At 38.3% G+C, this 72089-nt stretch overlaps 1 protein-coding gene and 2 non-coding genes across 3 annotated transcripts; 2 read left to right on the forward strand and 1 right to left on the reverse strand.

The window, feature by feature from the left end:
• Positions 1-16707: 16707 nt before the first annotated feature.
• Positions 16708-16811, forward strand: LOC148570744 (small nucleolar RNA R71). The gene has a single exon (XR_015880253.1). It is a non-coding gene; the product is annotated as a small nucleolar RNA R71 (small nucleolar RNA).
• Positions 16812-22273: 5462 nt separating this feature from the next.
• LOC107633251 (uncharacterized) lies at positions 22274-35539 on the forward strand. Its single transcript, XM_021117323.2, has 2 exons — positions 22274-22856; positions 35364-35539. The coding sequence occupies exons 1-2, from the start codon at positions 22274-22276 to the stop codon at positions 35537-35539; spliced, it is 759 nt and encodes a 252-aa protein (XP_020972982.2).
• Positions 35540-44904: 9365 nt separating this feature from the next.
• On the reverse strand, positions 44905-45008 carry LOC148570745 (small nucleolar RNA R71). The gene has a single exon (XR_015908933.1). It is a non-coding gene; the product is annotated as a small nucleolar RNA R71 (small nucleolar RNA).
• Between the last annotated feature and the right edge of the window lie 27081 nt (positions 45009-72089).

Raw genomic sequence — 72089 nt, forward strand, 5'->3', positions numbered from 1 at the left:
TCCTTTTCAAAACTTCCTAACCACTTTCTCTCTCCTCATTCTTTCGAAAATTTTCAACCATTTTTGTTTATTGTATTTTAATTTATTTTATTTTCGAAATAAATAAATAAATAAATAAATAAATAAATAAATAAAAATAAAATTTTTTATTTGACATCATCTCCCTTTCTCCATCATGGATCTAAGCGGAAATGAACAGTCCAGGAGGACTCTGGGGTCATATGCTAACCCCTCTACTGCTTCATATGGGAGTAGTATCTGCATACCTTCCATTGGAGTCAGTAGCTTTGAGTTGAATCCTCAGCTCATTATCATGGTGCAGCAAAGCTGCCAGTATTCCGGTCTTCCACAGGAAGAACTTATAGAGTTTCTGGCACAGTTTTTACAAATTGCTGACACAGTACATGATAAGGAAGTAGATCAGGATGTCTACATATTATTACTGTTTCCATTTGCTGTAAAAGACCAAGCCAAAAGGTGGTTAAATAACCAACCTAAGGCTAGCATAAGGACATGGAAACAGCTGACAGAAAAATTCCTGAATCAATACTTTCTTCCAAAACGGATGACACAGCTAAGGCTGGACATCCAAGGCTTTAAACAAGGAGATAATGAATCTCTTTATGATACCTGGGAGAGATACAGAGAGATGCTACGAAAATGCCCCTCTGAAATGTTTTCAGAGTGGGTTCAGTTAGACATCTTCTATTATGGGCTTACAAAAAGAGCTCAGATCTCTTTAGATTGCTCATCTGGTGGATCTATCCATATGAGAAAGACAATTGAAGAAGCTCAAGAGCTCATTGATACAGTTGCTAGAAATCAGCATCTGTACTTAAGCAGTGACCCTTTCATGAAAGAAGAGGCTAAAATAGCAACTGCTGAACTCAGTCCTGCAGAGCAAGCTGCTGAATTCAATCAGCAATTGGATTTCCTAACAAAGCAGTTAGCTGAATTCAAGGATAAACTACAAGAGACAAGGATGGCTAATATAAATATGGGAGAACAATTGAAGCAAACAAAGCAGCAGCTGTCAAGACAAATAACAGAAGAATGCCAAGCAGTTCAATTAAGAAGTGAGAAAACATTAAATACCCCACCTCAAGGCAGCAAAGAGCTAAGGAATGAGCAAACCACCCAAAATTCACCTGAGGACAGTAAGAGCCCAGTGAAAAGTAATTCTGGCACTAAAAAGCCAGAAATCTGGTGGAAGGCTGGCGCTGAACGCCCAGACCATGCCCAAGATTGGCGTTCAACGCCAGTAATAAGCAAAGACTGGCGTTCAACGCCAGAAACAAGTAAGGATCTGGCGTTGAACGCCCAAAATGGGCAGGATCTGGCGTTGAACGCCCAAAAGGGGCACAGTTCTGGCGTTCAGACGCCAGGAACAGACAAGGAGTTGGAGTCTAACGTCACTCCAGCTTCTAACGCTGGCACTCAATTACCAGAGAGGGATCAGATACACACAAGTGCTGATGACAACCCCTCTAAAAAGGCTTCTTCAACCACTTCTGTAGGCAATAAACCTACAGCAACTAAGGTTGAGGAATATAAAGCCAAGATACCTTATCCTCAAAAACTCCGGAAAGAGGAGCAGGATAAGCAATTTGCTCGCTTTGCAGATTATCTCAGGACTCTTGAAATAAAGATCCCATTTGCAGAGGCACTGGAGCAAATACCTTCTTATGCCAAGTTCATGAAAGAGATCTTGAGTCATAAAAAGGATTCGAGAGAAACAGAAAGAGTTCTCCTCACTGAAGAATGCAGTGCAGTCATTCTGAAAAGCTTCCCTGAAAAGCTTAAAGACCCTGGGAGTTTTCTGATACCATGCACATTAGAAGGTAATTGCACCAAGACAGCTTTATGTGATCTTGGGGCAAGCATCAACCTGATACCTGCATCCACTATCAGAAAGCTTGGTTTAACTGAGGAAGTTAAACCAACCCGGATATGTCTCCAACTTGCTGATGGCTCCATTAAATACCCATCAGGCGTGATTGAAGACATGATTGTCAGAGTTGGGCCATTCGCCTTTCCCACTGACTTTGTAGTGCTGGAAATGGAGGAGCACAAGAGTGCTACTCTCATTCTAGGAAGACCCTTCCTAGCAACTGGACGAACTCTCATTGACGTCCAACAGGGGGAAATAACCCTGAGAGTCAATGAGGATGAGTTTAAGTTGAATGCTGTCAAAGCCATGCAGCACCCAGACACATCAAAAGACTGCATGAAAGTTGATCTTATTGACTCTTTGGTAGAAGAGATCAACATGGCTGAGAGTCTCGAATCAGAGTTGGAAGACATCTTTAAAGATGTTCAGTCTGATTTGGAGGATTCAGAGGAAATGAAAGAGCCTCTGAAATTTCCTCTGGAAGAGGAAAAGCCTCCTAAACCCGAGCTCAAACCATTACCACCATCCCTGAAATATGTATTTCTGGGAGAAGGTGACACTTTTCCAGTGATCATAAGCTCTGCTTTAAATCCACAGGAAGAGGAAGCACTTATTCAAGTGCTAAGGACACACAAGACAGCTCTTGGGTGGTCCATAGGTGACCTTAAGGGCATAAGCCCAGCTAGATGCATGCACAAAATCTTATTGGAGGATAATGCTAAACCAGTGGTTCAACCACAGAGGCGGCTAAATCCAGCCATGAAGGAAGTGGTGCAGAAAGAGGTCACCAAATTACTAGAGGCTGGGATTATTTATCCTATTTCTGATAGCCCTTGGGTGAGCCCTGTCCAATTTGTCCCAAAGAAGCGAGGCATGACAGTGATTCATAATGAAAAAAATGAACTGGTTCCTACAAGAACAGTTACAGGGTGGTGCATGTATATTGACTACAGAAGGCTCAATACAGCCACCAGAAAGGATCATTTTCCTTTACCATTCATAGACCAGATGCTAGAAAGACTGGCAGGTCATGATTACTACTGCTTTTTGGATGGCTACTCAGGTTATAACCAGATTGCAGTAGATCTCCAGGATCAAGAGAAAATAGCATTCACATGTCCATCTGGAGTGTTTGCTTATAGAAGGATGCCATTTGGGCTGTGTAATGCGCCTGCAACCTTCTAGAGATGCATGCTCTCTATTTTCTCTGATATGGTGGAAAAATTTCTGGAAGTCTTCATGGATGACTTCTCAGTATATGGAGATTCATTCAGCTCCTGTCTTGATCACCTGAAACTTGTTCTGAAGAGATGCCAAGAAACCAACCTAGTTTTAAACTAGGAAAAATGTCACTTCATGGTGACTGAAGGGATTGTCCTTGGGCATAAAATCTTAAACAAGGGAATAGAGGTGGATCAAGCAAAGATAGAGGTAATTGAAAAATTACCACCACCTGCCAATGTTAAGGCAATCAGAAGTTTTCTGGGGCATGCAGAATTCTATAGGAGGTTTATAAAGGATTTTTCAAAAATTGCAAAACCTCTAAGCAATCTGCTAGCTGCTGACACGCCATTTGTGTTTGACACAGAGTGTCTGCAGGCGTTTGAAACGCTGAAAGCTAAGCTGGTCACAGCACCAGTTATTTCTGCACCAGACTGGACATTACCATTTGAGCTAATGTGTGATGCCAGTGATCACGCCATTGGTGCAGTATTGGGACAGAGGCATGACAAGCTTCTGCACGTCATTTATTATGCTAGTCGCGTTTTAAATGATGCCCAAAAAAATTACACAACCACAGAAAAAGAATTACTTGCAGTGGTTTATGCCATTGACAAGTTCAGATCATACTTAGTAGGATCAAAAGTGATTGTGTATACTGACCATGCTGCTCTTAAATATCTACTCACAAAGCAGGATTCAAAATCCAGGCTCATCAGATGGGTGTTGCTTCTACAAGAGTTCGATATAGAAATAAGAGACAGAAAAGGGACAGAGAACCAAGTGGCTGATCATCTGTCCCAGATAGAGCCAGTAGAAAGGACGTCCCTCCCCTCTCTTGAGATCTCTGAGACTTTTCTGGATGAGCATTTATTTGCCATTCAGGAAACAGCATGGTTTGCCGATATTGCAAACTATAAAGCTGCAAGGTTCATACCCGAAGAGTACAACAGGCAACAAAAGAAAAAATTAATCACTGATGCAAAATACTACTTGTGGGATGAACCCTATCTCTTTAAGAGATGTGCAGACGGAATAATCCGTAGGTGTGTTCCTAGAGAAGAAGCGCAGAGGATCCTATGGCATTGCCATGGATCTCAATATGGAGGCCATTTCGGGGGTGAGCGAACAGCCACCAAGGTCCTCGAATGTGGCTTCTATTGGCCCACACTCTATAGAGATTCCCGAGAGTTTGTACGTAACTGTGACAGTTGCCAAAGAGCTGGTAATCTGCCCCATGGTTACGTATGGGGAATTGACTTCATGGGACCTTTCCCACCATCATTGTCAAACACTTATATTCTGGTGGCAGTTAACTATGTATCAAAATGGGTTGAGGCCATTGCCACACCCACCAATGATACTAAAACAGTGTTGAAGTTCCTCCAGAAACATATCTTTAGCAGGTTTGGTGTCCCTAGAGTACTGATTAGTGATGGGGGCACTCACTTCTGCAACAAACAGCTTTACTCTGCCATGGTTCGGTATGGGATTCGCCACAAGGTAGCTACTCCATATCATCCACAAACTAATGGGCAAGCTGAAGTCTCTAACAGAGAATTAAAGAGAATCCTAGAACGGACAGTAAATACCCGTAGAAAGGAGTGGGCACGGAGCTTGGATGATGCTCTGTGGGCTTACAGAACAGCATTCAAGACCCCTATAGGAACCTCTCCATACCAACTTGTGTATGGTAAGGCATGTCACCTGCCCGTGGAACTGGAACATAAAGCCTACTGGGCAACCAGATTCCTAAACTTTGATGCCAAATTAGCAGGAGAAAAAAGATTGCTCTAGCTAAATGAGCTAGAGGAATTCAGATTCACTGCTTTCGAAAATGCCAAGCTTTATAAAGAGAAATAAAAAAAGTGGCATGATAGAAAGCTGTCATCTAGAATCTTTGAACCAGGACAGAAGGTTCTGCTGTTTAACTCTAGACTCAGGCTATTCCCCGGGAAACTGAAATCCCGGTGGAGGGGACCATATGTGATTACAAGTGTATCACCATATGGTTATGTGGAGCTTCAAGATATTGATTCTGATAAGAAGTTCATTGTCAATGGACAGAGAATCAAGCACTATCTTGAAGGCAACGTTGAGCAAGAGTGCTCAAGGCTGAAGCTAGATTAAAAGCTCAGCAAGGTCCAACTAAAGACAAGAAAGAAGCGCTTACTGGGAGGCAACCCAGCCATGGGCATCAATCCTCTAAGCATTTTGCCCTATTTTTATTTTTATTTGTTTATATAAAGTTCATTGATAACAAGGTAAAGAATCAATTGCATAAGTTCACAGGGTTACAGAAGGAATCTGCACACAAAACAGAGAAAAAGAGCTCACTGGCAAGAAAACGCCAGTAAGAGCCTGTTTTGGGCGTTCAGCGCCCACAAGAGGCATCCAGTGGACGCTGAACGCCAGTAAGGATAGCTATCTGGCGTTCAACGCCAGAAAAGGGCAACAACTGGGCGTTGAACGCCCAAGAGAGCAGTATTTGGGCGTTGAACGCCCAAAACAAGCAGCGTTTGGGCGTTCAAACGCCAGGATGGTGGAGAGGAGGTAAATTCATTTTTCTTCATATTTTTCATTTTAATTTTGATTTTCATGTTTCAATTCATGATTTCTTACATAAACATGTTAAGAACCCTGATTTCTAAAATTCCTAAATTCCAAAAACCCTATTTTAAAAATATCAAATGTATCTTAATCCATAAGCACCAATCCTTTTTATCCAATTCAACTCTTTTTCAAAATTTTCAAAACGAATCTATCTCTTTTCATTCAAAAATCTTTTCAACTAATATCTTTTTCAAATTTTCAAATTATCTTTTTCAAAATTTAGATTTATCTTTTTCAAAAATCTTTTATATCTTTTCCATTTTAAACGATATCCTCTCTTATCATATCTTCTATCCTATCTTTTCCAAATCAATCTTTTTTATCATATCTTTTCTAAATTTTCGAACCCACCCCCTTCCCTTTAAATATGGGTTCGGCCTCCCTCCCCTTCCATCAACAATTGCACCTAGCTCTCCTTCTATCCCTCTCTTTTCTTTTCTTTTGCTTGAGGACAAGCAAACCTCTAAGTTTGGTGTGTTTATCCGTGATCACTAAGATCATGGCTCCTAAGGGAAAACAACCCACTTCAAGAGGCAAGAAAGAGAGCATTCCAAAACCACTTTGGAATCAAGGGAAGTTCTTATCTAAAGAACATTCAGACCATTATTACAAAATAATGGGTCTAAGATCAGTGATCCTGGAAGTTAGATTTGATCTGAAAGAAGGCGAATATCCGGAGATCCAGGAGCAAATTCGAATCAGGAACTGGGAGGTCCTAGCTAATCCTGAAACGAAAGTGGGAAGGAATATGGTCCAGGAGTTCTATGCTAATATGTGGCAGACAGACAAGCAAAAACTATCTGGAACTGCTTTCTATGAATATCGGACCGTGGTCAGGGGAAAGATTGTTCATACCAACCCTGACAAGATTAGGGAGATCTTAAAGCTACCTCAGCTGAAAGATGATCCAGACTCTTTCAACAGGAGAATGATGAGAACAGACAAGGGCCTGGATAAGATTCTAGAGGATATATGTATTCCTGGAGCTAGGTGGACCACCAGCACGAAGGGTGTCCCAAATCAACTCAAAAGAGAAGATCTCAAACCAGTCGCCAGAGGATGGCTGGACTTTATTGGGCATTCTCTGCTACCCACTAGCAACCGTTCTGAAGTCACTGTTAAAAGGGCAGTGATGATCCATTGCATCATGATGGGAAAAGAAGCGGAAGTTCATCAACTGATTTCAACTGAATTCTACAAAATTGCTAACAAAAATTCTAAAGAGGCCAGGTTGGCTTACCCAAGCTTGATTTCTCTACTCTGCAAGGACGCTGGAGTAAGGATGGGAATAACTGAGTATATCTCAGTTGAGAAACCAATCACCAAAGCATCAATGGAAAAACAACAAGCACATGATGACCCCATCAAGAAGAAAATACAGGAATTTCTCCCAGAAATCCCTCAATCTGAATATTGGGAGTATCTTGAAACATCAGTTACCAAGATGCAAGAAGCTATGGAATAAATAATAAAGGAACAGAAGGAACAAAGTCAAATTCTTTGCTATTTGATTAAAGAACAAGCGGAGCAAGGGCGTGACTTGAGGGAATTGAAGCGCCAGAAGTTATCTCTTGAAGGACTAAGCACCCCACAGATCCGAGGAACATCCACTTCCCAGAACAAAGGTTGTTAAATTCCAATTTCTGCTTTAACTCTGTGATAGTTGTCGTTATAGGAGTTTACCTTAGGAGTCATATAGTAGTAATTAGTATCTATTTCGATTTTATCTCCACTTAAGTTATAGTCTATTTTTCTCATCATCAGCAAACATGAATAAAATAGTAGATCTTTTGAATAAGAGGCAATAAAATTTGAGTTTTCAATACGAAAAAAATTCTAATAAGTAACATGTGGTGGCAATGCTTTCTGTCTTCTGAATGAATGCTTGAACAGTGCATATGTCTTTTGAATTTGTTGTTTAAGACTGTTAAATATGTTGGCCCTTGAAAGAATGATGAACATGAGATATGTTATTGATAATCTAAAAAATCATAAAAATGATTCTTGAAGCAAGAAAAAGCAGCAAAGAACAAAGCTTGCAGAAAAAAAAAAGAGAGAGAGAAAAAGCAAGCAGAAAAAGCCATAACCCTTAAAACCAAAAGGCAAGGGTAAATAAAAAGGATCCCAAGGCTTTGAGCATCAGTGGATAGGAGGGCCTAAAGGAATAAAATCCTGGCCTAAGCGGCTAAACCAAGCTGTCCCTAACCATGTGCTTGTGGCGTGAAGGTGTCAAGTGAAAACTTGAGACTGAGCGGTTAAAGTCAAGGTCCAAAGCAAAAAAAAAAAAAGTGTGCTTAAGAACTCTGGACACCTTGATGCGCATAAACGTGTTATGCTACGATTTAGGAAATTGCACGATCGGCAAAATTCCTTTCGGCAAGTGCACCGGTTATCGTCGTCAAGTAAAAACTCACAATAGAGTGAGGTCGAATCCCACAAGGATTGGTTGAGTGAGCAATTCGGATTAGAAGTGTGTTCTAGTTGAGCGGAATCAAGATTTGAGATGAGAATTGCGGAATGTAAAATTGGCGGGAAAAGTAAATGACAAGAAAATTAAATGGCTGAATCTTAAATTGCATGAATTAAAGAGCAGAATGTAAATTGCTGAAATTAAAAGGGAATGGGGATGATTGCAAGAATTGAATTGCAGAATGTAAAGAGAAAGTGGAAATCAGAAATGGGGAATTCATTGGGTTTAGGAGATATTGAAATCTCCGAATCAAAACATGTAAATCTCTTCCTCAACCAATGCATTCATTGAATTTTGCTTGGCAATCTTATATGATTGGATCCCAATTCCTTGGCTCACCAATGCTCTCTAAAAACAAACAAATTCCCAATCCCTTGGTTTAAATGTTCATAAGAAGAGATGATGCTTGATCACTGATTATACCACACAATTTCATGAACCACAATTTGGTAGGATTACATGTCACAATATCCATCCAAACCCCAATCCAATCCACTGTGAGAAAGCTTCTCTAGCATGAATCCTCCATTCCTTTCCCAAGGCTCCGAAGGATTCCAAGTATGAGTAGTCTCTTTCCCAAGACAACTACTCAATGGAATTAGATCGAGAAGCTTTCTAACAAAATTCAAGAGAAAAGATTGAAGAAGAAGATAAACTATTATTGATTCATTGAATTACAATAGAGCTTCCTAACCCAATGAAAGGGGGTTTAGTGAATCATAGCTCTGAATTCAATTACAAAGAAAAAGAAACTAGCTAAAAGTGAAAGTAAAGTCCCTTTTCTAACTTAACTTCTATCCTATTTATACACTTTCTATATTGAGCTTCAGTTGTGCTTCTTGGGCTTTGAGGCCTCTCCTTGCTTTCCTTTTGTCTTGGGTTTATGATCCATAATCTTGATGAGGTTGTTGATCCAAATCCTGTAACATTTATTGAGCCAACTTAGTGATAATCAAATAATGGCACATGACTCAATAAATGAGATTTCAAACTCATCAATCCCTCAGGCCCAATCCCATAAACCATGATATTCAATTGGGTTTCATACCAAAGTAAGTTTAAGTTAATAATTGTGCTCAAAGACTAACTTAAATCACAATATTTTTGGCCCAGAAACCTTTTTTCAAGAGTGGCGTTTAAGTTGTAGTTTAAGCTTAAACTGCAACTTAAACGCCAGACACTTCCAGTGATGCCATTTGTAGAAGCACGTTTAAGCTTCAGTTAAGGTTAAACTGAAGCTTAAACGTGGAAATGGAAGAAGGTAGCCCTGGAGGGTCATGTAGTCGAACACGTTTAAGCTTCAGTTTAAGGTTAAACTGAAGCTTAAACGTGGAGATAGGAAGGGCAGCCCTGGAGGTCGAACACGTTTAACCTCCAGTTTGAGGTCAAACTGGAGGTTAAACGTGGAAAAGGGTGGAGGCATATTGGAGGTCGAACACGTTTAACCTCCAGTTTGAGGTCAAACTGGAGGTTAAACGTGGAAGCTTGGAATGGTGGCCCTGGAGGTGTCGAACACGTTTAACCTCCAGTTTGGGGTCAAACTGGAGGTTAAACGTGGAGATGGAGAGAGCAACCCTGGAGTGAAAAAAACTATCGAACACGTTTAAGCTCCAGTTTGAGTCAAACTGGAGCTTAAACGTGGAATGGCCCCTGGTACTCTTCCTGGTTCTGGCGTTTAACCTCCAGTTTGAGGTCAAACTGGAGGTTAAACGTGGAATGCTCCTTAAGTGAGGCTTTTCATTCTGGCGTTTAACCTCCAGTTTGAGGTCAAACTGGAGGTTAAACTTCAATCCCAGCATTTCTTATCCTTCATGATTTTGGCGTTTAAGCTCCAGTTTAGGCTTAAACTGGAACTTAAACTCCACATGTGATATTCAAGCTTCCTTTATTGATTTTGTTGCTTCCTTGCTTAGCCTCTTCTTCCCTGAAATCATCCAAACAATTGCATCAAAGTCTTGCAAAATTTCATGAGAAATCTTTCATTCATAGCATTTAAGTAATATAACTAAAACTCATGGAATTTGCATCAAAATCATATTGTTTGGATGGTTCATTACTTTGTTCTTCATTTAACCATTTTTGGTTACTTTAAGCTCAAGAAAATGCATAAAATAACTAAAACTAACAGAAAAATGCCAGTGAAACTAGCCTATGATGCCTTGGCATCACAACACCAAACTTAATACTTGCTTGTCCCTAAGCAAGTCCTGAGTTATTTGAGAAGAAAGTATGAACAGAAAGTAATTACATTGGCTATATTAGCAAGCATTTGAAGTTCATCAGAAGGGTTCTATGCAGAAAGTTGCAGCATCACTTTTTCATACTTATCAGGTAGGATTATCACTTTTTCATTGCATCCGTCAAAAATTGCTATGGCCTCCTGTTATTCTTATGTCTTTGGCACTTCTCTTTTGTTTTTCTTTTCTTTTTCTTAGAGCTTCTTTTGCTCCTTGTTTGCTTAGTGTCATGTGTTGCACAAGCCTTTGGCATTTTCTTTTTCTTATCAGTGCACTACACATATCCACTTTAGGCATTTTAGTTCACATTTCTTCTTGAGACATTGGTGCCCAGCACCTCTTTGTGTGACTAAATGTTTTGTATTGAGGTTGCTCTTGATAATGGACTTTTGGTTGATAATCCCGGGTTAGTTAACCCAAGTTACCAAGTGTTGAAACACTCCTCAGAACCTATTCATCCAAGCATATCCTTAATACATAAACACCACAGGCATTTGTCTCAGAAGTTCAAACCATTGGTGCCTAGCTTATTTTCTCAATTTTTTTGCTTTTTGGTTGCCTTTTTCCGTGGCTTTTTCTTTTCCTTTTTCTTTCTTTTTCATGGCCAAAGACATTTATTCATCAAGATCCATAGACAATTTTTACTTCTACATAAAAAATGATAATTCTACACTCTAATTTTAGTGATGTGACTAAACAATCAAGCATGCATACCACCACTTAATTCTACTTGATTTGTCACTAATTTAGCCAAGTTACTTTTGTTCAAGCTTTTCTTTTATTTTTGGAAACAGAACAAGCATGGCAGGCACTTGTTTAAGAAGGTGAAGTTATATCCAAACATCTAAGCATTCACTTTATTCAAAGCAATTAACAAAAAAAACTACACATTCCAGAAAGAGTCAACATTTACAGTTTAAACCAGAACACGCATGCTTTTGTTTAACCTTTTTAAAGAATTATCAAGGAATAATACCACCTTGTGAAATTCCTTGTTTTCTCTTTGTTGTCAGGAAACACTTTGATTTCTCCTTCTTCTTCCTAAATGTTGCTTCATGCTTTAAGGTTCTTGTTTCCTTTCCTGCAAAGAGTAATGAAGTTGCTTGCTCCTCAAGCACTTAAGTGGTTAGCTCAACTATGTGTGGGTAAGTATCGGATTCTTAAGTTGGTGTGTGAACACCAAACTTAGTCTCCCACTTACTTCTCTATGTTCTTTGAATCCTTGAGTTATCTTGGAATGATGTTGCTACTAAGGGTTTTAAGCATTTCTGTGACTGCTTAGAATAGTTGTTCCTTTCACATAATTCAAAGGTTGTTGTGTTCAGTTGATCTTTATGGTGGAACACCAAACTTAGAGTCACACATTCCCCTTTGACTTATGGATCCATGAATTCATTGTTTGGTGTGAAACACCAAACTTAATTCTTTGCAATGCACAGAAACTACTTTACCCCTTTTATTGAAACAAATAAAAGAAACAGCAAAAAGGTATTACCTCAGGTTGGGTTGCCTCCCAACAAGCGCTTGTTTAACGTCATTAGCTTGACGGTCAGCTTCCTCAGTTGAGGTGATATTTAACTTTGTCCTTCTCCTCCACATCTCCCAAGTAATGTTTGAGTCTTTGACCGTTAACAATGAAGGTTCGTTGCGACTTTTCTTCCATGATTTCTACTTGTCCATAGTTGGAGACCTTGGTGACAAGGAATGGTCCAGACCACCTTGATTTTAACTTCCCTGGAAATAGCTTTAGCCTAGAATTGTAGAGCAATACTTTTTGCCCTTCTTTAAATTTCCTTGGGGCTATGTTGCTGTCATGCTTCTTCTTTGCTCTTTCTTTGTAAATTTTGGCATTCTCATAAGCTTCCGCTCTGAATTCTTCCAATTCTTGAATTTGCAACATCCTTCTTTCTCCAGCGGCTTTGTTGTCCAAGTTCAGAAGTTTCAAGGCCCAGTATGCCTTGTGCTCCAACTCCAGTGGCAGATGGCAAGCTTTTCCATATACTAGTTGGTAAGGAGACATTCCAATTGGTGTTTTGAAAGCTGTCCTATATGCCCAAAGAGCATCATCTAGCTTAATCGACCAGTCCTTTCTTGAAGTTCCCACAGTTTTTTCCAGGATTCTTTTGAGTTCTCTGTTAGATATTTCGGCTTGCCCACTTGTCTGTGGATGGTATGGTGTGGCTACCCTGTGTTTGACTCCATATTTTAGGAGCAATGCCTCTAATGGTTTGTTGCAAAAGTGGCTTCCTCCATCACTGATGATTGCTCTTGGAACCCCAAAACGGCAAAAAATGTGTTTTCTGAGGAAGTTCATGACTACCTTATTATCATTGGTTGGAGTTGCTATTGCTTCAACCCATTTGGAGACATAATCTACTGCCACAAGAATGTAATTATTCGAGTATGAGGAGGGAAATGGTCCCATGAAATCTATCCCCCATACATCAAACAATTCAAGTTCCAGAATGAATTGTTGTGGCATTTCATTTCTTCTTGGCAGGTTCCCAGCTTTCTGGCATTCAGGGCAGTGCTTCACTAATTCTTTTGCATCTTTGAAAATAGTAGGCCAATAAAAACCACACTGCAACACCTTAGCTGCTGTTCTTTCCCCTGCAAAGTGCCCTCCATAAGTGGAGCCATGGCAGTCCCATAAAACTTCCCTTCCTTCTTCCTCAGATATGCATCTTCTGAGTATGCCATCGGAACATTTTTTGAACAAGTATGGTTCGTCCCAGATGAAGTATTTGGCATCATTTACCAATTTCTTCTTTTGATGTTTGTTAAATTCCAAAGGTAAACTCCCAGTGGCCTTGAAGTTTGCTATGTCTGCAAACCAGGGTGCTTTGTGAATTAGCATGAGTTGTTCATCAGGAAAGCACTCATTTACATGTGTGCTTTGTGTGCTTCCTTCTTCACATGGTATCCTTGATAAATGATCTGCCACCTTGTTCTCTACACCCTTCTTGTCTTTGATTTCAATGTCAAATTCCTGCAACAAAAGAACCCATCTAATAAGTCTCGGTTTAGATTCTTGTTTGGCAAGTAAATATTTTAACGCTGAATGATCAGTGAAAACAATGACTTTAGATCCAATGAGATAAGATCTAAATTTTTCAAATGCAAAGACTATTGCCAAGAGTTCTTTTTCAGTGGTTGTGTAATTCCTTTGGTTAGCATTCAAGACTTTACTGGCATAATAAATCACATGTACCAAATTGTCTTTCCTTTGTCCTAACACTGCCCCAATAGCAAGGTCTGATGCATCACACATCAGTTCAAACGGTAAGTTCCAATCAGGTGGGGCAATGATAGGTGCAGAGGAAAGTTTTTGCTTCAAAAGTTCAAAGGCTAGCATGCAATTTCCATCAAATACAAAGGGTGTATCAGAGACAAGCAAGTTACTCAAAGGTTTGGCTATTTTAGAAAAGTCTCTAATAAACCTTCTGTAAAAACCAGCGTGGCCCAAAAAGCTCCTAACTGCCTTGACATTACTTGGTGGAGGTAGTTTTTCAATGATTTCCACCTTAGCTCTGTCCACCTCCATGCCTCTATTAGAGATTTTGTGGCCAAGGACTATTCCTTCTGTGACCATGAAATGACACTTTTCCCAGTTTAATACTAGATTAGTCTCTTGGCACCTCTTAAGCACCAAGGCAAGGTGGTGTAGGCAGCTGGGAAAAGAATCCCCAAACACAGAAAAATCGTCCATGAAGACCTCAATAAATTTTTCAATCATGTCCGAAAAGATGGACAGCATGCATCTTTGGAAAGTGGCAGGTGCATTGCACAATCCAAAGGGCATGCGTCTATAAGCAAAAACTCCATATGGACAAACAAATGGTGTTTTCTCTTGATCACTAGGATCAACTACTATTTGGTTGTAGCCTGAATATCCATCCAAGAAACAATAGTAAGCATGTCCGGCAAGCCTTTCAAGCATCTGATCCATGAATGGGAGTGGGAAATGATCTTTTCTGGTGGCTTCATTGAGCTTCCTGTAGTCTATGCACATCCTCCACCCAGTAACGGTTCTTGTGGGTATGAGTTCGTTCTTCTCATTTGGCACCACCGTTATGCCACCTTTCTTGGGAACTACATGGATGGGACTAACCCATGGGCTATCAGAAATGGGGTAGATTACCCCTGCCTGCCATAACTTCCTCACTTCCTTTTGTACCACTTCTTTCATGACGGGATTCAATCTTCTTTGAGCTTGAATGGAGGGTCTAGCATCTTCTTCTAACAAGATTTTATGCATGCATATGGATGAACTTATCCCCTTCAAATCAGCTAGGGTCCATCCAATGGCATCTTGATGAGTTTGCAGCACCTTGATCAATTCTTCTTCTTGTTCTTGGCTCAAGGCCGAGCTAATGATAACAGGGTGACTCTCATCACTACCCAAGTATGCATACTTGAGATTAGGGGGCAATGCTTTGAGCTCAGGTTTTGGTGCTTCCTTTTCTTCTTTCACTTTCTCTGGCCTGCTTAGCATAGTTGTGTCATCATCCTTGATATCACTAACTTCAATATCCTTGGTGAACTCCTCCTCTGCCACTTCCTTTATTGTTTCCTCAAAAGTTTCTTGTACTGCAATGTCCACTACATCAACCCTCATGCATTCCCTTAGTGATTCTGATGGATAGCTCATTGCCTTGAATACATTAAACACCAATTTCTCATCATGGAGTCTAAGAGTGAGTTCACCCTTTTGTACATCTATGATGGCTCCAGCAGTAGCTAGGAAGGGTCTTCCCAGAATTATTGAAGCTTTGGCTTCTTCCTCCATATCTAACACCACAAAATCAGCAGGAAATATAAATTCTCCCACCTTCACCAACAAATCCTCAACTATCCCATGAGGGAATTTAAAAGTTCGATCTGCCAATTGGAGGGCCATTCTTGTTGGTTTGGCCTCTTCAATCTTCATTCTTTTCATCATTGTTAGCGACATCAAATTGATGCTGGCCCCTAAATCACACAAGGCCTTCTCCACCATGACTTCTCCTATAATACAGGGGATTTGGAAACTGCCTGGGTCCTTCAATTTCTGAGGCAATTTGTGCTGAATGATGGCACTGCATTCTTCAGTTAACAACACAGTTTCCTCATTTCTCCAGCTTCTCTTCTTGGTCATCAATTCTTTTAAGAATTTTGCATAGAGTGGCATTTGCTCTATTGCTTCAGCAAAGGGAATGTTGATTTGAAGCTTCTTGAAAATCTCCAAGAACCTGGAGAATTGGCCATCCTTTTCACTTTTCATCAAACGTTGAGGATAAGGTGCTTTAGGTGTGTAAGGCTTCAAGACCTCTTTTTCTTTTTCTTTTGTTGCAAACGGTGTAACAGATTGTCCTTGTTCTTTGTCTTTCACATTTTCCTTTACTTCATCCTCTGTGGTTTCCCTTGAAATCTCCTTTAGATTCTTTCCACTTCTGAGGGTTATGGCCTTACATTCCTCCCTTGCAATAGCCTTAACAGTATGAGAACTGCTTGTCCCAGGGGCTTGCTTAGTCAAATACAAAATTTGATTTTCTAGCTTCTGGATGGCAGCTCCTTGGTTTTGCAAGTTAGAATTTACTTCTTCCTTAAAAGCCTTCAATTCAATTATGTCTTGGCTCATGGTTGCAAGCATTCCTTCCATCCGGTTTAATTGATCTTGAAATTGTTGGTTCGGATTAGGTTGGGTATGTTGATTATTTTGGCCATGATATGATGATTGGGGGTAAGTGTTTTGTGTGGCTTGGTATGATCTTTGGTTGGAGTTTTGGTATGTGGAATTGTTTTGTTGGTTGTGGTTGTAAGGTTTGTGGTTTTGTGGTTGGGTTTGTTGGTTTCCCCACCCAAAGTTTGGGTGGTTTCTCCAGCCTGGGTTGTAAGTGTTGGAGTGTGGATCATATGATTGCCTTTGTTGGTTTCCCACATAGTTAACCTCATCCCAATCACCTCCTTCAATGCCTACTTCCTCTTGATCTTGTGTGTGTATTGCAGCCACTTGCTTTGTTTCTAATTGCCTGGTAAGCTCTGCTAGTTGCTTGGCAAACACCTTGTTTTGGGCTAGAATTGTATCAACATGGTTCAGCTCCATGACTCCCTTAGTGTTGTGCCTTTCTGATGCATAGTAGTACTCATTCTCAGCCACTGTCTCGATCACTTCAATGGCTTCTTCCACGGTCTTTTTCTTGTTCAATGAACCTCCTGATGAATGGTCTACAGCCTTCCTTGATTCATAAGAGAGCCCATCATAGAAGATGTGCAATTGCACCCAATCATGGAACATGTTTGGTGGGCATTTCCTTGTCAAGTCCTTGAATCTCTCCCATGCCTCGTAGAGAGTTTCACCATCTTGTTGTCTAAAAGTCTGGACCTCAGATCGAAGCCTATTGACCTTTTGTGGAGGGTAGAAACGTGCCAGAAACTTGCCTTCCACCTCATCCCATGTGGTTAGACTCCCCCTTGGGAATGATTCCAGCCACTTAGCTGCCTTGTCCCTAAGTGAAAATGGGAACAAGAGCAGTTTATAGGCATCTTCCTGGACTCCATTGGACTTCACAGTGTCACAAATTCTCAGGAATTTTGTGAGATGTTGGTTTGGGTCTTCATTAGCACTTCCTCCAAAGGAACAATGATTTTCCACCAATGATATTAGCTGTGGCTTGAGCTCAAAATTGTTGGCCTGAATGGGTGGTTTCTGGATGCTACTACCACAATTCCCAGAGGTTGGGTTTATGTATGAACTAAGAACCCTCCTCTCAGGAATGGCATTGTTTCCATCAGCTCTCTCATGGTTGTGAACTTCTCTATCCATGTTGAGATCTAGAGCTTCCTCAAAATTGTCCTCAGATTCTCCTTCAGATTCCTCTTCTCCCACTACTCTCTTCCCTCTTGCTTCCCTTCTAAGTCTATGAAGGGTCCTTTCCGGTTCGGTATATGGAGGAGTTGATGTCTCTCCTCTCCTACCTGTCATACAAGAACACAGCTCAAACACAAACAGGTAAAATACTCTTGGTTAATGGAAGAGTATGGTCAGCTCAATTGAGGAATTAATTCAAACAGTTAGTGAGTCAGTGAGTTAGTTGCATGAATTTAAAGGCATAAAGAAGGAAAGCATGTAACCAAGTGCAGAAATTAAAATTCAACAAGTATTTAGAACAGAATTAACAAAGCAAGAGAAAATTGCTCAATCTAGTTAGCTTCCAATTTGAGAATTGTCAATCGAAAACCAATCCCCGGCAACGGCGCCATAAACTTGATGCGCATAAACGTGTTATGCTACGATTTAGGAAATTGCACGATCGGCAAAATTCCTTCCGGCAAGTGCACCGGTTATCGTCGTCAAGTAAAAACTCACAATAGAGTGAGGTCGAATCCCACAAGGATTGGTTGAGTGAGCAATTCGGATTAGAAGTGTGTTATAGTTGAGCGGAATCAAGATTTGAGATGAGAATTGCGGAATGTAAAATTGGCGGGAAAAGTAAATGACAAGAAAATTAAATGGCTGAATCTTAAATTGCATGAATTAAAGAGCAGAATGTAAATTGCTGAAATTAAAAGGGAATGGGGATGATTGCAAGAATTGAATTGCAGAATGTAAAGAGAAAGTGGAAATCAGAAATGGGGAATTCATTGGGTTTAGGAGATATTGAAATCTCCGAATCAAAACATGTAAATCTCTTCCTCAACCAATGCATTCATTGAATTTTGCTTGGCAATCTTATATGATTGGATCCCAATTCCTTGGCTCACCAATGCTCTCTAAAAACAAACAAATTCCCAATCCCTTGGTTTAAATGTTCATAAGAAGAGATGATGCTTGATCACTGATTATACCACACAATTTCATGAACCACAATTTGGTAGGATTACATGTCACAATATCCATCCAAACCCCAATCCAATCCATTGTGAGAAAGCTTCTCTAGCATGAATCCTCCATTCCTTTCCCAAGGCTCCGAAGGATTCCAAGTATGAGTAGTCTCTTTCCCAAGACAACTACTCAATGGAATTAGATCGAGAAGCTTTCTAACAAAATTCAAGAGAAAAGATTGAAGAAGAAGATAAACTATTATTGATTCATTGAATTACAATAGAGCTTCCTAACCCAATGAAAGGGGGTTTAGTGAATCATAGCTCTGAATTCAATTACAAAGAAAAAGAAACTAGCTAAAAGTGAAAGTAAAGTCCCTTTTCTAACTTAACTTCTATCCTATTTATACACTTTCTATATTGAGCTTCAGTTGTGCTTCTTGGGCTTTGAGGCCTCTCCTTGCTTTCCTTTTGTCTTGGGTTTATGATCCATAATCTTGATGAGGTTGTTGATCCAAATCCTGTAACATTTATTGAGCCAACTTAGTGATAATCAAATAATGGCACATGACTCAATAAATGAGATTTCAAACTCATCAATCCCTCAGGCCCAATCCCATAAACCATGATATTCAATTGGGTTTCATACCAAAGTAAGTTTAAGTTAATAATTGTGCTCAAAGACTAACTTAAATCACAATATTTTTGGCCCAGAAACCTTTTTTCAAGAGTGGCGTTTAAGTTGTAGTTTAAGCTTAAACTGCAACTTAAACGCCAGACACTTCCAGTGATGCCATTTGTAGAAGCACGTTTAAGCTTCAGTTAAGGTTAAACTGAAGCTTAAACGTGGAAATGGAAGAAGGTAGCCCTGGAGGGTCATGTAGTCGAACACGTTTAAGCTTCAGTTTAAGGTTAAACTGAAGCTTAAACGTGGAGATAGGAAGGGCAGCCCTGGAGGTCGAACACGTTTAACCTCCAGTTTGAGGTCAAACTGGAGGTTAAACGTGGAAAAGGGTGGAGGCATATTGGAGGTCGAACACGTTTAACCTCCAGTTTGAGGTCAAACTGGAGGTTAAACGTGGAAGCTTGGAATGGTGGCCCTGGAGGTGTCGAACACGTTTAACCTCCAGTTTGGGGTCAAACTGGAGGTTAAACGTGGAGATGGAGAGAGCAACCCTGGAGTGAAAAAAACTATCGAACACGTTTAAGCTCCAGTTTGAGTCAAACTGGAGCTTAAATGTGGAATGGCCCCTGGTACTCTTCCTGGTTCTGGCGTTTAACCTCCAGTTTGAGGTCAAACTGGAGGTTAAACGTGGAACTCCTCCCTGGGTGGCATACTCATTCTGGCGTTTAACCTCCAGTTTGAGGTCAAACTGGAGGTTAAACGTGGAATGCTCCTTAAGTGAGGCTTTTCATTCTGGCGTTTAACCTCCAGTTTGAGGTCAAACTGGAGGTTAAACTTCAATCCCAGCATTTCTTATCCTTCATGATTTTGGCGTTTAAGCTCCAGTTTAGGCTTAAACTGGAACTTAAACTCCACATGTGATATTCAAGCTTCCTTTATTGATTTTGTTGCTTCCTTGCTTAGCCTCTTCTTCCCTGAAATCATCCAAACAATTGCATCAAAGTCTTGCAAAATTTCATGAGAAATCTTTCATTCATAGCATTTAAGTAATATAACTAAAACTCATGGAATTTGCATCAAAATCATATTGTTTGGATGGTTCATTACTTTGTTCTTCATTTAACCATTTTTGGTTACTTTAAGCTCAAGAAAATGCATAAAATAACTAAAACTAACAGAAAAATGCCAGTGAAACTAGCCTATGATGCCTTGGCATCACACCTCTAATTGGGGACTTTAGCAAAGCTGAGTCACAATCTGAAAAAGGTTCACCCAATTATGTGTCTGTGGCATCTATGTATCCGGTGGTAATACTGGAAAACAAAGTGCTTAGGGCCACGGCCAAGACTCATAAACTAGCTGTGTTCAAGAATCATCATACTAAAATAGGAGAATCAATAACACTATCTGAATTCTAAGTTCCTATAAATGCCAATCACTCTGAGCTTCAATGGATAAAGTGAGATGCCAAAACTATTCGGAAGCAAAAAGCTACTAGTCCCGCTCATCTAATTAGAATCTTAGCTTCACTCAAAACTTCTGAGATATTATTGCTTCTCAACCTATTAGTCTTCTATTTTATTTGTCTAGTTGCTTGAGGACAAGCAATAGTTCAAGTTTGGTGTTGTGATGAGCGGATATTTTATACGCTTTTTGGGGTTAATTTCATATAGATTTTAGTATGTTTTAGTTGGTTTTTAGTTTATTTTCATTAGTTTCTAGGCAAAATTCATATTTCTGGACTTTACTATGAGTTTGTGTATTTTTCTGTAATTTCAGGTATTTTCTGGCTGAAATTGAGGGAGCTGAGCAAAAATCTGATTCAGGCTGAAAAAGGACTGCTGATGCTGTTGGATTCTGACCTCCCTGCACTCAAAATGGATTTTCTGGAGCTACAGAACTCCAAATGGCGTGCTTCCAATTGCGTTGTAAAGTAGACATCCAGGGCTTTCCAGAAATATATAATAGTCCATACTTTGCTCAAGGATAGACGACGTAAACTGGCGTTCAACGCTAGCTCTCTGCCCAATTCTGGCGTCCAGCGCCAGAAACAAGTTGCAAGTTGGAGTTCAACGCCAGAAAAGGATCCAAAGCTGGCGTTGAATGCCCAAAACAGCCCCAGGCACGTGAAAGCTTTAGTCTCAGCCCCAGCACACACCAAGTGGGCCCAGATGTGGATTTCTGCACTATCTGTTATAGTTTACTCATTTTCTGTAAACCTAGGTTACTAGTTTAGTATTTAAACAACTTTTAGGGACTTACTTTGAATCTCATGACATTTTAGATCTGAACTTTGTACTCTTTGATGGCATGAGTCTCTAAACTCCATTGTTGGGGGTGAGGAGCTCTGCTGTGTCTCGATGAATTAATGCAAGTATTTCTGTTTTCCATTCAAACATGCGTGTTCCTATCTAAGATATCCATTCGCGCCTCCTTATGGAGAAGGTGATGACCCGTGACACTCATCACCTTCCTCACTCCATGAACGTGTGTCTGACAATCACCTCCGTTCTACATCAGATTGAATGAATGTCTCTTAGATTCCTTAATCAGAATCTCCGTGGTATAAGCTAGATTGATGGCAGCATTCATGAGAATCCGGAAAGTCTAAACCTTGTCTGTGGATTCTGGAATTGAATGGCTGTGACAAACTTCAAACTCATGAATGCTGGGCGTAGTGACAGACGCAAAAGGATAGTAAATCCTATTCCGGTATGATTGAGACCCTGCTGATGATTAGCCGTATGGTGACAGCGTACTTGGACCCTTTTCACTAGAAGGATGGATGGTAGCCATTGACAACGGTGATCCACCAACATACAGCTTTCCATAGGAGGACGTGCATGCGTGAATCAGAAACAGAGGAAAGCAGAATTTCAGAAGACAAAGCATCTCCTAAACTCCAACATATTCTCTATTACTGCATAACAAGTAACTTTTAATTTATGCTCCCTTGTCCATTTGCAAGTCAATTGATAACCACCAATTAATATCTTGACTGAGAATTGCAAGATAACCATAGCTTGAGTCAAACCAACAATTTCCGTGGGATCGACCCTTATTCACGTAAGGTATTACTTGGACGACCCAGTGCACTTGCTGGTTAGTGGTACGAGTTGTGAAACGTGTTATTCATAATTCATGCACCAGATGAGATGCGTCAACAACTCATGTTGTTTTGTGAAATTTTTTATGTTTGGGGTATTGACTTCATGGGTCCATTTCCAAATTCGAATGGTTTCTTATATATTCTGTTAGCTGTTGATTATGTTTCTAAGAGGGTGGAAGCAATTGCTACCCGTACTGATGATGCTAACGTGGTTGTCTCTTTTATTAGGAATAATATTATTTGTCGCTTTGGATCACCACGAGTAATCGTGAGTGATCAAGGCTCTCATTTTTGTAACAGGAGAATGACAGGTTTGATGAAGAAACATGGCATCATTCACAAGGTGGCGATGGCTTACCATCCCCAAACAAATGGCCAAGCCGATGTGTCTAATAGAGAGATCATGCACATACTCAAGAAGATTGTTAAACCTCATAGAAGGGACTGGAGCTCCAGGCTTGGAGATGCGCTATGGGCTTATCGGACAGCTTACAAGACACCCATTGGCATGAGTCTATTCCGCCTAGTCTACGGAAAGGCTTGTCACCTTCCGGTAGAGGTGAAACACAAAGCTTATTGGGCTGTGAAGGAATGCAACTCAGGATTGGAAGGAGCCAGAATTGAAAGAAAATTACAACTAGAGGAATTGGAGTGCCTTCGCCTAGAGGCGTATGAAAACTCAAGGCTCTACAAAGAAAAGTTGAAGGCAGTGCACGATAAGAACATTAAGAGAAGAGAGTTTAGAGTTGGGGATCAAGTCCTTCTCTACAACTCAAGGTTGAGATTAATGCCGGGCAAACTGAGGTCACGATGGGATAGACCTTACATGGTGGAGAAGGTTAAACCGTATGGAGTTACGATGGGATGGACCTTACATGGTGGAGAAGGTTGAACCGTATGGAGTTGTCCACCTAAGTCACCCCTCAATCCCCTACCTTCTTTAAATTCAATGGCCACCGTTTAAAGCTTTATCATGGTATGAAAGTGAAGAACAACAGGGAGCTGGAGATCTTCCTCTTGAAGGATCCAACAAGGGAAGAGGACTGAGCCTATGGACTGTCCAATTTAAGGACGTTAAAGAAAAGTGCTAGGTGGGAGGCAACCCACCATGGTATGATCTTCCTTTTTTATAGTTCTATTTTATTTATTTTCTTATATTTGTTTGATTGGGTGTCTGTGTTACTTTTCACATAAGCACGTTTCCCTTTGTTCTGAGTTATTTTATATAAAAAAAAGCAGCTCACGCGTAAGCATCATCGACGCGCACGTGTTATAAGGATGCTGGCGCTCTCTAGTACAAAAACCAGAGAGTTACACTAGAACTGTGCGGGTATGGTGCCAGGCGCACAACCCACCCCACGCTTACGCCTCGCTGACGCGTACGCGTCACTCAGCATTTCATCCTTTCACGCGTGTACGTGAGCGACGCGCATGCGTCGTATGTCAATGAGGCACACTATGGTACAAACACAAGAGAGTTGTGCTAATTGATGACATGTCATCATGTCATGTTTTTCTATGCTTTTTCTTTATTTTTTTAATAGGTTTTATGCACTTTCTTGAGCCATAAGTAAGCCATTTGGGTAGAATTTCATGTTTTCCTTAGATTCAATCAACCATGGATAAATTGATGTATTTTCATGAGTTTTTGTACCATAATCACTTGAATTTCAAGAAGAAGAAGAACTCTCATGATTATAGCACAGCTTTGATGCAATTGTTGATTGATGATAGGTGGAAAGAGGTTTGGAAGAAGGTTGAAGAAAAGGGAATGGCAAAAAGCAAAGAAAGGAACTCACATTTGAGCTCAAGTTTGCCTCAAACTTGGACTCAAACGTGAGGAAGAGCACAAATTCACCCTGGATGCATGCCAAGTTTGCGCCAACATTTGCCTCAAACTCGAGGTCAAACGTTGCTCCTCACAGCCTGAAGGGGGTATACTTCCAACAAGAATAACTTGAGCTACAGAGCTCCAAATGAGGTGATTCAAAAAGCAATGGAAATTAGGAATCGAGAGCTTTCCAAGAATATATGGCACTGCATGGTGGACACTAAAATTAAGGGAGAAAACTGCCCCGAAATATGCATAAACGAACATGGTGTCAACCTGCAGTGAGGCCAACTGACCTCTGCACCTTCGATGGTGTATAACTCGAGCTGTGAAGCTCCAAACTATACGCTCCCAATGGCATTGGAAAGTAGACATTCGGAGCTTTCCAACAATATATAATAGTATGGGGTGGACAATGCGTTTGAGCCTCCAGAATCTGGCGTTTTCGACCACGTTTGAGGCAAACGTCGCCTCAAACGTTGCACACCAAAGCCAGCGACCCTGTCCTCTTCAAAGGAGCATAACTTGAGTTATAGATGTCCAATTGAGGAGATTTCAATTGGGTTAGAAATCTGACATTCAGAGATTTCCAACCATATATAATAGTCTATAGTGGGTATGAAATTGGCAACGTTGACAAGCGGACAAAGTAGCATCCCAAGACTTGATGTGCAACAAGTGTCAACGTTTGCGTCCAAGTTGGGCCTCAAACTTGGACTCAAACGCCAATGACAGCAAAATGGCCGTTCTACATAACTCCTTCACGAAGACGTTTAAGTCAACGTTTGCCTCAAACGTTGACTCAAACGTGAAGCACCAACAGTCCAAATTGCAAACGGATTTCTTCCCAAGTCCAAGAGCAACCATCCGGATCCATCTTCAACCCAATTCCACTCCAAAGCAAACAAAGCCCACATGACTCAAAGGCACACAGAGAAGTTAGATTAGGAATTTTATTTTTGTAAATATTGTTTTCATTTTTCATTTTCATTTTGTAAAAGCCTATATAAAGGCATTAGTTTCATTTCACTAAGGAGGCGAGTCCCATTAGAAAGTATAGGGGTTGGCTCCACTAGGGAGCATTAGCATTAGAGAGCTCTCTCTCTTTAGTTTTCTTTTCTTTGTTTTTGAATCTTGGGTGGAGAATTGAAGGAGTTCTGTTTCATTCTCCCTCTGAGATTTCCCTTTGTTTGCCTTGTTGCATAATTTCAGTGAATTGCAATTTGAATCAAAGTTCTCTTACTGCTTTCATCTTCATTTCTTCTTCAATCTGTCTGCTGTTGAATCAAGGAAGGGCTTGAGATCTAGACTTGTTTTCTAGTCTCTTTGATTCCCTGAGATCTTAAATTTTATTTTGCAATTGAGCTGAACTCTTGGCTACTCTTCTGTTTTTGTTATTTCATTGAAATTGTTGATTCCTCTTAAGGATTTGAGAATTTATCTAAGTTTTTTTGCTGCTTTTAATTCTCTTGCACTTCTACATTTCTGTTTTGATATTGAATTGATCTATTTCTGAATTTCAGCATCTGAGCGTTCTTTAATTCACTGCACTTCACAATTTCAATTCTGTTTTAATTCCTAGAATCCAATTTCCTTTATTCTTCCAGTAATTTAAATTTCCAGTTGCTTGATCTATTGCTTTCTTTAATTTCCAGCACCCACTCCCCTTTACTTTTCATGCAATTTACTTTTCTTGCACTTTAAGTTTCGGCTATTTTACTTTCTTGTTCTTCAAGTTTTCTGTCCATTTACTTCCTGCACTTTAAATTCTCTTGTTATTTACTTTCTGCTCCACCAATTATCACACAATTCACTCAATGTTAGCTTGACTAAACTAATCACCCACTAAAGTTGCTTGATCCATCAATCCCTGTGGGATCGACCTCACTCTAAGTGAGTTTTACTACTTGATGCGACCCGGTATACTTGCCGGTGAGTTTTGTGTTGGATCGTTTTCCAACCATCAAGTTTTTGGCGCCGTTGCCGGGGATTGATTTAGATCAACAATGATTAAGTGGGTGAGAAGTCTAGATCAAGCATTTTCTTTATTTTTGTTTTCTGTTTTAGGTTGAAACCAAGGTGTTTGAGTTTTTGCCTCACTAAGAAATTCTCATCTCTGATATGAGTAATTTCAATTTTCCTTGGTGTTGTGTTTTTCAAAATTCAAATGGAGTTCAACTCATCTTATGATCAAACAAATTTTGTGGGATATTACCCATCGTCACCAATCTCTAATGGTGGCTGGAAATATCACCAAGAGAATACACATTCTGAGCACTCCAATTCATGGAGATTTGCTTCAAAGACACAAGATGAGTAAGAGAATCATATGGGATACTTCCCACCACCACAAAATGATTCAAGTCATTATTCTAATGGTGGCTGGGAGTATCACCAAGGAATGAAAGAGCATCCACCCTCACATCCCAATTTCTCATTTGAAAGTTCTTCATCACTTGATTATGCCTCAACACAAAGTTTCCTCCAAAATCTATACAAGTCATCCTATCAATCACACAACTCATTCCACACCCCTCAACACAACTTCACCACAACACATCCATGTCACCAAAATTTCTCTCAACCTTCATCTCTTGAACCAGCAGATGAGGATTACCTTCAATGGTCCAAAGAACCCTTAGAAAGCCAATGCCAAGCCATTAAAATACACAAGAAACTCGTGGAAAGATACACACAATCCCAATCCTGGAAAGAAATCATCTTCAAGAAGATGAATGGGCCCTTAGAGCAAATAAGGGGGAACTTAAAACTATCAAACAGTGAAGATGAAGACCAATTTGTGAGTGAGGTAGTGGAAAAACAAGAACAAAAGGTCCCTATTGCAAGTGAAATTGCAATAAAGGATGAGGGACATGAGCCAAGGATTTTACAATCACAAAAGCTACTTGAGGTGACAATGAAACATAAAGATTCCCTCCCAAAGGAATTAATGGAAAATCATGAAGAAAAAATGGAGGAAGATACTCAAGAGAATTCACACTCAAGTGAAGTAAAGAAGAAAGAGGAAAGGCTCAGGGAACCACCAATACAAGAGGCTCTTGATGAAAAGAAGACTCCAATAATCACACAGCAACCAAGTCTTGAATTCAAAGAAGTGAAGGCAACTAGCAAGAGCACCAATTCTGTCCCTAATCCAGCAAGCAAGCTCAATCAAGCTATTTACAAAAGGAAGCTTGCTGAGGAAAGGCCAAGACAAGGGACAGTAGCTGAATCTTCTCCTCCATTGAGGTCGTTCCTCTTAACAAATTGGAAGAAGAGGAAGAAAGTGAATAATGATATGTCAAGCTAAGGACACTAAAAGAGCGCTTGTTGGGAGGCAACCCAACCTTGGGTAACATTTTATTTCTTTGTCTAGTTCATTTTCTTTGTCTGTTTAGTTTAAATTTCAATAAATTAACATATGGTTGCATTCTAAGTTTGGTGTTGCTATGCAACAAAAATTTGCTTCCAATCTTTACTGGATGCTTGCATCAATTCCAAGAGAAAGTGTCACACTAAGTTTGGTGTGCCACTTGTACTTTTATGCAATGTATCATGCACACCAACTTACATTTGCAAAAATAATGTCTCTGTTTTTTTGTGCCCTCATATCTTTAATTTTGCTTGCTTGAAACACATGTGTTACTAACATTTCATTGTGTAAGACATTCATAATCCATCTTAGCCCCATAGCCACGGTTCTAATAGTTGCTTGAGGATGAGCAAGCATTCTGAGTTGGTATGGGAAGGAGGAGAATGGGAGGAAAATGACAACAATAGAGAAGATGAACTACAAGGTTGTAAAGTTCCTTTTCCTCTCATTTGTTTCAAGCACTATAAACTGCATGATTGTCTTTACCTTCTCTGTATGCATGTGTGTATGAAAAGGCATAGTTTGATTTCTAAATTGCAACGTGGTGCTGTGGCATTATGACTACCAACTTGAGTTTTGTGAGTTCAAAAGCAATCAAGCATCATGATCATAAAAAAACAAGGCATTAAAGAAGAATTTAGCATGTGCATAAAAGTATTGGAAAGCTAGTATGTTTGATTGTTGCTTAATTGCATTAGATTTTATTTAATTGAAGTTTTCATCTAGCACGTTTTGTGAAATCTTTTAAAATCATGAAAACCTTGAAGAAGCAAATGCAAAATAAAGCAAGAAAAGAAAATGGGAAAGAATGAGAAAGCTGAAGGCTCTGAGTACCAATGACAATTATATTGTTAAGTACTTGTGGTGTTTATGTATCAAGCCAAATGCTTGAAAACAAAACACTTAGAAGTCAAGGCTAGGCTCAAGTGCAAAAGCACTCCCTCAAAGCTCAAGGTTCTGAGCATCAATGATTAGAGAGTAAAGAAAAGAAACAAATGAGCTTAATGAAGACCTCTAATTCAAATGCTTGTGGTGCTTATGTATCAAGTGGTAATACTTGAAAACAAAGCATTTAGAAGTCGTAGCTTTGTTATCAACTCATGGGGCAAAGCACCCAAAAGGAAAAGCTAATAAGAAAATCAAAAGCTTGTTTCAAGAAAAAAAAATATAAGAAAAAGATTTCATAAATTGAGCTAGATAGAAGCATCAATCATTTACATTTCTTTTGTGATTGTAGCATGCTTAGAAAACTAGCTTACCATGAACATTGAGTTGCTATTCTTCTTACCTTGGATTGTCAATCTCTATTGCATGATTCTTTTCTTGCTTGGGGACAAGCAAGGTTTAAGTTTGGTGTTGTGATGACATGTCATCATGTCATGTTTTTCTATGCTTTTTCTTTGTTTTTTTAATAGGTTTTATGCACTTTCTTGAGCCATAAGTAAGCCATTTGGGTAGAATTTCATGTTTTCCTTAGATTCAATCAACCATGGATAAATTGATGCATTTTCATGAGTTTTTGTACCATAATCACTTGAATTTCAAGAAAAAGAAGAACTCTCATGATTATAGCACAGCTTTGATGCAATTGTTGATTGATGATAGGTGGAAAGAGGTTTGGAAGAAGGTTGAAGAAAAGGGAATGGCAAAAAGCAAAGAAAGGAACTCACGTTTGAGCTCAAGTTTGCCTCAAACTTGGACTCAAACGTGAGGAAGAGCACAATTTCACCTTGGATGCATGCCAAGTTTGCGCCAACATTTACCTCAAACTCGAGGTCAAACGTTGCTCCTCACAGCCTGAAGGGGGTATACTTCCAACAAGAATAACTTGAGCTACAGAGCTCCAAATGAGGTGATTCAAAAAGCAATGGAAAGTAGGAATCGAGAGCTTTCCAAGCATATATGGCACTGAATGGTGGACACTAAAATTGAGGGAGAAAACTGCCCCAAAATGAGCATAAACGAACATGGTGTCAACCTGCAGTGAGGCCAATTGACCTCTGCACCTTCGATGGAGTATAACTCGAGCAATGAAGCTCCAAACTATGCGCTCCCAATGGCATTGGAAAGTAGACATTCAAGGGTTTCCAACAATACATAATAGTTTGGGGTGGACAATGCGTTTGAGCCTCTAGAATCTGGCATTTTCGACCACGATTGAGGCAAACATCGCCTCAAACGTTGCACACCAAAGCCAGCGACCCTGTCCTCTTCAAAGGAGCATAACTTGAGTTGTAGATGTCCAATTGAGGTGATTCTAATTGGGTTAGAAAGCTGACATTCAGAGCTTTCCAACCATATATAATAGTCTATAGTGGGTATGAAATTGGCAATGTTGACAAGCGGACAAAGTAGCATCCCAAGACTTGATGTGCAACAAGTGTCAACGTTTGCGTCCAAGTTGGGCCTCAAACTTGGACTCAAACGCCAATGACAGCAAAATGGCCGTTCTACATAAATCCTTCACGAAGACGTTTGAGTCAACATTTGCCTCAAACGTTGACTCAAACGTGAAGCACCAATAGTCCAAATTTCAAACGGATTTCTTCCCAAGTCCAAGAGCAACCATCCGGATCCATCTTCAACCCAATTCCACTCCAAAGCAAACAAAGCCCACATGACTCAAAGGCACACAGAGAAGTTAGATTAGGAATTTCGTTTTTGTAAATATTGTTTTCATTTTTCATTTTTATTTTGTAAAAGCCTATATAAAGGCATTAGTTTCATTTCACTAAGGAGGTGAGTCCCATTAGAGAGTATAGGGGTTGGCTCCACTAGGGAGCATTAGCATTAGAGAGCTCTCTCTCTTTAGTTTTCTTTTCTTTATTTTTAAATCTTGGGTAGAGAATTGAAGGAGTTCTGTTTCATTCTCCCTCTGAGATTTCCCTTTGTTTGCCTTGCTGTATAATTTCAGTGAATTGCAATTTGAATCAAAGTTCTCTTACTGCTTTCATCTTCATTTCTTCAATCTGTCTGCTGTTGAATCAAGGAAGGGCTTGAGATCTAGACTTGTTTTCTAGTCTCTTTGATTCCCTGAGATCTTAAATTTTATTTTGCAATTGAGCTGAGCTCTTGGCTACTCTTCTGTTTTTGTTATTTCATTGAAATTGTTGATTCCTCTTAAGGATTTGAGAATTGATCTAAGTTTTTTTGCTGCTTTTAATTCTCTTGCACTTCTACATTTCTGTTTTGATATTGAATTGATCTGTTTCTGAATTTCAGCATCTGAGCGTTCTTTAATTCACTGCACTTCACAATTTGAATTCTGTTTTAATTCCCAGCATCCAATTTCCTTTATTCTTTCGGTAATTTAAATTTCCAGTTGCTTGATCTATTGCTTTCTTTAATTTCCAGCACCCACTCCCCTTTACTTTTCATGCAATTTATTTTTCTTGCACTTTAAGTTTCGGCTATTTTACTTTCTTGTTCTTCAAGTTTTCTGCCCATTTACTTCCTGCACTTTAAATTCTCTTGTTATTTACTTTCTGCTCCACCAATTATCACACAATTCACTCAATGTTAACTTGACTAAACTAATCACCCACTAAAGTTGCTTGATCCATCAATCCCTGTGGGATCGACCTCACTCTAAGTGAGTTTTACTACTTGATGCGACCCGGTACACTTGCCGATGAGTTTTGAGTGTTTTGGAAGTTCGTTTTTCCACAAAAATACCATCACTAGTACTATGCTAGAATTGTGCGTCTGGCACGACGAGTAGTCATACGTATGCGTGACTGATGCTTACATGTCACCGTGCTTTCTGGTCATCCACGCGTAGGCATGGATGACGCGCACGCGTCGTAACTCAATGCTGGCACCTCCGGTACAAAAACCAGAGACTTGTGATGGACTGCTGCTGGTTTCGTGCCTCTAGCACAAAAATTTATCATGCATACACGTGACCGACGCTTACGCGACACTCTCACTTTGGGCCTTCCACGCATACGCGTGGATGACGCGCACGTGTCACAGGGCCGAAACAATTAAATCAGCACGCCACTCAAACCCGTCCTTCTTTAATTCCTCTTTTTTTTTTACTAATCCTAATTCTTCTTTCTTTTTTCTTTCTTCTTAATTCTTCCTTCTTTCTTTCCCCTTCCACCACTACCATCGGACCACCAGCGGAGACCACCACCTCCGGCAGCCCCACTTTCCTTTCCTTTTCTTTTTCTCTTTCCACCCCTCTTATCTCATTCTTACTCCCATTTAATCCCCGCTTTTCATCTTCTTTTCAATGTTTCTTTTCTTACTATCTTCTACTCTTTAATTCTTTTTTTGTTTCTTGCATTTAAATATTTTAATTATTTTTAATTGCATATTAATTTTGTTAATTGTAATTTATTTTTAATTCTTTTCTCTTCTTGCATTTTTGTTTTGGTTTTGGAATTTCATTTGGTGGATTATTTGAGGTGTGCTTTGACAATTGGCATTCTATTTTGGGTCTTTTATACACTTGGATTGATTACATTACTTCTTGTTTTTAATATGCACACCAAGTTTTATGAAAAAGCTCTAATGGTTTTCTATCTTATTCTTGCACCCTAATGCTTCTTTTTCACAACACTTGCAATACATGTGCATTGAGCTTGGTATTCACTAATTTTCATCATAAAAATGCTCATTATTCTGTGCTTGTTTTACATGTGCTTATCATTGTTGATATTGATGCTTGAGCTATTCTTCTCATGCTTGTTACTTGCATGCCTTTATCCCTCTTGCATCTATTGTTAGTGCCATGCCCTCATGATTTTAATTGATGTCTTTCTTGCATGTTGTAGCTACCATGTATATAAGACACTTTCTTTTTCTTTGGCATTCATTATCACTTGCACTTTCTTACTTCCGGTGTTTAGTTCTCCAAGTTTAATATTCCTACTTTTTCTTCCTTTTTTCAGGATGTCCATTAAGAAAGGAAAAAATAAGGCTTCTAAAATGACACCGGCGAAGACGGGAACAAAAAGAGCCCCGGCAATGGCGCCAAAAATTGATGGGTGGAGAAATGCCGGTTAAGAATTTCTAAAAAGTATTTTATAAAACAGTGTTGCAAGCATAACCTCAACCGACGAAATTTCCACTATCAATTTAGAATGTGTCACAATTAATAATAAATAACCGGAAGTAGAATCCGGGGTCGTTTCCCTAAGAGTTAACACAAGATGCAAATTATTGGTTAGAATTTTTCTGAATATTTTTTTGAAATTGAGAACAAAAAATTAAATAGCTAGAAATTAAAGCAATGGATAACTAGCAAGAGTGGATAATTAATCAAAATAAAAGGCCTTAGACAGGAGAGAGAATTGGACTTTCTATCCTTGTTATCTTTTCCAAGTGTAATAATAAAGGTTCATTGCTCCTACTTAGTTATCCTCCAACAACTGAAGGGAAGTCAAGTGGTCTTCACTAACTCTAGCTCACAAGTCCTAGTCACTTCACGGGGGAGGACTAGAGTTGGTGAGAATTGAGCTAGCCAGCAATTTTCAATTACAGATTAATACTTGGGTATAACAACTCAAGGGGTTCCAATTACTCAACCCCCACCTAAGTTTGGGAGATTTACTCTATTAACATGAATGCCATTTTCACAAACACATGGTGGGTGTAAATAGAAGACAAGATAATTATGAAAAATTAATTAAATCAAAATTAACACTAACAACAATTAACAATGATCAACCAAGAAATAAAAATGACCATAAAAATAATTCAATGCCTTAATAAAATTCAAAAGTAACAAGATCCAAACATGAATTCAAAGCAATCAATTGGAAGAGAGTAATAGACGTATTAGAGAAGAAAACTATAAGGACAATGACTCCAATTGAAGGTTGCAGCAGCTCTTTCAAGATCCAAGCAAACTAAGAATATCAAAAACCCTAGAGAAAAGTGGGTGTTTCTCTTACTAGAATTCAAAACTAATCAAAAAGTAAAGTAAAAAGTGAAGTGTGTTCAGTCTCAGCTCCATCCTAACATTTAGTCTGCATTTTCAAGCTTGAAACTGGGTCCAAATCAGCCCAGAAATTGCCCCCAGCGAGTTCTGTTAAGTGCAGCACGTGACGCTCTGTCACGCGTACGCGTCAGCCATGCGTACGCGTCGTCTGAACTTCTGCGCTGGTCATGCGTACGCGTCAGTCATGCATACGCATCACTGAAAGACGCTACTGGTCACGCGCACGCGTTAGCCATGCGTGCGTGTCGCTCCTCACTTCTCAAGTCTTTAAGTTCTTGTATTCCTTCCACTTTAACATGCTTCATCTTCATTCTTTAAGCCATTCATGTCCTATAAACCTGAAAACACTTAGCAAACACATCAGGGCATCGAATGGTAATAAAGGAGAATTAAAAATTAGCAATTTTAAGGCCTAGGAGGCATGTTTTCAATCATAGCACAAAATTGGGAAGAAAACTCAAAAACATGCAATTTACATGAATAAGTGTGAGAGTAGCTGACAAAACCCACTCAATTCAGTCCAAAATATATCATAAAATAGTGGTGTATTAGGGCGTGATTATGGACTGTGATTATGGGGCGTTACTTTACCTAATCCTAATTATTCAAAATTGTTTTAATGCTAATTATTCGAATTTTTTTAAATTTAAAATTAATAATTATTATATGGAGTTGTTTAAATTGGCTGGTTTAGGTGTTGGTCCCCTATACTTTTTCTTTTAGGTCATTAATAAGTAAAGTAGCGACAAAATTAGGTTGCATTTGTAGGGGAGATTTATAGTAAGGAAAGAGTAAATGCCTTTTTAAATCCTTGATTCTTTATTCGAGGAATAAAAACTACAAGAAAAATACTGAGTACATTGGATTTAGCGTAACAGAGTAGCCACAGCTTTACCGTCAGATTTACGGACAAGTTAGGTGTCAAATTCATCATGTCAAAGTATTTTCGACAGATATACTATTCCGCTGGTAAATTCGGTGGTAATAATTGGAGGAAAAACAAAAAAAAATTGGCGTGTCTTTTATCGTTGAATTTATTGGCGAAAAAATCCGACGGTAAACCCACTTGGTGAAACGCTTTGTTTTGGCGACCCGCAATACGTAACTGTCGAAAAAATATGACGGTATATTGGCGTAAATTTGTAGCCCCTCCTCTCCGGGATTCACTCCTCTTTGTTTTCGCCGTCACCGTTGTAGCTGCTGGATTCTGAATGATCTGCTACCGCTGCTGCCGTCACCTACGCTACTGCCATCTACGCTACTTCTTCTTCTCAATTCTGGTGCTCTTATTCAGTTAATGCTTCTGAACTTAGGGTTTTCTGAAAATCTAATTTTTTTTTATACAATTTATAAGGTTTATCTGCTATTTTGATACTTTTGATTATTGTTGATTATTTAGTTCTAAACTTAGGGTACTGAACTTATTTTAAACTTAAGGTTTTCTAAAATTATGAAATTAGGGTACTAAACTTGTTTAGTATCAATTTTGATTAGAACATGTTCTTATTTCTGTTCCTTATTTAGTTCTCGACTTAGGATACTGAACTTGTTTTGAACTTAGGATTTTCTAAAATTCTAAACTTCGGGTACTGAACTTCTTTAGTTTCAATTTTAATTAGAACAAGTTATGATTTCTGTTCCTTATTTAGTTCTTAACTTAGGGTAGTAAACTTGTTTGATCTTAGCGTTTTCTAAAGTTATGAATTTAGGGTACTGTGCTTGTTAAGTTTCAATTTTAATTAGAACATATTGTAATTTGTGTTGCTTATTTAGTTCTGAACTTAGGGTACTGAACTTGTTTTGAACTTAAAGTTTTCTAAAATTCTAAACTTAGGGTATTAAACTTGTCTAGTTTCAATTTTAACTAGAACATGTCCTAGTTTCTGCTCCTTATTTAGTTTTGAACTTAGGGTACTAAACTTGTTTTGAACTTAGAGTTTTCTAAAATTCTGAACTTAGGGTACTGAACTTGGTTTGTTTCAATTTTAAGTAGAACATGTTTTGATTTCTGTTCCTTATTTAGTTTTGAACTTAGGGTACTGAACTTATTCAAAATTCTGAACTTAAGGTACTGAACTTGTTTAGTTTCAATTTTAATTAGAATATATTCTAATTTCTATTCCTTATTTAGTTTTGAACTTAGGGTACTGAACTTATTTCGAGCTTAGGGTTTTCTAAAATCCTGAATTTAGGGTACTGAACTTGTTTAGTTTCAATTTTAATTGATATGCTCTTTGCAGACATGACAATAGGTAGAGGTGTTGTGGATCAACCTAGTGGTCATAGTCGTGGTCGTGGTCATGGTAGAGGGAGGGTTTCTACCAGTACTCTTGGAAATTTTGGATTCTCTCCTGACTACCCCTATGACGTCACAGATTATTGGTGCATCGGAATAGTCATTCATGATGGTGCCTAACCCCAACTACATCCCTACATCTACGGAAATGATGCTGCCTCCATCCTCTCAGCAGTCCACTGTCTCAACGATGCCGCCTCCAGCGACGGACACTACGGCACCGGAATCCTCTTACGGAAGCCAGCTAGATGGTGCCCCTCCACCGCCTTGTAAACCTCGCGTAATTAGTAAATACTTAGTCAATAAATTAATTATTAATCAAATAAATTAAAAAATTAAATTTTATTGATCCAGAGAGATAGAGATATTAAAATACAAATTTCAACACTAATTTTGAAAGAATTTGGCCTAAAACCAGGCCAACAGGCCGAACTGGATAAACTGGGCCCAAACTGCACCGAAAGCCCAACCAATTCACTCCACCCATATGAGCTTCAGCTCATTCTTCCCTTCCTCATAAGTTTCCATGCTAAAAAACACAAAGGGAGAAGAACAAGAAACCCAAACCGTTGTTCTTGATTTCAATTTGCCATAACTTTCAATCCGAAGCTCCGATCGCCGCATCTTTTGCGGCTACGCGACTACGGCGTCTTGCTCTATGGTGCACGAATTGTAAATCACACTTTTCACAACTCGTACCACACACCAGCAAGTGCACTAGGTCGTCCAAGTAATACCTTACGTGAGTAAGGGTCGAATCCCACGGAGATTGTGGGCTTGAAGCAATCTATAGTTATCTTGTAAATCTTAGTCAGGAAATCAATTATAATTATCAGTATGAATTTCGAAGAATAAAAGAGCATGGATTAAATACTTGTTCTGCAGTAATGGAGAATATGTTGGAGTTTTGGAGATGCTTTGTCTTCTAAATCTCTGCTTTCTCCCTGTCTTCTTCTTCACGCACGCAAGGTTCCTCCTATGGCAAGCTGTGTGTTGGTGGATCACCGTTGTCAATGGCTACCATCCATTCTCTCAGTGAAAAAGGTCCAGGTGCGCTGTCACCGCACGGCTAATCATCTGTCAGTTCCCACTCATGCTGGAATAGGATCCATTGATCCTTTTGCGTCTGTCACTACGCCCAGCCCTTGTGAGTTTGAAACTTGTCACAGTCATTCAATCCCTGAATCCTACTCGGAATACCACAGACAAGGTTTAGACTTTCCGGATTCTCATGAATGCTGCCAATGGATTCTAGCTTATACCACGAAGATTCTGATTAAGGAATCCAAGAGATGTTCATTCAATCGAAGGTAGAACGGAGGTGGTTGTCAGGTACGCGTTCATAGATTGAGGATGATGATGAGTGTCACAGATCATCACATCCATCATATTGAAGTGCGAATAAACATCTTAGATAGAAACAAGCATGTTTGAATAGAAAACAGAAATAGTTGCATTAATTCATCGAAACACAGCAGAGCTCCTCACCCCCAACAATGGAGTTCAGGGACTCATGCCATCAAAGAGTACAAAGTTCAGATCTAAAATGTCATGAGTTCTAAAATAAATCTCTAAAAGTTGTTTAAATACTAAACTAGTAACCTAGGTTTACAGAAAATGAGTAAACTATGATAGATAGTGCAGAAATCCACTTCTGGGGCCCACTTGGTGTGTGCTGGGACTAAGACTTAAGCTTCTCACGTGCCTGGGCTGTTTTAGGCGTTCAACGCCAGATTGTAACCTGTTTCTGGCGTTGAACTCTAACTTGTAACTTGTTTCTGGTGCTGGACGCCAGACTGCAACATAGAACTGGCGTTGAACGCCAGTTTACGTCATTTATCCTTGAGAAAAGTATGGACTATTATATATTGCTGGAAAGCCCTGGATGTCTACTTTCCAACGCAATTGAGAGCACGCCATTTGGAGTTCTGTAGCTCCAGAAAAAATCCACTTTGAGTGCAGGGAGGTCAGAATCCAACAGCATCAGCAGTCCTTTTTCAGCCTGAATCAGATTTTTGCTCAGCTCCCTCAATTTCAGCCAGAAAATACCTGAAATCACAGAAAAACATATAAACTCATGGTAAAGTCCAGAAATGTGATTTTTAATTAAAAACTAATTAAAATATACTAAAAACCAACTAAATCATACTAAAAACTAAGTAAAAACAATGCCAAAAAGCATATAAATTATCCGCTCATCACTTTACAATGCGTAGTAAACAATTTGGTAAGGATATCTCACCTACACACTCAGTTTCTCCTTCCCCAATTTCAAAATTTGGATATTTGGGTATTCAAATTTTTGATGTTTTGACGTGTTAAGATCAAACTAGCTTGTGGGAATTGTAGTATTTTGGTTAGAAACAGTTGTGGGGTAAGGTAAGAACATTCAAACCGTTGTTTCCTATTTGAAATTATGAACTCTATGTTGATTATAGTGGTATTGTGTGAAATTAGATTGAATTTTGTGTTTTGGAGATATATTGATGATGTTGGGAGCTTGAATTGGAGCCTTGGGAGCTGAATTTGTGATTGGAAAGGAGTTGGAGCCTTGGACGGTTGTGGAACGGAGATATTTGAGGTGCTTTGGCATTAGGGAGGAATCGGCCAAGGTATGGTTTTAGTTTCTCGTGGATAATATATAATGTAATGTGACAACGTAGCCTAGTTGACCATAGATTAGGTTGGAATGTGTAAGCATGTTAATGGTTAGTAATCTTGATGAAATTATTGAGTTATCTTAAGAATGAATTGAGAATTGATGATTTTGGTGCTTGATGATGATAATGAACTATGATGATGGTAGTTTAATGAATAATGAGTTGTGTTAATTTGATGTGGATTTGTTTGGGGTGAAAATGGTTATGTGGTGTGATGGGGAGAAGATGGAATGGTTTTGTACACAATTGGTATTGTTTTGAAGTGGAAAATCATTGGTTTTGAAATAGAAGTTGGTAAAAATAGAGGTTTTGGTGATTTTGTAAAAAACTAATTTTTTAACCAAACTTTGACGGGCCATAACTTGGCTTCCGGACCCCCAATTCCTATCAAACTTGTTTCAAACGAAAATTAAGTCATGAAGTTTACGCCGTTTGAAGAACAAACTAAAAGTAATTTTTAATGAAAGAGTTATGCGCGTTGGAAGTTCAGTGTGCAAAAGTGAATTTTGCAGGACTTGACAACTTTTTAACACTTTTGGAGGGCATGCGTATTGAACACACATGCGACACGGACTATGGACTCTGTCTAAACATCCCACGTACGCGGACGTGTGCATGTGTACGCAAAAAGAAAATCTTACAGGCTCGCGTTCGCCGGCAAGTACCACGCGACGTAGGACATCTTTTCTATCCGAGGGGCTCGCGTACACAAATGAGGGTTGCGTATGTGAGTTTGACAAATAACACCCCCGCGTATGCAAAACATGGCATACGTACGCAGAACCCTTGTGTTTTGAAAAAAGTGGATTTTTTGTGCTTTCAACCTATTTTCTAACTTCTAAACCTCTATAGTTACCTTCTAAAGTCCCTAATTTAGTTTTAAATCTTAGGGAGAGGGGTAAACCTAGAGAAGTAGTTAAGTTGACGGTGAAGAAAGATTTTGAAATAATGGTTTATGGTTGAGGAAGTGCAGAAATGATGATGATGATGTTATGAATGATGACATAATTGATAATGAATGATTAATAATAAATTATTACTTGGCTTATGCACTTCCACTTATTTGAAGATACGAGTTTTCTTGGGTAGATGTAGTGGCTAGCCCCCATTTGTTGTGAGGGACAAAGCAAAGTAGTGGCTAGACACTCAACCCAAGGAGAGCTTTGACTCTTAGGACAAGGTGGTTAATGGGTTTCTGACCAAATTCTTCCCACCCCAGAAGCTGACTAAGCTGAGGGTGGATGTTCAGATTCAGGTTGAGACTCGATACTCCATTGACTCATGGGGATGCACGCACGAAGAGACTATCCAGGGTTAGCTACTGGACATGTCGGATTTGGCTATATAACTGATAGATGATATCATCAGCCATAAGGCAGGCATACATCATGTGCATTTGTCTATTTTGTTTGAGTTTGCATTACTTGGTGATGAGCGGATATTTTATACGCTTTTTGGCATCATTTTCATATAGTTTTCATTATGTTTTGTTTAAGTTTTATTATATTTTCATAGGTTTTAGTGCAAAATTCACTTTTTTGGATTCTACTTTGAGTTTGTGTGTTTTATGGTGATTTTAGGTATTTTCTGGCTGAAATTGAGGAGCTTGACCAGAAGTGTGATTCAGAGACAGAGAAAGCACTGCAGATACTGTTAGGATCTGACCTTCGTGCACTCAAAGGAGTTTTTCTGGAGCTATAGAAGTCCAAATGGCACGCTCTCAATGAATATGGAAAGCTAAAAACCAGGGCTTTTCAGAAATATATAATAGTTCATACTTTTCTTTGGAAATGAAGGCCTAAAACTAGTGTTTAACGCCAGCCACTAGCCCCATTCCTGGCGTTCAGCGCCTACAGGGGAGCAGCTGGCGTCCAATGCACAAAAGGGAGTCCTTAGCCAGCGTTCAATGCCCCTAAGGGGTACTAGCTCGTGGGAGACACTCAAACTCAGCCCAAACACTCACCAAGTGGGCCCAAGAAGTGGATTTTCGCACTACAAAACTAGTTTATCTTATTTCTGTAATCTTTAGTTAGCAGATTAGTATATATATACAAGAGCTCACCCTTGTTAGAGGACTCTTGCCCACTTTTACGTTTTCCATTGTATTTTCGAACAGCATGAGTCACTAACATCCTAAGGTCAAGGTTAGGAGCTCTGTTGAGTTTCATGGATTAATAATATTACTATTCTAGTTCAATATGTCTGATTCTATTTTCTTATGCATTCTCGTTCTTCATCTCATGAATTGAGGGTGACCCGTGACAATCACCCTTGTTCTACATGGGTTCCGTGCGAGTCCTGACCCGAATAGCACTGAACTAAAGCTAGAGATTGCATTGCAGATTTCAATAGAGCATCTGAGCAACTTTGGATACATGACATGAAATCCCGTTGACTATGGGTGCGTGAGGTCTCTGTGGCGCTAAGGCTAGAGTCAGAGAAGCAGCAGTTTCTGATCCAAAAGATCTGCCTTGTCTATGGCACCTTGAGTAGGATCGTGAAGGGAAGTGGATTGCTTAGAGCTTCATCTTCTGCTACAGTGAGAAACCTAGAGGTGGCTTGATGAGAGGACATGAGTCATCTCAACATGGTGGATAGCTGCAGTAGAGGAGGTTAACTTAATGAGAGGACATGAGTTAATCACTTACGGCTGCCATTGAAGGAATCAGAAAGTTATTGAAGTAGACAGTAAGAAAAGTTAATCCGGAAAGACAAAGCATCTCCGAAGCGTCAACCGTTCTATCACCATTGATTTCTCATCTATCTAGTAATATTTTATTTATTATCTGTTTTATGCGTTTTTCCATGACAAACTATATTTTCTATCTGCCTAACTAAGATTTGCATGATAACCACTGCTTGCTCAAACCAACAATCTCCGTGGGATCGACTCTCACTCAGCTGAGGTATTACTTAGACGACTCGGTATACTTGCTGGTCTATCTGTGCAAATTCTGCGGAGCCAGTTTTATGCCCCAAGTTTTTGTTGCCGTTGCCGGGGATTGTTCAGATTTGATAAATTATCGGATTATCTTGTTTTTCAAAATCTTTGCTTTTCTTTATTAATCTTTATCTTTTGTTTGAGTCTTTTGTTCTTATTCTTATTAAAGTTTCGAACTTTCTTGCTTTCTTTTCAAAAAATTTTCAAAAATTGTGTCTTTTGTTTGAGTCTAGTGTCAATTTTTAAGTTTGGTGCCCCTTCTGTGTTTATCTTTTCTTTAAAATTTTCGAAACGGTCTCAAGTGTTCTTTCTTGGTATTCAAGTTGTTCTTATTTCTTTTCTTGTTTTGATCTTTAAAGTTTTAAGTTTGGTGTCTTTTGGTGTTTTTCCTTTCAATTTTTGAAAAAGTGAGTGTCTTTGATGTAAAAATTTTAAGTTTGGTGTATTTTAGTTGTTTTTCTCAAGGTTCTGAAAACCGGACCGGTCATCAAACCGTTTTAGTCATTGGTTCACTGGTTTATTAGTCTAACCGGTCCAACCGTGGTTCAACCGAAAAAATCATTTTATAATAAAATAATAAATAAATTATAACTATATGAGCATAATTAAGTCACAAAATTGCATAACACAACATCAGCATAAAAGTATTACTCTCCCAGCACTTAATACAAAATTGTGGAGTACTAGAATGTAGAATCCATCTCAATTTCCACTATAATACAAAATTGGAAAAGAAATTTTAAAGAGAAAATACAGCTACAAAGCACTTAATTAATATTAAAGTCAAGCAAATTGACAAAACACACAACCCTGAGCTAAATAATCAAATAATCATCTACAAATTTAACAAAAACACAAAGCAGCAGCAGCACAGTCAAACCAGAACCCAGAAATCAAATAGCCATTCAATGATTTCAACAAAAACACAAAATAGCAGCAGCGCAGCAGAGCCACAAAAAATTAGTGGTTCGTTCCACTTGCTTCAAGTGTATTGCTATAATTAAAAATTGATACCACACAACAATACAGTTCGACACAGTCTAGTATTTCGCATTATGGCATAACTAACTCAATAATAATGTAATCAAACACACCTCATGGACCTTCTCAGTCTTATAATCATCGTACAACTCCACAACAACTCACCCGGAGTCAATGAGACCGATCATAGAATTAAATTTGCTTTTCTTTATCTCCTTACTGCAACAACCATGTCAGCGTGGAACAATCAATCATTTACTAGTTCATTGTACTTTCAAATGCAAACTCACATGGTTATCTCAACTACCGGAAGCTCCGATATCGATTCCGCTGAGTCAAGCGAATTCTCCACGAGCTCTCTAACAGTAGTATAAAGAGATTTTCCTGGCTGATATGAAATCCACATAATATAAATACAAACAAATCACAAAATCAATAGAAACATAAAAATTAGACACGCCACTCCTACATTATCAAATACTGCAATGTTCTTGTTCTCAGCAAAGAATTCCGGGGACATTCTGCAAATTTGAACAAAGACACAAAACCCTATAATCAATATAATCATTCAATGATTTGTTGATTTCAGAACAAAGAGTCAGAATAAAACGAAAAACAAAGAACAAGTGCACACCAAAGTCACTGACCATCAAGAGGGCGACGAGCAGGACAAATCCAATGGAGGATGGGGAGAACTTACTTTCCCATCAGGCAGTGAAACAGTAGACTCAGTTCCAGAACAAATAATCACCCTAACCTTCAAATCAATAACTATTTCAACAAAAATTAAGAAACATCATACTCAAAAATTAAAAAATGGCAGCAGCAGGCCAGCAACATAACAAATCCATTTCAACAACAAAATTTCAACAACACAAAACCAATGATTTATGTCATTTCAGATTTAGAAATCACTAATTATCAGACATTCAAGTTTCAACATAGACTCAACAGAGCATAAAAGGGAATCACTAAACAGTGCCACTAACCTTCAACTGAGAGCAAGACGACGACGACGACACCACGGCAAGCATCTCGAACTCGAAGCCTCGAACAGCGAAGCTAGAAGACAACACGACGACGACGTGCCGAGCTAGGGATTTGGTTTGGAACAGGGGGGAGGAGGAGGCCGCGGAGGCGCCTACAACGATGAGCGGCGGCGTCGAATCCGTTGAAGAGGCAAGGTTTTTGGTTTGGGTTCTGAATTCTTGAAGAAGCTAGGGTTAGTGAGTGGTGAGGGACTTATGGCATTTGATTCGCGAAGGCGTTTGGGGGAGGGAGGTAAGTGACGCGGCGTGGGTTTGTTTTTTTAAGAACTGGCCAATTTCCGGTCCGGCCCAACCGGCCGTTTTCTGCCGGTTCGTCAGTTTTCCAATGGTTTTGAAATTGGCGGTTTTAGGAGGAAGACCGGACCATTTTTTCACCGGTTCCCGGTTTAACCGGTTCAACTGGCCGGTCCGGTCCGATTTTCAGAACATTGGTTTTTCTCTTTCTTCATTAATTCAAAAAATTAAACAAATATCTTTTTATCTTAATTTTCGAAAATTCCAAAAAAATGTCAAATTTTAATTTCAAATCATTATCTTATCTTATCTTAATTTCAAATTTCAAATCTCATCTTTTTAAATCTTTTCAAATCTTTTCTTTTAAATTTGATTCTTTCTTATCTTATCTTTCTTTTAAATTTTAAAATTTAAAATTTTTTCAAATCACTATCTTATCTTTTTATCTTTCTTTAAAATTCAAAAATCTTATCTTATCTTATTTCAAATTCAAATTTTAAAATTCAATTTCAAAATTTAAAATTCAAATTTCAAATTTCAAAATAAAATCTTTTCAAAAATCAAATCTTTTTCAAATCTTTATGTTATCTTGTTTCAATTTTAAAATTCAAAATCAAATCTTTTTAAAAATCTTTTCAAATTCTTATATTTTCTAATTTTGAATTTCAAAATTAAATGTTTTTCAAATCTTCTATCTTATCTTAATTTCAGATCTTTCTTAATTAGTTATTTGTTTCCTCTTTCTTCTTTTTCAAAACTTCCTAACTAATTCCTCTCTCTTCTATTTTTTGAAAACTTCTCTTCTCTTTCTCTCTCTTCTTTTTTGAAAATCACATTCAAGTTTTCAAATCTTTTTAATTTAATTAATAAATATAAATAAGAACAAAAATATTTTAATTTTACTTTCTCTTTTTACTTCTAATTTTCGAATTCTCTACCTTCCTTTATTCGAATTCTTTGTCTCTTCTCTCTATCTTCATTCTTTTTTCTTCTTCACATCTCACAGGGAGTTCTCTATTCTTTGACATAGAGCTCCCATTCTTCTTATTTTTTGTTTTTTTTTTCTTGTTTATGAGCAGGAACAAGGATAAAGAACCTCTCTTTAATCTTGATCCTGAACCTGAGAGGACCCTAAGGAAGCGTTTACAACAAGTTAAAGCACAATACTCCGGAAGAGATCTCACAGAACTTTTCGAACAAGAAATTGAAAGTACAGACATGGCAGCTGAACAAAATAATGGAGCAGATGCAAGAAAAGTTTTTGGTGACTTTATTGCACCAACTTCTAACCTCTATGGCAGAAGTATCTCTATACCTGCCATTTGAGCAAATAACTTTGAGCTTAAGCCTCAGTTAGTCTCTCTAATGCAACAGAATTGTAAGTTCCATGGACTTCCACTAGAAGATCCACATCAGTTCTTCTCTGAATTCTCGTAAATCTATGATACTATTAAGACCAATAGAGTGGATCCTGAGGTCTATAGACTTTTGTTTTTCCCTTTTGCTGTTAAAGACAGAGCTAGGATATGGTTGGATTCTCAACCTAAGGAAAGCATAGACTCTTGAGAAAAGTTGGTCAATAATTTCTTGGCAAAGTTCTTTTCACCTCAAAAGATGAGTAAGTTCAGGGTGGAAGTTCAAACCTTTAGACAAAAAGAGGGTGAATCCCTCTATGAAGCTTGGAAAAGATACAAGCAACTAATCAGGAGGTGTCCTCCTGACATGCTCTCAGAATGGTCTATCATAGGAATTTTCTATGATGGTCTATCTGAGATCTCCAAGATGTCCTTAGATCATTCTGCTGGTGTATCACTCCACTTGAAGAAGACGCCTGCAGAGGCACAGGAACTCATTGAGATGGTTGCAAATAACCAATTCATGTACACTTTTGAGAGAAATCCTGTGAACAATGGGTTAGCTCAGAAGAAAGGAGTTTTAGAGGTTGACACTGTGAATGCCATATTGGCTCAGAACAAAATCTTGACCCAATAGGTCAATATATTTCTCAGCATTTGATTGGAATGCAAGCTGCTGCTGGCAGTACTCAAGACACCTCCTATGATGGAGATGCCTATGATCCAGTGATGACTGCGCATCATGTTAGGTTTTTCTATGCTTTTTCATACAAGAAATTAATGTTTTATGCTTAATTATTGAGTGTTTTAGTGTTTAAATAGTATATTGCTTTGATCTTTTGATTTTATAAATTTGTAGGAAATAAGTAGAAAAAGAAGCAAAAAAAGCACAATTGAAGATTGAGCACGCTTTGAAGATTGAGCACGCTTTGGAACTTTAGGCCATGCTTTTAAAAGCGTGGCCCATGAACCATAAAGCCTTGGCATTAGTAACGTGATACATTAATGCCTTATACATGCATTATCATTGAATTAATAATTAAAGCATGTGTGCATTTAATTATTAATGACAATTGGCAATGAATGAAACAAATGAAGCTTTACGTTAATTACGTAATGCATTGGCATTACTAATTAATCAAATAAAGCTTATGAAAGCATGCATGCATGAAAATATTAACGCCATCAATTCATGAAGCATGCGTTAATATAATATTCAAGGCGATTAACAATATTTATGCATGCAATGAGCCTTTTAAATTGCTAGCATGGGGCCATTAATTAAAAGGAAACTTGGCGTGAAGCAAGAAGAGATAGCGCCACAAGACGCTCCAGAAGAGCGCTACGTTCATGTTAAGAGCGCTACGCTCTCCCTTTTAAGAGCGCTACACTCTTCCTTTAAAGAGCACTTGCGATAGGAAAAAATCGGCTGGCGACGCATACACATGTGTGACGCATACGCGTCCCAAGTACCAAACTGCTGAACGACACGCACGAGTGGGTAACGCGTACGCGTGGGTGCACGAGCGCTCCGCTCTCTTCAAAAGTGCTACGTTCTCCCGGGAGTGTTACTCTGGTTCAATTAATTTCAATCCAAGCCCACTCTAAATGCAAGCAAGCAAGTCCACAAGTGTCAAGCAATCAAGGCTACAAGAATCATCTAGAATAGTTAATTTTCATTTGATTGTAATTTGATTTTAATTTCATTTCAATTTGTAATTTAGGAAAGCCTATATAAAGGCATTAGTTTCATAGAAAAAAAGAAGAAAAAAGGCTTGGGTAGTAGGAGTAGGAGTAGGAGTAGGATAGAAGGCTCTGGTAGAGAGCTTAGCTTAGAATTTCTTTTTCTTTTCTGCACTTTTACATTTGAGTTGTATTGAATTTAGTTTAGCTTTATGCAATTTCAATTTCTACACTTCTCTTTTATAATTGTCCTTTCTGCCATTTTTCATTTCCGTTCATACTGAGATTGATTTACTTTCATGCAATTTAAATTTCCTGCAAGTGTTCTTAGAGCAATGATCAATTGAACCCCACTTCATTAGGGGAAAGAGCTCTATTATGATTCATATGAATTAACTGAAATTCTTCTTCCTCTCAATTCACTTGGGTAGCAAAGTGATAACTTCTGTTTTGATTTGATCCATTCGCTCCGGAAGGGGGTTTGGATCCATTGAATTTTCATGTGATCCTCGGAAGGGGAATCATGGAAATTAGAACTGAAGCTCTATCTCTCACAAATCTCTTAATCAACACTATTCGGGAGGAATTGAGATCTTGAAAATTTGTGTGGCTTATGGATGAGAGAACATGCTTAACCTCTTCTCATGACAATTAGATCAAGGAATTGGCAACATTGACTGTGATTAGAGAGATTGGATTGCCAAGAAATTGGGATCCAATCAATTTCAATCTGCCATAGATCTATTCATATGATTGAGAAGGAAGTTAAGACCCATTTGATTCATTATGGATTATGATATCTCTAATCCCTGATGAGTCTTTCTTTCTGTTAATTGCCTTGAGTCTCATTTAATTGCTTTTATTTCCTGCACCCAAAGCCCTTTACATTTGATGAAATTTACTTTTCTTTCCATTTAAGTTTCTACCATTTACTTTCAGCACTTTACATTCCTTGTAATTCATATTCTGCTGATTCAATTTCACTCAATTCATCAATATTAGCTTAACTAGACTAATCACCATACTAAAATTGCTTGATCCATCAATCCCTGTCGGATTGACCTCACTTTCGTGAGTTTTACTATTTGATGCGACTCGGTACACTTGCTGGTTAGTTTGTGCAGAAATCAATTTTTTGTCATCATCCAGATCAACCCATGATGGAAGAGGTGAATTACATGGGAGAACCCTATGAAAACACCTATAATCCTTCATGGAGGAATCATCCTAACCTTTCATGGAAGGATCAACAGAAGCCTCAGCAAGGCTTCAACAATAATCAAGGTGGAAGAACCTAGAATAGGTTCAACAACAGACCACCATTCCCATCTTCTCAGCAACAGATAGAAAATTCTAAGCAGAGTCTTTCTGACTTAGCAACCATAGTCTCTGAACTCTCTAAGACCACTCACAGTTTCATAACAGAAACTATGTCCTCCATCAGAAATTTGGAGGTACAAGTTGGTCAGCTAAGCAAAAAAATCCCTGAGACCCCTCATAACACTCTTCCTAGTAACACTGAAGTAAACCTAAAAGAAGAGTGCAAGGCCATCATTGTAGAAGTGGAGGCCGAATCTGAAAGGGATAATCTGGCATTGAACGCCAGTAAGGAAGTCCTTACTGGGCGTTCAACGCCCAAGGGTGAGCCATCTCTAGCATTGAACGCCAGTAAGGAGGTCCTTACTGGGCGTTCAACGCCCAAAAAGCCACCATCATTGGCCTTGAACGCCAGTAAGGATGTCCTTACTAGGCATTCAACGCCCAAAAAGTCACCATTACTGGCGTTGAACGCCAGTAAGGATGTCCTTATTGGGCGTTCAACGCCCAAGACAGCACAAAAGCTGGCGTTGAACGGCAGCGAATGTATTCAAGTTGGGTGTTCAACGCCCAAGGAAACACAAGTCCTGGCATTGAATTCCATAATAGAGATAATTTGCAACCCTAAGTCCACTGAGAACTTTCCTATTGAAGAACTGATAACACCCAAGGTTCATGAGGAGCCCATTGAAGTTCCCTTGGATGCTTGGTTGAGGATCATATAATCTGAAGAGTACTCTTCTTCTGATAAGGAAGAGGAAAGCAGGGAAGAGCAAGTTGCTCGACACCTAGGAATTCTAATAAATCTGAATGCCAAGTTGTTTGGCACAGAGCCATTGGAGGAAGAACTTCCATTGCTCACTGATGAGGGGAAAATGATTCCACACAAACTCATCTGCAAGTGTACTGGGTCGCATCAAGTAGTAATAACTCACAAGAGTGAGGTCGATCCCACAGGGATTGATGGATCAAGCAACTTTAGTGAGGTGATTAGTTTAGTCAAGCTAGTGAATTGGGTGAAATTGAACTAGCAGAAAGTAAATTGCAATGAATTTAAAGTGCAGAATGTAAATTAGCAGAAACTTAAAAAGCAAGAAAAGTAAATTGCATCAAATGTAAAAGGAATTGGGTGCAGGGAAATTAAAGAAAGCAGTAGATCAAGTAATCGAAGAGAACTCGAGAACAAGTAACAGGAAATTTAAATTGCATGAAGATTAAATTAGACTGAATCATGAACAGAAATGTAAAGTTGCAGAGAAATAGAAGTGCAGAAGATTGAAATTTGTAATAAAAGTAAACCGAATTCAATGCAATTTAAATATAAAAATGTATCAACTATACTAAGCTCTCTGGAGTCTCTAATACTCCAAGAGAGCTCTGGAGTCTCTAACCCTCCAGCCTGAGCCTCTATCCTACTCCTACTCCTACTGTGCGTGATTCCCTAATGAAATGAAACTGATGCCTTTATATAGGCTTTAAAAAATGAAATTGAAATTGAAAATAAATTACAACTTAAATGAAATTCCTATTATAACTCTGTGTCTTGTGCCTTTGAGTGATGTTCAATGGGCTCTGCTTGCTTTGGAGCTTCAATGGGCTTTAAATCAGATTAATTGAGCTAGAGTTGCACTTCCAGGAGAACGGAGCGTTTTCAAATTGAGCGCAGATTTCATTCACCCACGCGTACACGTCCTGCACGCTTGCGCTTTGCATTTTCACCCATCGATGCGTACGCGTCATGTACGCGTGCGCGTCTGATGAGCGGATAATTTATACGTTTTTTGGCATTGTTTTTAGGTAGTTTTTAGTATATTTTAGTTACTTTTTATTATATTTTTCTTAGTTTTTATGCAAAAATCATATTTCTGGACTTTACTATGAGTTTGTGTATTTTTCTGTAATTTCAGGTATTTTCTGGCTAAAATTGAGGGACCAGAGCAAAAATCTGATTCAGAGGCTGAGAAAGGACTGCAGATGCTGTTGGATTCTGACCCTCCTGCACTCGAAGTGGATCTTCTGGAGCTACAGAAGCCCAATTGGCACGCTCTCAATTGCGTTGGAAAGTAGACTTCTTGGGCTTTCCAGAAATATATAATAGTCCATACTTTTCCCGAGATTTGATGGCCCAAACTAGCGTTAAACGCCAGCCAGAGACCCTTTTCTGGCGTAAAACGCCAGAACTAGCACCAGAACTGGAGTTAAACGCCCAAACTGGCACCGAAGTTGGCATTTAACTCCAAGAATGGCCTATGCACGTGAGAGCTTTAATGCTCAGCCCAAGCACACACCAAGTGGGCCCCGAAAGTGGATTTCTGCACTATCTGCACTTAGTTACTCATTTTCTGTAAATCTAAGTTACTAGTTTAGTATAAAAACTACTTTTAGAGATTCATTTTGAAACTCATGACATTTTACATCTCATATTTTATTTTTTATGGCATGAGTCTCTAAACCCCATAGGTGGGGGTGAGGAGCTCTACTGTGTCTCAATGGATTAATGCAATTACTATTGTTTTCTATTCAATCACGCTTGATTCTATTCTAAGATACTCGCTTGTACTTCAATATAGAGAATATGATGATCCTGACACTCATCATCATTCTCAAATTTATGAACGCGTGCTTGACAACCACTCCCGTTCTACCTGAGCTCAACATAGTCATTGGGTGACAGCTTGAGTGCGTATCTCTTGGATCTCTAGTCCACGGACCAAGTCCGTGAGATTAAAACCTTCGTGGTAAAGGCTAGAACTAATTGGTAGCATTCCTGAGATCCAGAAAGTCTAAATCTTGTTTGTGGTATTCCGAGTAGGATCTGGAACGGGATGACTGTGACGAGCTTCAAACTCACGAATGTTGGGCGCAGTGATAGTGTGCAAAAGGATAGAGAGATCCTATTCCAACACAAGTGAGAACCGACAGATGATTAGCCATGTGGTAGCTGTACCTGGTATTTTTCATCCGAGACAAGAGATCTGACAGTTGATTAGCCGTACAGAAACCGTGCCTGGTATTTTTCATCCGAGAGGATGGATGGTAGCCATTGACAACGGTGATCCCCCAACACACAGCTTGCCATTGAAGGAAGCCATGCGTGTTTGGAGAAGAAGACAGTAGGAAAGCAGAGATTCAGACTACAGAGCATCTCTGGAACCTCAACCTGTTCCTCATTATTGAATCACAAGTAACATTCAATTCATGTTATTTACTTTTCATAAACAAAAATAATTTTGATCACTAATCTCCTGACTAAGATTTACAAGATAACCATAGCTTGCTTCAAGCCGACAATCTCCGTGGGATCGACCCTTACTCACGTAAGGTATTACTTGTACGACCTAGTGCACTTGCTGGTTAGTTGTACGGAGTTGCAAAGGTGTGATTGCAATTCCGTGCACCAAGTTTTTGGCGCCGTTGCCGGGGATTGTTCAAGTTTGGACAACTGACGGTTCATCTTGTTGCTTAGAGTAGGAAAAATTTATCTTTTTGGTTTAGAGTCACTAAATTTGAGTCTTTTATTTTCTTTTCAAAATTCTTACTTTTCTTTATTAATCATTAATTTTCCTTTGAGTCTTCTGTTTGAATTTAGTTTCATGTTTTAATTTTGGTGTCAATTGCATGTTTTTATTTTCCTTCAATTTTTCGAATTGTATGTTCTTTTTATTCTTCATATTTTTGAGTTTTATGTTCTTATTTCTTTCTTGATCTTCAAGTTGTTCTTGTTTATTTTCCTTGTTTAATCTTTAGTTTTTCTTGTTTTGTGTCTTTCCTTGTTTTTCTTGTGCATTTTCGAATTATTAGTGTCCAAAGTATAAAAATTTTTAAGTTTAGTGTCCTTTGTGTTTTTATTTTCTTAAAGATTTGCAAAATTTGTTCTTGGTGTTCATCTTGATCTTCAAAGTATTCTTGGTGTTCATCTTGACATTCAAAGTTTTCTTATTTGTTTTCTTTGTTTTGATCTAAAAATTCTAAGTTTTGTGTCTTCTACTTGTTTTTTTCTCTTTTCTCATTAAATTAAAAAAAAAATATATTTTCTCTTTATTTTAATTGAATTTTCGAAATTTACATAAAAAAATTCAGATTTTTATTTTAAAACTTTTATCTTATCTTATCTTAGTTTTAAATTTCAAAATTCAAATCTTTTTCAAAAATCATATCTTTTTCAAAATCTTATCTTATCTTATTTCAAATTCAAATTTCAAATTTCAATTAAATTCCAAAATTCAAAATTCAAATTTCAAAATTTCAAAAATCAAACCTTTTCAAAATTTAAAACTTTTTTCAAATCTTTATCTTATATTGTTGACTTTTTCAAAATTCAAAATTCAAAATTTAAAATTCAAATTTCAAATTTAAAATTTAAAATTTAAAATTTAAAATTTAAATTTCAAAACTTTTTAATTTAAAAACTTATCTTCTCTTACCTAACTTATCTTATCTTTTCTAATCTCAGATTTTAAAATCACATCTTTTTCAAATCTTTCCTTTTATTTATTTTCTTACAAGTATCTTTAATTTTAAGACATATCTTTTTCAAAACTTCCTAACCACTTTCTCTCTCTTCATTTTTTGAAAATCCTCACCCACAATTTTTCAAATCTTTTTAATTAATTAATTAATTTAGTTTTCTAATTTCTTTTATTTCTTTTTCTTTCCTTAATTTTCGGAACTTGCATCAATTTTTTTATTTACTTTATTTTAATTTCTTTATTTAAAAAAAAGGGAATAAAATTTTTATTTACAATCCACATCATCTCCCTTTCTCCATCATGGACCTAAGTGTGAACAGTCCAGAAGGACTCTGGGTTCATATGCTAACCCCACTACTGCTTCATATGGGAGTAGTATCTATATACCCCCCATCAGAGCCAGCAAGTTTGAGCTAAACCCTTAGCTCATTATCATGGTGCAGCAAAATTGCCAATATTCTGGTCTTCCACAGGAAGAACCTACTGAGTTTCTGGTACAGTTCTTACAAATTGCTGACATAGTAGGTGATAAGGAAGTAGATCAGGATGTCTAGAAATTATTATTGTTTCTATTTGCTGTAAAAGATCAAGCTAAGAGGTTGTTAAATAACCAACCCACAGCAAGCATAAGAACATGGAAACAGTTATCATACAAATTCCTGAATCAATATTTCCCTCCAAAAAGGATGTCACAGCTAAGGCTGGACATCCAAGACTTTAAACAAGAGGATAACGAATCTCTTTATAATGCCTGGGAGAGGTACAGAGAGATGCTAAGGAAATGCCCTTCTGAAATATTTTCAGAATGGGTGCAGTTAGACATCTTCTACTACGGGCTTACAGAAAAGGCCCAGATGTCTCTAGATCACTCAGCTGGTGGATCTATACACATGAGGAAGATAATTGAAGAGGCTCAAGAGCTCATGGATACAGTTGCTAGCAATCAGCATCTGTACTTAAGTAGTGAGTCCTCCATGAAAGAAGAGGCTAAAGCATTATCCACTGAACTTAGTCCTCCAGAATAAGTTGTTGAACTCAATCAGCAATTGCTTCTTATAACAAAACAGTTAGCAGAATTTAAAGAGATGCTACAAGACACTAAAAATGCTAACAAGAATATGGAAGCACAATTGGATCAGACAAGACAGCAGCTATCTAAACAGATAACAGAAGAGTGCCAAGCTGTTCATTTAAGGAGTGGGAAGACATTGAATGTCTCAACTCAAGGCAGCAGAAAGCCAAGAAAGGAACAACTAACAGAGGATGACCAAGCCACTACCCAAAATCCCTCTGAAGACAGTAAGAGCCCAGAGAGGAATGATTCTGGCGTTCAAACGCCAGAAAAGGGTGAAAAATTGGCGTTAAACGCCCAGTGGATGGCCAATTCTGGCATCCAAACGCCAGAAAAAGGGTGGCAATCTGGCGTTAAATTCCCATACAGTACCCAATTTTGGCGTTCAAATGCCAATGAGGGATCAGACACCTGCAAGTGCTGATAACAAACCCCTTAAGCAGGCTTCTCCAACTACTTCTGTAGGAAATAAACATGCACCAACTAAGATTGAAGAATATAAAGCCAAGATGCCTTATCCTCAGAAACTCTGCCAAGCGGAACAGGATAAACAATTTGCCCGCTTTGCAGACTATCTCAAGACTCTTGAAATAAAGATTCCGTTTGCAGAGGCACTTAAGCAAATACCCTCTTATGCTAAGTTCATGAAAGAGATCTTAAGTCATAAGAAGAATTAGAGAGAAACTGAAAAAGTTTTTCTCACTGAAGAATGCAGTGCAGTCATTTTAAAAACCTTACCAGAGAAGCTTAAAGATCCCGAAAGCTTTATGATACCATGCACCTTAGAGGATGCTTGTACCAAGACAGCTTTATGTGATCTTGGGACAAGTATCAACCTGATACCTGCATCCACTATCAGAAAGCTTGGTTTGGCTGAAGAAGTTAAACCAACCTGGATATGCCTCCAACTTGCTGATGGCTCCATTAAAATTCCATCAAACATAATTGAGGACATGATTGTCAAGGTTGGGCCATTCCCTTTTCCCACTGACTTTGTAGTGCTGGAAATGGAGGAGCACAAGAGTGCAACTCTCATTCTAGGAAGACCTTTCCTAGCAACTGGATGAATCTTCATTGACGTCCAAAAAGGGGAGATAACCCTGAGAGTCAATGAGGATGAGTTTAAGTTAAATGCTATCAAAGCTATGCAGTACCCAGACACATCAAAAGACTGCATGAGCGCTGATATCATTGACTCCCTGGTGGAAGAGGTCAATATGACTAAGAGTCTCGAATCAGAGCTAGAGGACATTTTTAAAGATGTTCAGCCTGATCTGGAGGAACCAGAGAAAACAAAAGAACCTCTGAAAACTCCTCAGGAAGAGGAGAAGCCTCCTAAACCCGAGCTCAAACCACTACCACCATCCCTGAAATATGCATTTTTGGGAGAAGATGACACTTTTTTGATAATCATAAGCATTGCTTTAGAGCCACAGGAAGAGAAAGCACTAATTCAGGTGCTAAGGACACACAAGACTACTCTTGGGTGGTCCATAAGTGATCTTAAGGGCATTATCCCAGCCAGATGCATGCACAAGATCTTATTAGAGGATGATGCTAAGCCAGTGGTTCAACCACAGAGGCGGCTGAATCCAGCAATGAAGGAGGTGGTGCTGAAAGAGGTCACTAAGCTACTAGAGACTGATTATTTATCCTATTTCTGATAGCCCCTGGGTGAGCCCTGTCCAAGTTGTCCCCAAGAAGGGAGGCATAACAGTGGTTTATAATGAAAAGAATGAACTGGTTCCTACAAGAACAGTTACAGGTTGGCATATGTGTATTGACTACAGAAGGCTCAATACAGCCACTAGGAAGGATCATTTTCCTTTACCATTCATAGACCAGATGCTAGAGAGACTAGCAGGCCATGAATACTACTACTTTTTGGATGGCTATTCAGGTTACAACCAAATTGCAGTAGATCCTCAGGACCAAGAGAAAACAGCATTCACATGTCCATCTGGAGTATTTGCCTACAGAAGGATGCCATTTGGTCTATGCAATGCACCTGCAACCTTTCAGAGGTGCATGCTTTCTATCTTCTCTGATATGGTAGAGAAATTTCTGGAAGTCTTCATCGATGACTTCTCAGCATTTGGAGACTCATTCAGCTCCTGTCTTGACCATCTAGCACTTATTCTAAAAAGGTGCCAAGAGACTAACTTGGTTTTAAACTGGGAGAAATGTCACTTTATGGTGACTGAAGGAATTGTCATTGGACACAAAATCTCGAACAAGGGAATAGAGGTGGATCAAGCTAAGGTAGAGGTAATTGAAAAATTACCACCACCTGCCAATGTTAAGGTAATAAAAAGCTTTCTGGGGCATGCAGGATTCTATATGAGGTTTATAAAGGATTTTTCAAAAATTGCAAAACCTCTGAGCAATCTGCTAGCTGCTGATATACCATTTGTCTTTGACACAGAGTGTCTACAGGCGTTTGAGACTCTAAAAGCTAAGCTGGTCACAGCACCAGTCATTTCTACACCTGACTGGACATTACCATTCGAACTAATGTGTGATGCCAGTGACCATGCCATTGGTGCAGTATTGGGACAGAGGCATGACAAGCTTCTGCATGTCATTTATTATGCTAGTCATATTTTAAATGATGCGCAGAAGAATTACACAACCACAGAAAAGGAGTTGCTTGCAGTGGTTTATGCCATTGACAAGTTCAGATCTTATTTAGTAGGATCAAAAGTGATTGTGTACACTGACCATGCTGCTCTAAAATATCTCCTCACAAAGCAGGATTCAAAACCTAGACTCATAAGATGGGTGTTGCTTTTGCAAGAGTTTGATATAGAAATAAGAGACAGAAAAGGGACAAAGAACCAAGTAGCTGATCACCTGTCCCGGATAGAACCAGTAGCAGGAGCGTCCCTCCCTCCTACTGAGATCTCTGAAACCTTTCTGGATGAGCAACTCTTTGCCATTTAGGAAGTACCATGGTTTGCATACATTACAAACTATAAAGCTGTGAGATTCATACCCAAAGAGTACAGTAAGCAGCAAACAAAAAAATTGGTTTCTGATGCAAAATACTACCTGTGGGATGAACCATATCTCTTTAAGAGATGTTGATGACAAGTCATCCTAGCCTATTTTAGCTAGTCTTTTTCTTTTGTTTTCATTAGAATTATGCACTTTCTTGAGCTACAAGCAAGCTAATTGAGTAGATTTTCATGTTTCCCTTGATTGAACCAACCATATATGAATTCATGCCATTTCATGAGGTTTTATGCTATATTTGTTGCATATTATGAAAGAATGAAGATCTCATGATTTTGAGCATAGCTTTGATGAGTTTGGTTGATTAATGATAGGTGAAGAAAGCTTGGAGAAAGGTTGAAGCAAAGAGGAATGGCTAGAAGTGAAGAGAGGACAATGGAATAAGTGAAATTGAACCAGGAAGCATGAAGTTAGCCCCAACGTTAGCCCCTAACTTGGAGGCTAACGTTGGAACATGAAGACAAAGGGAGAAGGGCCAACGTTAGCCCCAACGTTAGCCCCCTAACTTGGAGGCTAACGTTGGCAAGAGAAACTTCTTCCCTGGGCACCAACGTTTGCGCCAACGTTAGACCCCTAACTTGGGGGCTAACGTTGGCACATGAAGACACAAGGGAGAGGCACCAACGTTTGCGCCAACGTTAGCCCCCTAACTTGGAGGCTAACGTTGGCGCCACTAGCACTAAACAAGGCCAACGTTAGGGTCAAAGTTAGACCCCTAACGTTGGCACCAACGTCCAAACCAGAAAAATGTGCCAACTGATATGAAAAGTTGGAGCCAAAGTTAGACCCCTAACTTTGGCTCAAACTTTTGGGCCAACTTTGGCTAACCTCAAACCCGGTTCAATTGGTTCACTTTGGTTCTTCTTCAAACTTCAAGAGCAATCAACCAAGGCCTCTTTCAACCCAATTCCACCAAGAACAAAGGCCCAACTCAAGGCTTGAAGATCATTTTTGGAAGTGTATAAATAGGATAGAATTCAAGTTATTCGGAGAGCTTTCCTTTTGGAATTTTCATAATAGTTTTCGGAGAGCTTTTGTTATTGAGTGAACTTTAATTTCTTTGTTTCCATTGCTTTCAATTTCATTTTACATTTGTCTTGGATCTTGGATTGGAGAATTGAAGAAATTCTGTTTCAATCTCAATCTTGGATCTCTCTGTTTCTTTACTGTTAATTGAATTCCATTTCCGGTTCATTGTTCTTCATCTCTTTTCTCTGCAATTTACAATTCCCTTGCAATTGTTCTTGTTGGATCTAGGAAGGCATTGAGATCTAGACTTGGTTTTCTAGTCTCTGGGCCCTGAGATCTCAATTTTACATTCTCTGTTTCTTGCTTTTAATGTTCATTTACTTTACTGCTTCAAGATCCATTTCAATCCCCATTCCCTTTTTCTCTTTTGTCTGATACAAATTAACTTTTCCTTGTTTAATTACTGCAAATCCACATCCCAATCCCCTTTACAATTCAAGCAATTTACATTCCTTGCACTTTAAGATTCCGCAATTTACATTTCTTGCACTCTAAGTTTCTGCCATTTAATTTCTTGTTCCTTAAGATTCAGCAATTTAATTTCCTGCACTCTTTACTTTCATGCAATTTACATTCTGCAAATCACAAATCAACCAACCAACACTCGATTCGCTTGACTAAATCAACCACTAAACTAAAATTGCTCAATCCTTCAATCCTTGTGGGATCGACCTCACTCCCGTGAGTTTTTATTACTTGATGCGACCCGGTACACTTGCCGGTTAGATTTGTGATGTTTTGGGAGAGATTCGTTTCTCACCAAAATATCTCATCAAGTTTTTGGCGCCGTTGCCGGGGATTGATTAGATTGACAATGATTAAGTGAGGTGGTAATCTAGATCAAGCACTTTTTCTTTAATTTTTGACTAACCCACTAACTGTTTGAAGTTTTGCCTGAGCTAATAGAAACCACATTCTAGCAATAGAGTGAAATTTCCTTGGCTCATCCTGCTGAATATGGTTTTCATAGTTTGAAAAACAAACGAGAGGAGTGGCTTCATTCATTACCCTCTCAAGTTTGCCAACTGTTTGATACTTTGTGTCAACTGATCCTTCAATCATATACTGGTCTGAATATGCTCTATCTTCACTTGAATTGGTTGTGACTGTGCAGATCATGGAAGGGAACTCAACAAATTCTAGCAATCATGAGAGTAATACCCCCACCTTGGATGATAATGTAACCCATAGTTCGAAGCAACTATCCATAGCCATGAATGATGTTGGCCAATGGTTTGAAGCTTTTCCACAAGGAAGCATTATCGGATGGGAAGAACTGATGAATGGACTCCTAGTCAAATTTAACCCATCACAAGGAGTTGTTAAGCAAGAGGCAGAAGTGCATCCCTTAGAGAAAGAAATTGAAGGTGCTCGTGCAGTAATAAGCCAAAACAAGCAGATGCATCAGCAGACTCTACAACAATTAGATATGATGGCTAAAAAAATCATTGAGTTGAGACATGCTGTAGTACATACATACAACCTGACTCAAAACTCATATGGGTGTAATCAAGCTGAACAAAGCTTTGGGGCCATTAACCGAGAGCAACAAAGCTATGAGCAACTACAAGCTCCAAGCAATCATTCTAGCATGCTCCAGAACAGGCCTCAGAATGATGTGTACAATCCACCTTGGAGAACTCATTCTAATGGGAGGGGGTTTGAGAACCAAAACCAAAGACCAAGGGACTTCAACTGCAACAATCCCAATTTCAAAAATCAACTTAAAACACACCCCCACAACAACAATCACACACACTTCCAATCCCGTCCTACCTCACCATTCACTCAAAATGACCTTCATCAACCACCACAGTTGCCACAACCACTTCCAACCTTTCAAAGGATCTATATTCTAGAAATGTTGATGGAGAGGTCCATAAAAATTCAAGAAATGATGGCAATAGAGTGGGAAGAAATAAAGAAGCATCAAGAGATGATAAGCAAGAATCAGGAGGCTTCACTCAGAAGACTTGAAAGGCAGATGGAACAACTAGTGCAAAACCTTGCTGAATTGGGTGAGAAAAAGGGGACTCTGAACCCAAAGAGCCATGAAAAGGATGCTGTGTTGAAAGAAAAGGGAGTCATGGAGGAAAATAAGAAGGCTATGGAAAGAGAAATAGAGGGAAGGAAGCCCACAGCAAGAGGAGGAAACATGAGGCAACAGAAGCCTCAACTTCCATGAGCACAGCGTGAAGGATGTCAAGCTAGTGACAATAAAAGAGCACTTGTTGGGAGGCAACCCAACCCGAGGTAGTTTTCTGTTCATAACTATTTCAATAAAAAGGTTAAATAGTTTTATCTATAATGCAAAAAGCTAAGTTTGGTGTTGCACACCAAAACAATCGAAGGGAAAATGAAGGATTCTAAGTTTGGTGTTCCACCAAAATCTCATCATAAAACACACTCTCACCTTCTACATAATGCTGGCTTCAAGCATATTGGATAAACTAGTTAACTATTCTGCTGTTTCCTAATTTCATTTTTATTGCTTTTGAAAAAGAAGAAAAAGAGTTTCACACATGGTTAATCTAATGCATCGGCAAGGTACTAAGTTTGGTGTTCCCACACCAAAGTAAGTTCAAAAAGCCCGCAAATAAATCATGCAAGCTAACCATTTTTCAAGTGCTTGGGAAACAAGCAACTTTCAATATCATTGCAGAGGTCCATACAAGCTGTTGGAAGGAGTAAGCATCATCAACCAAAGAAACAAAAGATGAACCTAAAGGCCAGCAATGATGATGATGAGAAGAAGGAAAGCAAGTAAACTTCAACAGGTTGTATTGTTAAGTCATTGTTTTACATCAAATATTGCTATAATTGAAAGTTGGATTGTATCCTTAATTGCCCTGCCTGACTGCATAGTATAGTTTTATTTCTATATACCCTTGCCTGCATAACATAGTCTTTCTTTATAATTCAATAAGCAAGGTGTCTGATCATTCACAACATTCTTATCTTCAAAACTTGTTTGCACTCAATTTTCAAGAAATGCATCACATGAAAGTTCTTTGAAAAGAAGGATTGAGGAATTAAACAATTTTGAGGCAAGCAAAAGATTAGGAGAAGTGGTGGTTCTAGTTGTATGATTATGTATTGAGGTTGCATGCTTGTGAAAACTTGCATGGGAGCTCATAGGCGGGACATGAAGTTCAAAGAAGTATTGTGGAGATTCTCAAAAATCAATTGATCCAAGAAGCAGCAAACAAAACAAAAGAAAGAAAAGAAAATACAAGAACAAAAAGAATATGGCCCAAGGCTCTGAGCATCAATTACTAGGCAGAAAAAGAAAGAAAGAAACAAAAACTCAAAGAGTTGTTATCCTAGTAAATGCTTGTGGTTGAAGTGTGTCAAGGAAAGAGGCTTGAGCAAGTAAATCCTTAGGGGTGCTTTAACACCTAATACCTTAAAACCAACTGGTTTAGGAGTATTGATTGAAAGCTTTTATAAAGAGCCGCCTTGAGACATGATACTTAGAGTCGAGGCCAAAGCACAGAAACTATAAGCTGCTTCAAGGTGATTACATATAAAGAGATATCCATGGTACCATTTGGATGAAAATCCTAAGACCTACGACTCCCAATATGTAAGGACTAGTGAGCACTGAAGCCCTTGCATAAGCATATAATTTAGAGTTCACCCCACTGATACTTGATCACTTCACTCACGGCACTTTACAAGTGTTCCTCAATCCATCTCAATTAAAAGAACCCTGGAGCATAAATCTATTTCTTGCTTGGGGACAAGCAAGCTTTAAGTTTGGTGTTGTGATGACAAGTCATCCTAGCCTATTTTAGCTAGTCTTTTTCTTTTATTTTCATTAGAATTATGCACTTTCTTGAGCTACAAGCAAGCTAATTGAGTAGATTTTCATGTTTCCCTTGATTGAACCAACCATATATGAATTCATGCCATTTCATGAGGTTTTATGCTATATTTGTTGCATATTATGAAAGAATGAAGATCTCATGATTTTGAGCATAGCTTTGATGAGTTTGGTTGATTAATGATAGGTGAAGAAAGCTTGGAGAAAGGTTGAAGCAAAGAGGAATGGCTAGAAGTGAAGAGAGGACAATGGAATAAGTGAAATTGAACCAGGAAGCATGAAGTTAGCCCCAACGTTAACCCCTAACTTGGAGGCTAACGTTGGAACATGAAGACAAAGGGAGAAGGGCCAACGTTAGCCCCAACGTTAGCCCCCTAACTTGGAGGCTAACGTTGGCAAGAGAAACTTCTTCCCTGGGCACCAACGTTTGCGCCAACATTAGACCCCTAACTTGGGGGCTAACGTTGGCACATGAAGACACAAGGGAGAGGCACCAACGTTTGCGCCAACGTTAGCCCCCTAACTTGGAGGCTAACGTTGGCGCCACTAGCACTAAACAAGGCCAACGTTAGGGTCAAAGTTAGACCCCTAACGTTGGCACCAACGTCCAAACCAGAAAAATGTGCCAACTGATATGAAAAGTTGGAGCCAAAGTTAGACCCCTAACTTTGGCTCAAACTTTTGGGCCAACTTTGGCTAACCTCAAACCCGGTTCAATTGGTTCACTTTGGTTCTTCTTCAAACTTCAAGAGCAATCAACCAAGGCCTCTTTCAACCCAATTCCACCAAGAACAAAGGCCCAACTCAAGGCTTGAAGATCATTTTTGGAAGTGTATAAATAGGATAGAATTCAAGTTATTCGGAGAGCTTTCCTTTTGGAATTTTCATAATAGTTTTCGGAGAGCTTTTGTTATTGAGTGAACTTTAATTTCTTTGTTTCCATTGCTTTCAATTTCATTTTACATTTGTCTTGGATCTTGGATTGGAGAATTGAAGAAATTCTGTTTCAATCTCAATCTTGGATCTCTCTGTTTCTTTACTGTTAATTGAATTCCATTTCCGGTTCATTGTTCTTCATCTCTTTTCTCTGCAATTTACAATTCCCTTGCAATTGTTCTTGTTGGATCTAGGAAGGCATTGAGATCTAGACTTGGTTTTCTAGTCTCTGGGCCCTGAGATCTCAATTTTACATTCTCTGTTTCTTGCTTTTAATGTTCATTTACTTTACTGCTTCAAGATCCGTTTCAATCCCCATTCCCTTTTTCTCTTTTGTCTGATGCAAATTAACTTTTTCTTGTTTAATTACTGCAAATCCACATCCCAATCCCCTTTACAATTCAAGCAATTTACATTCCTTGCACTTTAAGATTCCGCAATTTACATTTCTTGCACTCTAAGTTTCTGCCATTTAATTTCTTGTTCCTTAAGATTCAGCAATTTAATTTCCTGCACTCTTTACTTTCATGCAATTTACATTCTGCAAATCACAAATCAACCAACCAACACTCGATTCGCTTGACTAAATCAACCACTAAACTAAAATTGCTCAATCCTTCAATCCTTGTGGGATCGACCTCACTCCCGTGAGTTTTTATTACTTGATGCGACCCGGTACACTTGCCGGTTAGATTTGTGATGTTTTGGGAGAGATTCGTTTCTCACCAAAATATCTCATCAGATGTGCAGACGGAATAATCTGTAGATGTGTACCTAGAGAAGAGGCACAGAAGATCCTATGGCATTGCCATGGATCATAATATGGAGGACATTTCAGAGGTGAGCAAACAGCCACAAAGGTCCTCCAATGTGGCTTCTATTGGCCTACTCTCTATAGAAACTCCCGAGAGTTTGTACGTAACTGTGACAGTTGCCAGAGAGCTGGTAATCTACCTCACGGTTATGCCATACCTCAGCAAGGGATCTTAGAGATTGAGTTGTCTGATGTATGGGGTATTGACTTCATGGGGCCTTTCCCACCATCATATTCAAACACTTATATTTTGGTGGCAGTAGACTATGTATCTAAATGGGTAGAGGCAATTGCAACACCCACTAATGATACTAAGATAGTGATGAAGTTCCTCGAGAAGCATATCTTCAGCAGGTTCGGTGTCCCTAGGGTACTGATCAGTGATGGAGGCACTCATTTTTGCAATAAACAGCTTGACTCTGCTCTGGTCCGATATGGAATTAACCACAAAGTGGCGACTCCATATCATCCACAGACAAATGGGCAGGCTGAAGTCTCAAATAGAGAACTAAAATGAATCCTGGAATGGACTGTAAGTACCTATAGAAGGGATTGGGCAAGAAGTCTGGATGACACTTTGTGGGCATACAGAACCGCATTCAAGACTCCTATAGGGACCTCTCCATACCAGCTTGTATATGGAAAAGCCTCTCATCTGCCAGTGGAACTGGAACACAAGGCCTACTGGGCAACCAGGTTCCTAAACCTTGATGCTAAGGTAGCCGGAGAGAAAAGATTACTCCAGTTGAATGAGTTGGAAGAGTTCAGACTCAATGCTTTCGAAAATGCTAAAATTTACAAGGAGAAAGCAAAAAGATGGCCTGTAGAAAGCTGTCATCTAGAGTCTTTAAGCCAGAACAGAAGGTTCTGCTGTTTAACTCTAGGCTCAGATTGTTCCCTGGGAAACTGAAATCCCGGTGGAAGGGACCATATGTGATTACAAGTGTGTCACCATATGGTTATGTAAAGCTTCAGGATATTGACTCTGACAAAAAATTCATTGTTAATGGATAGAGAGTCAAACATTATCTTGAAGGCAATGTTGAGCAAGAGTGCTCAAAATTGAGACTAAATTAAAAGCTCGGTAAAAGTCCAGCTAAAGACAGTAAAGAAGTGCTTATTGGGAGGCAACCCAATCTTATTTATCTATGTTAATTACTTTTTCATTTCATTTTCCCTTGTTAGTTTATGTTTTCTTTAGGTTGATGATCATGTGGAGTCACAAAAACAGCTGCAGAATTAAAGCAGAATCAAAAATAGCAGCAAAAATAGCACACCCTGGAGGACAGGCTTACTGGCGTTTAAACGCCAGTAAGGATAGCAGAATGGGCGTTTAACGCCCATGCAGGCAGCATTCTGGGCATTTTACGCTAGAAATGGCAGTATTCTGGTTGTTCAGAAAAATGCCCAGTAAAGAAGGATTCCTGGCATTTAACGCCAGCCAGGGTATCTGGCTGGGCGTTAAACGGCCAAAGAGGCAGTCAAGTGGGCGTTAAACGCCAGATTGGATAGCATTCTGGGCGTTTAACGCCAGGATAACACAAGGGAGGTAATTTTGTTTCCAATTCGATTTTTTTTCAATTTTTCATGTTTTAATTCATAATTTTTTGCATAAAACATATTTTAAACGTTCATCTTTCAATTTCTATTTCAAAAAAATTAATAATCTTTCCAATTCCTTTTGATTCTTTTTCAATTCTTTTCAATTCCTTCCAAAACGTTTTCAAATCTTACATATCCTTTCAAATTCTTTTCAACTCTTTTTAATTTCTCTTGCATACAGTAATAAGTTTTCAAAATTAATTGCATCATTCTTCTTCTACTCCCTTCTATCTTATTTTGCTCGAGGACGAGCAAACCTTCTAAGTTTGGTGTGGAAAAAGCTTTGCTTTTTATTTTTCCATAACCTTTAATGGCACCTAAGGCTGGAGAAACCTCTAGGAAGATGAAAGGAAAGGCAGTTGCTTCTAACTCCGAGTCATGGGAGATGGAGAGATTTATCTCAAAAGCCCATCACTAGAAAGAGGATGGAGCAAACAAGAGAGCCCACTCATGGACCTCAACAAGAGCCATGAAGGAAGAGCAACAAAGGCAAGGAAGAGATATTGAGGAGCTCAAGCACTCCATAGGATCTTCAAGAGGAAGAACTAGCTGCCGTTACTAAGGTGGACCCATTCTTTAATCTCCTTGTTTATTTTCTTTTCTGTTTTCGGTTTTTATGCTATGTTTTGACTATGTTTGTATCTTCATTACATGATCATTAGTGTTTAGTGTCTATGTCTTAAAGCTATGAATGTTTCATGAATCTTTCACCTTTCTTAAATAAAAAATATTTTCTGAAAAAGAAAAAAAAGTACATGAATTTCGAATTCTATCTTGAAAATAGTTTAATTATTTTGATGTGGTAGCAATACTTTTTGTTTTCTGAATGAATGCTTGAACAGTGCATATTTTTTTATAGTGAAGTTTATGAATGTCAAAATTGTTGGCTCTTGAAAGAATAATGAAAAAAGAGAAATGTTATTGATAATCTGAAGAATCATAAAATTGATTCTTGAAGTAAGAAAAAGCAGTGAAAAACACAAACCTTGCAAAAAAAAGGGGCGGAAGATAAAGAAAAAGAAAGAAAAAGAAAAAGCAAGTAGAAAAAGCCAATAACCCTTTAAACTAAAAGGCAAGGGTAAAAAGGATCCAAGGCTTTGAGCATTAATGGATAGGAGGGCCCAAAGGAATAAAATCTTGGCCTAAGCGGCTAAATCAAGCTGTTCCTAACCATGTGCTTGTGTCATGAAGGTCCAAGTGAAAAGCTTGAGACTGAGTGGTTAAAGTCATGATCCAAAGCAAAAAGAGTGTGCTTAAGAACTCTGGGCACCTCTAACTGAGGACTCTAACAAAGCTAAGTCACAATCTGAAAAAGTTCACCCAGTTATGTGTCTGTGGCATTTATGTATCCGGTGGTAATACTGGAAAACAAGATGCTTAGGGTCACGGCGAAGACTCATAAAGTAGCTGTGTTCAAAAATTAACATACTAAACTAGGAGAATCAATAACACTATCTGAATTCTGAGTTCCTATGGATGCCAATCATTCGGAACTTCAAAGGATAAAGTGAGATGCCAAAACTATTCAGAAGCAAAAAGCTACTAGTCCCGCTCATCTAATTGGAACTAAGCTTCAGTGATATTTTGAAATTTATTGTATATTCTCTTCTTTTTATCCTTTACGGCGAAAAATTCGAAAAAATGGGCAAAAAGTGAATCTTTTTCTCACCCCCTCTTTTTTTTATACAATTTATACAATGCGAAATCGATGACCTACGTATAAAATAATAAGAATTCTTTGGATTTGAAGAAAAAAAACAACTTTGCTGACAAATAATTGTTTGATCGGAAGAGTCCTCCAAAAATTCCGGTCTTGTGTTAGTTATCAATTTCAATATCTTTCAAATAAATATTTGAATACAAATAAAAATAAGAGAGGATAGGCTCATTAAAAAAGATAGGAAGAATTGTCCTATAAGTAATTGAGTGTGAGAGCCAAATGAATTGAAAGATTCATGTTTGGTTTGGGAAGAGATCATAGACGTTTTCAAATGAATGGAAAGAGAATCTACTTTCATTAAGTGATTTATTAGATAATCGAAAATAGAGAATCTTGAAGACTATTCAAAATTCAGAAGAACTGTGGGAAGGAGCTCTTGAACAGCTAGAAAAAGCCCGGGCCCGTTTAAGGAAAGTTGAAACAGAAGCAGATCAGTTTCGAGTGAATGGTTATTCTGAAATAGAACGAGAAAATTTTAATTTAATTAAGTCAATTTATACGACTTCAGAACAATTAGAAAATTACAAAAATAAAACTATTCGTTTTGAACAACAAAGAACGATTAATCAAGTTCGACAATGGGTTTTCCAACAAGCCTTACAAGGAGCTCTGGGAACATTGAATAGTTGCCTGAACAACGAGTTACATTTACGTATCATCAGTGCTAATATTGGCATGTTTGGGGAAATGAAAGATATAAAATAACGCATTAGTCCTTCTTCTTTAGTAAATTTAGAGTACAGGCATCATTTTTCTCTTCTAGAATTAAATTAAGAAATACTCATGGTAACCATTCGTGCAGATAAAATTAGTAAAATTATCCGCGAACGTATTGAACAATATAATACCGAAGTAAAGATTGTAAATACTGGTATGTACTTCAAGTAGGTGACGGTATTGCTCGTATTTATGGTCTTGATGAAGTAATGGTGGGGAGTTAGTGGAATTTGAGGAGGGTACCATAGGAATTGCTTTAAATTTGGAATCAAATAATGTTGGTGTTGTATTAATGGGTGATGGTTTGATGATACAAGAGGGAAGCTCGGTAAAAGCAACAGGAAGAATTGCTCAGATACCAGTAAGTGAGGCTTATTTGGGTCGTGTTATAAATGCCTTGGCTAAACCAATTGACGGTCGAGGAGAAATTTCATCTTCCGAATCTCGATTAATCGAATCTCCAGCTTCCGGCATTATTTCAAGACGTTCCGTATATGAGCCTCTTCAAACAGGACTTATTGGTATTGATTCAATGATCCCTATAGGGCATGGTCAGCGAGAATTAATTATTGGGGACAGACAAATAGGTAAGACAGCAGTAGCTACAGATACGATTCTCAATCAACAAGGACAAAATGTAATATGTGTTTATGTAGCTATTGGTCAAAAAGCATCCTCTGTGGCTCAAGTGGTGACCACTTTACAAGAAAGGGGAGCAATGGAATACACTATTATAGTAGCTGAAACTGCGGATTCTCCAGCTATATTACAATATCTCGCTTCGTATACGGGAGCAGCTCTGGCTGAATTTTTTATGTACCGCGAACGCCACATTTTAATTATTTATGACGATCCCTCCAAATAAGCCCAGGCTTATCGCCAAATGTCTCTTCTATTAAGACGACCGCCAGGTCGCAAAGCTTATCCGAGAGATGTTTTTTATTTGCATTCACATCTTTTGGAAAGAGCCGCTAAATCAAGTTCTCAGTTAGGTGAAGGAAGTATGACTGCTTTGCCAATAGTTGAGACCCAATCGGGAGATGTTTCGGCTTATATTCCTACAAATGTGATTTCTATTACAGATGGCCAAATATTCTTATCCGCCGATCTATTCAATGCTGGAATCAGACCTGCGATTAATGTGGGTATTTCGGTTTTCAGAGTTGGATATGCGGCTCAAATTAAAGCCATGAAACAAGTAGCTGGTAAATTAAAATTGGAATTGGCGCAATTTGCGGAATTAGAAGCTTTTGCACAATTTGCTTCTGATCTCGATAAAGCTACTCAAAATCAATTGGCAAGAGGTCAACGATTACGCGAATTACTTAAACAATCCTAATCAGCTCCTCTCACTGTGGAAGAACAGATAATAACTATTTATACCGAAACGAATGGTTATCTTGATTCATTAGAAATTAGACAGGTAAGGAAATTTCTCCTTGAATTACGTGCTTACTTAAAAATGAATAAACCTCAATTCCAAGAAATAATATCTTCTATAAAGACATTCACTGGAGAGGCAGAAGCCCTTTTAAAGGAGGCTATTCAGGAACAAATGGAAATCTTTTTACTCCAGGAACAAGTAGAAAAAAATTGATTAAAAATTTAATTCCTTTCTAATTCAACTTTCAAATTAAAATTGAGATTATTATTCTGATTCTTTCATGTTTAATATCTTTTCTTTGAATAAATAATATAATAAATTAATTATATTAGATATTTTATATTTATATTAATAAATAAAGGATAAGTGGTTCTTGTTCAATTCAAATCATTCAAAATCTTTTTTTATCTTTTATTTTTAGTTTTTAGAAATATAGAAATTCTATTTAGAGTTATATTTATAATATATAAATATAAAATACATAATGTAAATTATTTGCGTCCAATAGGATTTGAACGTATACCAAAGGTTTAGAAGACCTCTGTCCTATCCATTAGACAATGGACGCTTTTCTTTTTTTCTTCTAACTTTTCACTAAATTCAATTTAGTGAAAAGTTAGAAGAAAAAATGGAATAATATCTACAAATACTAATATATAATATATAGATATATACTATATATATAAATATATATAATATAATGAATATTATATTCAAAAATCTTATATTCAAATTGAAAAATTGAATATTGTATCAATTGATAAAATTGAATAAAATAACTAAAAACAAAATACAGAAATGATAAAAAATTTACTAAAAAATTGTATTTATTTTATTCCACATTTTATTCTAATCTAAAAAAAAAGAAAGATTCTAATCTAATATAGAAATAGGATAAAAGCGGGTAGCGGGAATCGAACCTGCATCGTTAGCTTGGAAGGCTAGGGGTTATAGTCGACGTTTATTTATCTTTTTTTAACGTCTCTAATTCAAAACCGAACGTGAAACTTTTGTTTCATTCGGCTCCTTTACGGAAGGGATTTAGAAAAGAAGAAATATGGAACACGGGAAAAAGATTCCGCTAACCCATAACATCGATGTCAGCCTTTCTGTATGAATACATTGAAAACGCCTTGCTTTTTAGATGATCCCTATAGAAAAGGAGTATTTTACAAATATACGTTTGATTTTTCTAGTTACTTCGTTCTCTATTTCTATTTGAAAGAATCTTTAGGAAAAGAATCAAATTTCCATCGAGCTAAAAAAAGGATATCGATATCTCTAGTAAATTAGAGTAATCGTTTAATAGCTATTGTGCCTCATCCTCTCTTAGACTACAAAAATATAAAAAAAAAGAAGATTTAGTTATGATTAGAAAAAAAAATTTTCCATAGTTTTTTCCATGGATCCTTTATCCAATACTAAAAAAAAAATTGGACTTTTGATCCAATTTAAAAAACTTATGTTTCATAATGTTAGAATTCAATTTGTCAATTGAGAATTGATTCTTCTTAGATACAAATTACGATAATTTAGACTATTGCTTGAATTTTTCATTGAGAGGAATAAAGGATTCAAAATCCTTTTAAGTAAGAAATAAATTTTTTGATCGAGATATGAATCAAAGGATGGTGGGATCCCTTAACTTTTAAAGGGTCCGTAGAACGAATCGCACTTTTACCACTAAACTATACCCGCTGCTGCTACAATGCTATTATTACAATGCTATTATGCATGATATGGTGAATAAGTTGGTGAAACACCAAAGAATTTCCATGAAACCTTTTTCTAAGGGCATACCATTGATTGAATTGAAGAAAAATTGTGTTTATCAACTTGCTTGGAGTGTTTTGTTTGTAAAACATGGAAAAGAGCTCGAACAACATGCCTTGTGAGAATTGAGTTTTAATAGATGGTTGCACTTTTCAACCATAATGTTGTTCTTGTGTTTGATTATACTCCTTTTGATTGTAATCATTGATTTGCATGATTCTTTATGTCCTGTATTTGTGTTTGGATGTATTTAGCACGATTGAGGCCATCTTTGATAATAAACTCACTAACCTATATGGCCAACCCTAGCATTCACCTTTGTGAACCCCTTTGAGCCTATGAATCCCCTTTTTTGTTCTGATGATAGCACAATACTCCCCTTAAGCGAAAAACCACTGATGTCCCTGAATTACTCTTTGATTAGCTTGGGTGGATTAGTGTGTAAAATCTAAGTGTGGGAGAATTATGGGAAGCATTGGTGATAGAGGCATGAACTCATTGTGAAGATCTTGGCAATTAGGTAATGCTCATGCATTTCATTAATTAAAACATATGCATTCATAGTTCAATTAAAAAAAAAAACAAATTTGTGCATAACAAAGCATGAAATAAAAAGAGTAAATAAAGGATGCATATACTAAGTTTGAAAAAGAGAATGCATGAGTGAGGTGAGATAGAAAAAGGAAATAGGTAGAAAGGTTGCATTGCTATGTGTATATAAGATGTAGGATTAGGTGGACACTCAAGCTAATCATATAACTAATTCTTTAAGTCCACTTGACCATAATTCATCCTACCTAGACCTTAGCCCCATTACATCCCTCTAAAGACCTCATGATATTTGTTATTCATGCATTAAATACTAGTTGATTGTTAGATGACTTGCAAATTTTTGAAAGCATGAAAAAAGGAGAATTGATTGGTTAAACCCTAAACACTGAGCGAATTGAGTGAATACACATCCAGTGAGGGGTTCGATTGCTCAATTCTATGTTCTTATGCCTCATATTGTATCTTCTTGCAAGTTGTTTATTTGGATAGTTCTGATAAACTCAATTCAATTCTTTGGACATTGATCTTAATGCATGAACTCTTTGCATTGGCCCCAAAGATTTCTTGTGATAGATTGGAATTTCGTGGTTTGTTTCGACCAACTCTCATCATAGTACATATCAGCAATTAGTCTTAGGATAGTTGCATGCATCTAAGTAGTTTATAGCATAAGTCATTTTCCGTTTTCATCTATCTCCTTTGTGTGTGGTTAGCATGAGGACATGCTAGTGTTTAAGTGTGGGGAAATTGATGAATCCATATTTGATGATGATTTTTGGTTAGAATTGAATGGATATTCATCACATAAACTTGCACTTATTCCCTTGAATATCATGATTTTGAACTTTCCTCCCAAATTGTGCTTGATTATGAAAATATGCTCTTTTATGCCCAATTTAATCTATTTTATTCCATTTGCCTTCCATTCGATGCCTTGATGTTGTTTGTGAGTGATTCCAGGTGTATAAGGTAGGAATGGGTTGGAGAAAATGGAAGAAGAGCATGCAAAGTGGAGGAAACAAGAAGAATCAAAGGAGATGAGTTCAAAGACGTGTATGTGTGCACAGCTACCTGTGCGTATGCACAACCACCCAATCAGAGCGCATGGATCATTTCGGGCGCGTCGCGCGTCCAGCCAAGCATTGCCTAGTGTGCGTGCACACAGCCACCCGTGCATCCGCACAGGTGTCTGCACATGACTTCATTTAAAAAGCACGTGCCTCGCAATTTGGGGGCTTTGGAGGCCCATTTTTGAAGTTCTCTAGCTCATATTGGAGGGGAAAATAAAGACATAACATATTTCCTAGCTTTCATTGTAAGTACTCTCTTGTTATTACTCTTTATAATTACATTGTCATTACTCTTTCTTCTAAGTTATAGTTCAATTTTACTTCTCTCTTGCTATTTCAATTTCTTGTTGATGAATTTGATGTTTGATGATTGTTACATGCTCTCTTGTGTTATTCTTGTTGATTGAGATTAATTGTTGCTTTTAGTTTCAAGCCTTTTCTCATTTTTCCAATGTTTAAAGTTCTTGCCCA

Source organism: Arachis ipaensis, chromosome B3, assembly GCF_059453495.1.
Source record: "Arachis ipaensis isolate K30076 ecotype BB chromosome B3, ASM5945349v1, whole genome shotgun sequence".
Classification (NCBI taxonomy): domain Eukaryota; kingdom Viridiplantae; phylum Streptophyta; class Magnoliopsida; order Fabales; family Fabaceae; genus Arachis; species Arachis ipaensis.

Excerpts from the sequence above, each read along its gene's own strand:
- LOC107633251 (XM_021117323.2), top strand. The coding sequence starts at position 22,274 with ATGACAGGTTTGATGAAGAAACATGGCATCATTCACAAGGTGGCGATG. Across the intron at positions 22,857-35,363 it reads GACCTTACATGGTGGAGAAG|ACATGACAATAGGTAGAGGT; the intron begins GTTGAACCGTAT and ends TGCTCTTTGCAG.